We start from the raw sequence: 72089 nt of genomic DNA on the forward strand, positions 1-72089 counted from the left end.
GAAATGTTTAGATTATTAACTCAACTGTTGTTGACATTTATACATTAATGAGTATTTGCATATGCTTTTATACATGACAATATTGTATGCATGAACATTCTTGGAAATGGAATACGTGTTAACTGATGCATATTTATAACTAACGTTGCTGATGGGATTAAGTAGTGATAGCTTAATGGCAACAAGAAAACTCATCACATAAATTGCTGCAATGTGAAATGCAATTATAAATGAGAAAGAATGATGTTATATGATATGCATGAATTATGTTATTTGGAAAATTTGCATGCGTACAACGTGTATGAGGAATATGTTTCCCATCAATCTTGATGTTGTGGACCCATGATGAGGGATAAGTGTAAATGCATGGTGTACATGCATGTTTATTTTGTAATGATAATGATTATATGGTTCATTGTGTAATTACTTTGAGAAAGAGTAATAAAAGAGAAATTTAACATGCCAGACAGTTGCAGATAGTTGGGTTGATGGAAATTACCTGCCCGGAGGGGTTGATGGTACTTGTCTACCCGGATATGCCTTGGGTTGATGACAGTTACCTGCCCGGAGGGGTTGATGGTACTTGTCTGCCCGGATTTCCTCTCCCTAGAGATCAATGATCTCAGTAAGGGAAAAGAGTTTGCCAAGACCGTGAAGAGGGGTAAAAAGCCTGAGGCAGCTCTGTTGATTTGGAGCCTATTGGAGGAGGCCCAAAATTCCTCATAGACGGGACGCTGTCAGAGGAATAGGCAGGACGCTGCCAAGAGGAATCCTATATTGGACCCTATGAGGTCATTGGAATTCTTGAGCTGGTTGGCCAGTGGAATTCCATGTTAGACCTGGTAAGGTCTCTATCAAAGAAACTGTCTGGATGTGAAAATGACTCGGTTTGGTTGTGGAAACCAGTTCCCATGGGTTGGGAATTCTTTAGTCCATTGTGGTCTCATGGCTAAAGGAATTAACTAATCAGCTATATGTTATGTTAAAATGAATTTTACATATAGTTGTGTAAAATATGTTATGCACATTTAACAAGAAATGAGCTTAGTGCTCAAGAAGGAGTAATTGGAAATTTTAATTCCTTTATTGTATTATTAATTTTGTGAACATCTTAGTGAGAGCTAAGACGGTGTTTGCTTGATGCAGTGATTGACTGTTTTGATGATTAGAGAGCTAGGTGCTCTTTTGGTACTTTCAGAAGTACTTTGCTGATGTCTTTTAGTAAGAATTCTTTCAGTGTGCACGTGAGCAGTGATTTATCATTTGTTGATTAGTGCTAATGCTCTTTAAGTACTTGTAAAAATACTGTGATTTAGAAATCATTTAGCATTGCACAATTGATTGATTGTCAAACATATTTCATTTGACTCAAAATATAGTGACTAATGTGATTGAAATTGTTAGTCATATACTACAGGAATTACTTACCGTGGAGGAATGAAGAGTTTTCCAACCACTATTAAAATGTTTACATGAAGGTATTCATGATTTTAAGAATAGATGGTAAGTAATGGTAAGTTGACACAGAGAATTGTTTATTATGAATGAATAAGGGCCAAGTGGTGGCGATTAGAAGTTGCATATTTTTGCAAATACGAATGCTTATGTTTATTGATGCTTATAACTAATGATATTTCTTATGACTATATCATTACTATTTTGTTTGTTGTCATTTCCTGGAATGACAACTTTGATTTTAAAGAGGAAGGATCACGTTTTGTGTGGTTTGTATGGCATACAATGAGTAAAATCTCAAGTTCTCAATGAAAGGTAAACACCGAGGACGGTGTTCCTGTTAAGGGGGGGAGTATGTAACATCCCTAACGTAATAACAATTTACGGGTTGGTTGTAAACCGAAAGTCGTGGTAACTCAGCGTAAATAACAGTTATGAATAAGTTACTAGTTAGTTTCGGAACTAATTATTGATAACTGATTTGGGATCAAGCAGAGCATTTAACGGCCCAATACCGAACTTGCTGGAAAAACGGACCTAAGAGGAGGACTGCAACTTAAATGTAAGGGGAGTACAATCATTAGGGGGGCGGAACTATTGAACGGTCTCCTTTAAGTTTAAAGCTGTTACAAACGCTGTCGAGATATGTGACGGTTCTCGTGGCCGACAATAATGTCAATTACTTCATAAGGCAGAAGGATTTTGAAAAGAATTTTCTGTAGGCTGCACATCGTTCTTTCTGCTCGATACAGTTTTCCTGGTCGGTGAGTTCAGTCAGAGGTTCCAGCCATGGGGACTTTACGACTTCTTTCTGTATGGTGGACAGCCATAACATTGTAGCCGACACCATCTTGGCTCTTCGGCGTTCTGCGGCCGTGGATGTGGCTGACATACAGATGCTGAGGTGGGCGATTCGGGACGGATGGGCAAGTGTTGTAAGTTTCTTACTGTCTCTACACTTATATACCTGCTTCAGATTAAAGCTTCGGGTTTCCTAGGTGGGGTTTCATTTGGCGTTGACAGTATATGCAAGTTTATTTTACATCTAGTGCCTCCATGCGTGGGGTTTTGTATACTTTTTGTAGCTGCGTTGAGACCATTCACCGGAAATTTTACTTTGATTATGCGCCTAGACCACAAGGCTTCCCATGCCGGCTCTGCCCATAGGGCATCGGATGCAGCTCTGGCTTTTGGGATGCCTGCCCCTTTTTCTTTTTATAAGGGAAATTTATTTGCGTCCCTTCCCGGGCTCATTAGAACTTTTCCGGGTTTCTGATGGCATCGATTTGGTTGAATTAGAGCTACAGAGGGTAGGTGTTTACGGCCTTGGTAGATTAAAGAGTCTCAACCTATGGAACCGCGACTTTGCGAGAAAGAGCCTGTTGTAACTCAGACTTGTGCAGAGCCCAATATATTCCATATTTTCATAAAAAAACTTACGAGGAAAAAGAGCTCTGCTCTGGATTAATGCCTTAGATTATATTTACACTCTGAAAACCGAGTTTAAAGAGCAGGTGCAATATTCCGGTTATGCAGAGGTTTTACTAGAAGATGGATTGTTTATGTGTCTTCTGGGTAGAGCAAATATGATAATGCATGCGTTAAAGATTGGTTGTTTTATATGTGGTTCTTAGCTAAGAGAACGTGTTAATGGGTGAAGTTAAAGACTGAATTATTTTATGTGTTTTCTTGGTAAAGAAAACATGTTAGTTTATGCAGTTTTTCCTTCTACAAATTACATGGGAATTTGTGTTGAATGCTTTATGAATCTAGATAACTTTTGATGTTTTGAAAATGCATTACATGCTTGAGGGAGTTAGCTAACAAGGTGCTTGTGGGCACATAGTTATTTATTCTTGTAGCTTCTTTTGGTAAGAGAATACGTACTTCAAGTATGTGTTCTTTGTATGTTAGCAAGAGTATGATAAAATCTTGGAAAATAACTGTGGAAAGAAATGCATGTGCAAGGGCGCAAAGCAGTATTTATTACCTGGTATGTAAACATAACTAATGTGTTATATGTTTTAGAAGAAAACATGGACTTGTAACACTAATGGATAGATCTCTTAGAGAGAGATGTGTGTGAAAAGTAGAACAAGAATTTACCCGAATAGATGTACTAGTGGTAGTATGTGATGCTTGCTCATGCAGATGAGTAGATGGTAAAAGTTCATTTATAGAAATTGTCTAATGGATTATTGATATTGTAACTAATCTTGTTGCCAAGATTGTTGTCAACAGCATTGACAGGAAAAGATGGCGGTTAGTGCCAAAGGAAGTAATGTTTAACATTGGCAGGAAAAGGATTATTCGTCCATGCAGATGAGTTTAAGCTGCAGAACAATTATGCCACAAGGAATGTTGCATGTGGCGGTATGTAAATAAAAAAAGTACATGTAAATTGTATTAGCTTTAGCTAGTTATGTGACAGCTTAATGATAATTCATTGTAAAGATTTTAATACAATGGTTAAGGGATGGAATCCCTTATGAGCCATTGAGTGAGGGGTGAAAACCCTCACGAGCGTTTAATAATAAGATTAAACGTTTGCTGGTTTTCACCCTACGGGGTTTCTAGGGTATATCCGTGTTCTATGGTGTGATTGATGTGATTGCCTTATGTGTCTGTTGTTAATGATGGGTCCTTAATGATGATGGTTCTTTATTTGATGTAACCATAATGTCTTAGTACATGATTACTTAATATGGTTAAGGATATCAAGTAATGGATGCAGGGATTCATGAGACAATTTATGTCAGAACACTACCACATGATGGCTAATGGTTATGAAAATGGTTATGCAACTTATTGTCTTTCACTGCAATTTACTTGATGTATTAGTGAATGTTATATCTAATGGTTATCGATGAATTGAGGAGTTGAGTTTCAGATAATTACTTATGGGTTGTTTGTATAAAAAATTCTAACTCCCTACTTTTACTTGCGAGGTTACCGGGGTATGTGACAAGAACATTCATATAATATAATTTACTCACACTCATAAAGCTTCCATACATGAAGAAAAGGATTTTTTAGGCAAGAATATGACACCATGATTATTTGTGAAATTCACTGATGACATTGGTAATTGGCACTTGGAAATTTGCACATGGGTGGATTTACTTGGCACTTGGAAATTTGCACATGGGTGGATTTACTTTTCCAATTTGGTCTACCATAAAGAATTGGTGGTTGATTTAAAGGTTTCGTGCCCTTACTTTCCCAATTTGGTTGACCAGGATGATTTGTTCAAGGTTGGGTAATTTTTTGAATTTGTAGTGATTAAATGAAAAATTGTTTACATATTTGTGTGTCAAATATGTTAAACGATGTAGTCTAACTTATAGATGAAATATCATTTTTCACGAGAATTCACAATACAATTTCAAGATTTTTTGTTATTTAAAATACATTTTTGAATACATAAATGTATTCAACACCTTTGAAAACCCCTCGGCACTCAAATTATGTAGATTAAACAATTTAAACTCAAGTTTTTAAAAATCTATGTCATTAAAATTAACGACAAAAGTTGTCGTGAAAAAAGTCATTTCGTCTCAAGTTAGACTATGCCATTTTAAACAATATTTGAATCAGAAATAATGTATATTAATCCAAGTTTACAACAACTTCAAAAAATAATGTGGAGTGGATAAATTAATTACATAATCTTCTTGCCTATATATGAGCAAAGAATTTTATAAATTTCAGTCGGCAATAATTTTACTGCCACCTAAATTTATACAAAGAGTTGCTTGAATTATAATGGATAGTAACTTTGAATGTCCGAAATTACCTCGTTCTTCGGAATTGAATTTGAAACTTCACTTATATAGCTTATATAAGTTCATAGGCTTTAGCGGTCAAATAACTATCTTGAGATGGGTCCCTTGTTTTGTTTAATCGATAGTGATAAATTATGGTAACAATCTATTCCTAGAGTGAAATTTTCAAAAGGTTATGTACATACGTAAATTTTTTTTTCAAAGATAAACTCTTCGATTTTATCTACGAGGTGTGAGTGAAAAGATTTGTGAAATTAAGTTCTTGATTTTATCACACAATGGGTGAGTGGTAAGATTTGTGAAATTCATAAAAAGTATGAGAGACATTGGTTTATGTACTTACTTTTCCAATTTGGCCGTAGATTAGCATATTCGAGGCTTTATAAGTTGAGTAACTTCATGAATTTCACAAGAGGTTAATTAGCAATTGTACCAAATGTTGCAATGGAAATGCGGTAAGTCATAGCATATGAAAAACGAACATAGATGAAGAGTGAAGAGTGAATCCTCGTCATAGAAATAGATTCTTCGAACCAACACCCACTCTTTTAGAGTGAATGTTTATGGATCCTTCTAAGCATCAGCGTGTGAAAAAAGAGCATAGATGAAGAGTGAATCCTCGTCATAAGAATAGATTACCCACTCTCTTAGAGTGAATGTTTGTGTATCCTTCTGAAGCAACAATTGAGACTGGACATTCCCCATTGGTTCAGTGTCCAAAAACATATCATTTTAGTATTTGATTCACCAAAACAATGCATTGTCATCATCTGTAAAGGCACCATCAAAGACATAATCATTGACTATAGTAAATTATGATCTATCATAAACAACTTTAATTTAACATGGACAACAATGATCATCCATATTCAACCATTTCTTGACCATAATTCACCTTTCTAAATAATAATTTTACCATTTTTAACTATAGTAAACCAAAATCACCTATAGTCAATGTTCTACTAATCTTCTCCATGCTCATCTTCAACTAGAAAAATTACATCGTCTTTAAAGTACCAATCAACATTTTCCACATTATGAACACTATTAAATTTTAAAACTAAAAAATAACTTAATTATATTTTGAATTTTACTAGTATCGTATATCACTACCATCTTACATACCATTATATATTTGACCATTGTTATGTATTTCAATTAAGTTTCCCCTCTCAAGGAGGATTCTCACGAGTGACTAGACTAAAATTTTGACTCATCTATCTCATTAATTTCGGAAATACAAACCACAACAACTGACTTGTCCTACAAATTTAAATAAATAAAAAAGAGAAAGAAACACATAATACATCATCCCTACACGCTGCTCTTGCCAAAGAAAATCATCACGGTGCTAGTAAAGGTACTCAACGGGAGAAGGAAAAAAAAAATAAAAAAAAAAATACAACAACCTTACATGCTAGTCTGGCTAATGAAAATCATCAGGGTGTTAGTAAAGGTAATACAAAGTTTATAGGAGAAACATCTATTCATACCAATTGCAATTTAAAATTATTACAATGTCACAACCAATTTTTTAATACTTGTCTACTCATTTTCACTATGAAATAATTGTATGCTCTGTACCATTTTCACCATTTTTAAATTGTTTTATACAACTGTTAGTGATAAATCTAATACAATGGCCATGGAAAATAAATAGATCTAATAAGTACCCTGTCGAACATTTTCACAAGTTCCACGACAAATAATTTGCATCAAATGTATTAAATTTTTGTTACTCTAATAGAATCTTTACAAAAACCTAAAAAAATTAAGAAGTAAGGAGTCAAATAATTTCGTTGCTAAGTATTATGTGAAATAATTTCGTTGCTAAGTATTATGTCAAATAATTTGTATGTATATAAAAAATTGAAATTAGTTTAACACCCTAGTCTTACAAGAAGATTCAAATTTCTGTGTAACGGTACTCAACATTTTCAAAAGTCCAGAGTTATGTGCGACGATATTTACACAACTACAGTCTAATATAATCTATATGACTTCAAAGGATTTTCCCATCGGCAAAATGGAGATATGGAATTATTCAAATATACATGCGGAATAGTATTCAACATTCCGGAAAGTATCAGATATAAGCTTCACATATGAATCAAAAGGATTTTCCCATCGGTAGATTGCAAAGGTGCAACTTGTTGATTTATTTTAACACTGAATATCTTACCCATAATATAATCAGGCAATCAACCACATAGAGTTTGTTTTTTTTATAAGAGAAAAAACTGATAAACTTTCATTAAGAAAACAAAAGTTGTTACATTTTCAACAATATGATGATCCTTGTTTTTGAGTGAAACAATAGTCTGTAATAATCCACATAGAGTTATCATTTGATTTCATGTGTGGTTACATAGGCACGGGCTCATGGACAATTATCATGACCAAATTCTTCATTTCATTGCTGGCGACGATGTGCCTATCTCGATGGAGCTCGATGTCTCATTGACGCTGCCTTTGATGGATATATTATGGATTGGGGAAACATATTCTATGATAGTTTAGCCACTCAAATCATGAATTATAGGAGCAAACATATTTTTCACAGAACAAAATTCCCCCATTTTATATGAGTGCCTATATAATAGATGCCATCTGTTTCACCTCTGATTTTACTTCTATGGGATGCAAATGGACTATAGAAGATCCTACACATATCCATATTTATCATGACATACTCTGGGAATCAAAATTTCGCCTTCATTTCAATATAAATTGCTATGAAGTAATCCTGCCCATCCACCCAAGTTTCTTTGATAAGAAATCTCCTAGGGTTTCTCCTAAAGCCAACAATGATTTGCTAACAATTGGAAGATGGTTTAGAGAACAATCCTTCACTTATATCCGGATCTTCGACAACCTTGCAAAACCTCATGTGTTGCCCCTTTATTTTCCCAATAAACTCTTAGCCTGAGAGATAGCGTACCAAACTATAGGGAATGACCTTTCAAAGATTTTGAAATATGCTAAAAGACAATGTGACCTATCTTTCATATTCAATGTGGTGTCTATGCTCTTGACAATTTCAGGTATGCTAGTCTTGCACCGAAGAAATTCAATGTTTAAATTTTCCAACTATTCCCAATAGACAATATGATTCTAATGATACTGCTAAGAATGTAACTTAGGCAATTCACGAATGAGCCATACAAGTTTGATGGTTTATTTGAATCAACTTCTATCTATGCAAAGGTTGAGAAACAAACAACAACACAGTTAAGTCCCAAGGAATTGATTTAGTTTAATCAATACAGGAATAAAAGGATAGCTCACTTGCCTATGGATTTATTGAAGCTCCATAAAAAAATACAAAACATGATAAAGTCTTGGCTAGTACAACACAGGTCCCTAATGTATCTCAGATAAAAGAGACATGTATTTCCTCTTCTTCTCAGGTAGAAGAAACTCTAACAGACAAAAATCTGGATGCAATATGGGAGTAGTTCACAAAAGAAACAGATCCTAAAAGTCTGAAGACTCCATTGCAAATGAAGATTACATAGACCCCAGAAGTTACAGGGAAGACCTCGCTTACTATTGGGGCTTCCAATAAATATTTGGACACTGATGATTTAGAAGTCATCTTGGTATTCCTGACCTTTGAGGTTGTTTTGAAAATTGAAGAAATTCCTCCTCTTGATGTGTTTTATAGTCCAAAACATAGAGTCATGGTTAGCAGACAAAGAAAAAGAAGGAAAATTGAACAAACCCAAACCTTAGTCCCTGGTAATGCTTATTTTGAGGTAATTTGGAAATATGCTCAAGCTACTCGTGCTGAGGATCTCAAGAGGCTCTCGCAATTTGCAGGAGCATATGCCAGTGTTACTATTGATAAAGCCTTTGAAGTACAACAACTCATAAGGGAGAAAGATGAAAGGATCATGCAGCTACAGATAATGACAAACAAATAATCGCTCAACAATGGCAAACACAATTTACAGATCTTCAAAAGAATTTTAATGACTTAAATATTCAACATGAATATGATTTGAAAAGACGAGATAATCAAATCTGGGAACTTCAACAAAATATTGAGTAGTTAAAAGTGAATCCCGGGATAGCTGAGTTTAAGAAGGAAGTAGAAAAACTAAATACTCTCCTTTCTCAACAACAAGTTATTTTCTATTAGAAATTGGCCACTATCCATGAATTATGTCAATCAAGTGATTCATTAGTGAATTAGTGGTATGATATGAGGACATAATATAAGGAGATTGAGGAGAAAATTTCAGATTATATAGAATGACAAGATAGTACTGAAGGGAGATTAGCTGATCTCCCTAAAATTGAAGAATCACAAAAAGAGATTGTCTTCCAAGAGTGGGAAATAAAACTCAAGCATGCAGAAATGGAAATTTTCAGTGCTAGGGATATTTCAAACAATCTCACTGAATCTGTCAGTGACTGTATATTGCTGGCCAACATGATTCCAGACTGTCTCGAGGAAACTTTTCCCAATATTAAATTGATAGCTAAAATATGGAGGGAGTTATCAAAGAAGAAGGCTGAGATCATAAAGAATCTTTCAAAGGTTGACTTAGAATGCCATTGGAATTTCTTAGTAAAACCTCATAATAAGTGGCTAATGCTGAGGTTTCTCTCCAACAAGACCACTCATCTGCTTCCAACACTTAACGATGTGATATTCACTGCATGGATGTGCATACAACCTCATTATCCACCCATTTTTAGCCAATGTCAGATATGTGTGAACTTCAACTGCATATGGGAGAGAAACCTTCATCTCAGTCGTAGTCAAGTTGTTACAACTGGAATCTATTATTGTTTTTTTACTTTATTTTAAGTGTGGTTTGTTAAAACTACTCCGGTCTTGTATGGTACTTTACTATATTTGTATTTTCACTAAAAAATATAAATCCCCTTCATTGATATGAAGAAGAGGTTCTGAATTTTGCAAGAAATTTTTTGGTTTTCATTATTGTAACTTGAAGTGATCTTAATAGAAAGCTAAACCATTACTGTTTCGCTCATGGGTAGAGTCAAGATATATCGGGTACTACTATCTGTGTGTTATTACTATGCTTAAGAGTTGAATGGGTATTCATCAACTAATTTAATTAACTATTTAATTAAAGTAGTTATTTTTATTTGTTTTAACCCCAGAAATGATTTCATGATCTATATTGTAATGTTAAATGTGAGATCTTTCTAAAGTCACATATATAGAGAAAGTTTTCCTGGGATAGATATTTTAAGTCTATTTATTCTTTATTTATTATTTTTATTTACATCATTATCCTCACACTTATATATCTCATCCATGTGTATAACTTTTATTAAGGGAATCTGGTCCCATAATCCCAGTCGGGGCCACCATTCCAAATGAAAAAGGAGTTGCCTTGAGTTCCCGACTGGGTGGTTTTCCCCTATGTTGAGTTTGATAATTTCGAGCCTACAAAAATATCTTATCATATGATGGTGGGATGATGAAGAAGGGGATGAAGGATGAGTACATGCAAAAGACATTCTTGTAGCTAAGCATGCAAGTTGATCTATAGAGGCAAAGCAAAGGGACACCAACTCGCAACCACAACTCAAGACTTGAGATCATTGAGGACTCCTATCACCAAGCCATGAGGAGGTGAAAAAAAAAGAGAATTAGAAAGTAGAGGTCACTCATAGCAGCAATAGTGGCTCAACATTTCCACATCGTTCAAGAAATTCATATCAACAGTGCCATGTCATGTCTTGTCATGAGTTTTCATATGCCACATCATCATTGTGGACCATGCATACTGTATTCATTGTAAAATGGAAGTCTAAATGACACATATGTAATATGGAGAGTCATGTAAGCTTAAAAGTCATAGGAAGTCAAACAATCATGAGGGTAGTCAAAGAGTCACAAGGAGGGGAAGCATCACCCCTTGGTTATATATACTCCCTCATTGTATGAGCAAAGGAATTTTCACCTTGGTTGCTCCCCACAAGGCATTAGAGAGATCAACTAGTTCTTTGGGGAGCAAGGAGTGGCTCTAATGTCCCATTATTATAGCTAGTGATGTACATTGTAAACATGTGTCTTGGAAATTTTACTTAATAACAGACGCCTTCAAGGCCACCACATTCTTTATGCATGGGCTATGAATGTTTGTAAGACTATTATGCAAATGTTTGTATTTCATGTTTGCTTTCACATGTGTTAAGATAGTTGAACTATTTCGGTTATTTTAGTGCTTATCTTATTGAGAATGTGTTGTAATGGTTGTTATTGTTGTCCCATCCTTGTGGACTACTCTTCAGGATATTAGACAAATATTTCTTCATTTGTTGGTTGTAATGACCATCACATCCTCTGTTAGGCCCCTATACTACTAGTGTAACCCCTTATTGTTATTAGTATAACCCACTTATTATATTGATGTACCCAAGTAGTGCCCATATTGTTACTATTATGCCACATAGAAGCCCACCATTGTTACTGTTGTGCCCTACAATATTATTGTTATGTAGGCTTTGATTGTATTGGGACCACTTAGACTCCTATATATAGAAAGGAGGTATTTTCATTTGTATCATCCAAGAATTGTTCATTTATGTAATGTAAAGGAGGTTGCCCCCTCGAAGAGGCTGAATTCTAAGGCGTGGATTTATCTTTTCTATCTTTTCTTGAGCTGGTTTCATAACATTTGGTATCAGAGCTTTGGATTCTAGGGTTTCGCTACTCCAAACAGGTCATCGTGGAATTTTCGCTATAACTTTTTTTCTGTGACGTTTCAGAAGTTGCAAAAAAAACCCATTTGAGAAGAATGGGCGCTGAACCTTGGGTCCGAATTTCCGATCTTTTCGCGCGATATTTTCGGAGATATGATCTGCGGAAGTTGGTCTTTTTGCAGACTCCTGAATTACACTCAAAACAGGTAACCTGGGGAAAATCGTCATAACTTTCTTTCTGAGCATCGGATTGAAATTTCGTAAGAAGGTACAGAAAGAGGACGGACTGTAGTTTCTGTGTATATATTTTTCAGAGTCAAAGGTTGAAACAGTGACACGTGACACTTCATACAAGTTCGCTCTACTGAACTAGTCTATAATCAGGTCACTGCGGGAGATTGTGCATAACTGTTTCTTGGAGAATCCAATTTGGATCAGACTTGTGGCATTGGAAAGAGGACACAGAGGGCTACTAAAGGTCACAAGTTCAGAACTTAAAGATCCGAAAGTACAGAGTTACAGTCGTTTCAAGGTAGAGCACCTAAAATCAAGAAAAAGCAAGATGAGGAAGTTTGATGGCAAGGATCCGGTAAATTGGATACTTCAGATGGAGCAATATTTTGATATACATGGTGTACAACTGTTACAAAAGGTATGTATTGCATCTTCATATTTAGAACCAGATCAATTTTTATGGTACAAAGGGCTTTGTTCTCGTAAAAAACTTGTTACGTGGTCAATTTTCACGGAGGAAATGATAGCACATTATGAGGATATACAGAGCAACACCTTCTTTAGAGCAACACCACAACAATTGGAAAGAGTAAAAGGGCTTTGTGACATAATGGAAAGCAAAATTATGGAAACCAGGAAGCATACCCCTCACAACTATAAAGATGGAATTGTTGTTTCTCCCAGCCTTCCACAACCTACAAGGGTTACACCACAACAATTGGAAGAAAAAAGAGAAAAAGGGCTTTGTTACAATTGTGATAGCAAATGCACTAAAGGTCATAGGTGTGCTGATAAGAAATTATTTTACATAGAATATGAAGAGGAGGAAGAAAAGGATCAAGAAACATCAAAAGAAGAGGATATACGTCAGGACACCACCCCAGAGAAAGAAGAAATGAATCAGACCATATCTTGTAAAGCATTGGCAAGAATTACCACTCCTCAAACTCTCAAGATAGAAGGACATATCAAGAAGAAAAAGGTGCAAGAAGTGAAAGATCACATCGAGAAAGAAGAAATGAATCCAACCATATCTTGTAATTCAATGGATGAAATTACCACTCCTCAAACTATCAAGATAGAAGGACACATCAAGAAGAAAAATGTTCAAGAAGTGAAAGATCACACCGAGCATCAAGAAATGAATCCGACCATATCTTGTAAAGGACTGGAAGAAATTACCACTCCTCAAAAGATAGAAGGACATATCAAGAAGAAAAAGGTTCAAGTAGAGAAAGATCATATCGAGCATCAACAACAAGTTCTCCAACTTTTAAAGGATAACGCCACTTCGGTGCAAAATCAAATGAAACAACAGGTAGATCAACATCATAGTGAAAAATGTTTTGATGTGAGTGATTTGGTATTTTTACTGCTACATCTCAAGCAAGCTATTTATGAGAAGGAAATGTTGGCAATACTACATGCACTTAAAAAATGGCGACCTTACCGAATGGGAAGACGCTTCAAGGATGAGGATGTGGAAGCATTGTTTTGTGCTATTTATATTATCCAACCAAATTGGATAAACGAAGCAACGGATGAATGGAAGAAGAACGAAGAAGTATGGCCACTTATTCAAAAGTTGCAAAAGATCCCAATTCAAGCAATATTGCCAGAAATTGAAGAGGAAGGAAAAATCATATTGGAACCTGGAGCAGTCACAGAAACAAGAACCCGACAGCTACGAAATCGATCAATTTCAGAGTATCTCATCAAGTGGAAGAACTTACCCGCTGAATATTCCACATGGGAGGACAAGAATTTTATATAGAAGCATCAAGAACTACTCAAGCGTTGAGGACAACGCTTTTTGAAGGAGAGGGGCATGTTAGGCCCCTATACTACTAGTGTAACCCCTTATTGTTATTAGTATAACCCACTTATTATATTGATGTACCCATGTAGTGCCCATATTGTTACTATTATGCCACATAGAAGCCCACCATTGTTACTGTTGTGCCCTACAATATTATTGTTATGTAGGCTTTGATTGTATTGGGACCACTTAGACTCCTATATATAGAAAGGAGGTATTTTCATTTGTATCATCCAAGAATTGTTCATTTATGTAAAGTAAAGGAGGTTGCCCCCTCGAAGAGGCTGAATTCTAAGGCGTGGATTTATCTTTTCTATCTTTTCTTGAGCTGGTTTCATAACATCCTCTATGGAATATTCCACTGGATGTTAGACAGATCCTTCTGGTTCATGTGTGTCTCTTCTTGGGTGGTACTACTACCTCTCACTTAGGGGCTTACTTTTTCTCCCCTTTCCACAATAGAATAACCTTGACACATTTACAACTGAACACTCACCAGACACACTTTTTCACTTTTTGAAGACACCATTGCTTCCCTCTCTCGTGTTCACAGTTAAAGCCAAGGCATCTATTTGAGATATATGGCAACCGAGCCGATATTATGGACGGGGATCCTACACCAATCAATGTGAGGTCTAATTAGGACTTCACATCAAAGAGATCACTTGGTTGATGGATTTCCAACACCGTCAACTACCTGTCATCCTGCTACCATGCCTATAAGATCTGATCCTATAGATCTATCCCATAAGAACTCATAGTTGCTATGTGATTCACCTGCACTCTTCTACTAAGAGAATATGCAACCCTGTTTCCTTTCCCTTAATGTACCTGATCTTGAAATCAAACTCATTGATTCATATTCGATTAGTAAAACAAGTATCTCAATCCACTGTGATCACTCATCAGTACAAACCTCTTGCCAAGAAGATAGTGCCTCCACATCTTCAAAACATGGAATATCGGTGCCAACTCAAGATCATGTGTAACATAATTCTGCTCATGCTCATTCAATTTTATTGATTCATAACATACCACCTATTCCTCCTGCATCAGGACTCCACCAAGTCCTCCCTTGCAGACATCTATACACACCACGGACTCTTTATCTGGATCTGCAATTTTAAGAACTAGACCATTTTTCAACAACTGTTTCAACCGATCAAAACTAGATACACATTCCTCTGTCCATTCAAATTTCTTACCTTTCCTTTGCAATGACGTGATGGGATAAGAAATCCGTGAGAAGTTCATGATGAGCCTCCTGTAGTAACCTGCTAACCCCATGAATGACCTTACCTAATCCAAATTCCTAGGAGCTGCCCACTCCATGATAACCTTTATCTTTTGTAGATCCACTGCTATGCCTTCCTTGGAGACATCATGCCCTAAGCAATGTACCTCTGTATGAAATAAACTGCATTTTCTAAGCTTTACATACAACTGATGCTCTCTTAGGAACCTCATTACTGTTGCTAAATGTTTGGCATGCTCTTCCTTATTCTTAGAATATATCAATATATCATATTATAAAAAACTTGTCCAGATAAGGACATAACATACTATTCATCAAGAACATAAGTTGGAGCATTGGTCAAACAAAATGGAACTGCAACAAACTCATAATGCCCATACTTGGTCCGGAAAGCAATCTTGTATATATCCTCTTCTTAAATGCGTACATGATGGTATTCTGATCTCAAATCAATCTTTGAGAACATTTTTTCTCCCTTCAACTAATCAAACAAGTCGTCAATCCTCAACAACAAATACCTGTTATTAATGGTTACCTTATTCAACTGCTTGTAATCAATGCATAGCCTGAGAGTACCATCCTTCTTTTTCACAAATAATATTGGTGCACCCCAAGGTGATGCACTTGGCCTAATGTATCCCTTGTCAAGTATTTCCTTCAACTGCAGCTTCAACTATACTAACTTTGGTGTGCTCATCCTATATGGTGCCTTTGATGCTGGTGTTGCCCATGGCACCAACTCAATAGAAAAGTTCACTTTTCTATGAGGTGATAACTCTTAAATATCTGAGGGAAATACATCCTGAAGATGTTGTAAAACTAGTTACCTTCTCAATAAGTCTGCATCCTCAACATCCTTACCTTTATCACTAGAAATATGCACTGCAAATAACACACACCCTTTTCTGCGACTACGCTTTGCCTGCATAGCCATAACCATTATGAATAATGTTTCCTTCTTCTTACTGTGCAAGACCCTATGTTCTTCATTGTCATCCAAGCACTTAATAGCCTTGTCATAAAAAGCCACCTTGGTCCCATGAATATACAAACAGGTCATACCCAAAAAATATTATGCGATACCAACAGAAGCACATTCAAATGCGTTGATGTAGGCATACCATTCAACTCAAATGCACAAGATTCTGTCCAATGATGAACTCTTTTCTTCGTACCTATAGCCAACTACACTAATCAAGATTCTGCATGCACTTCTTTATTCAAACCACACTTATCTACTAGGTAAAAATTAACATAACTATAATTAGATCCAAGGTCAATCTAAATAGAAACAACTTGATCACAAACCTTACGTCCATCTCGATAATATATTCCTGGTGATCCGCTTGCCTGTTATCCAATGCTGCATAGACATGAGGGATGCTCTGCTCAACATCCCCAACAATTTGCGCTTCCTGTGAACTGTAAATAAGAGGTCTACCACCTTGATTCTGTAGACAATCTCTTTTAAGGTGCTCTTTACCACATGTCCAACACTACAACTGTCTCCTACCATCACCTCTATTCCATTGTTCTCCAGGATGAGGTCCATTGAAATTCTTGTAAGGCACAACATTCTCTTTCTCACTTGCATCCTAGAGTCTTGTCCTTTTCGGTCGCCATTTACATTTAGTCTTGTCTTTCCCTTTTGAACCTTGTGAGACTTTGTCTTGTGCTCTGATTGCTCATAACAGTGCTTCGAGTTACTAATGACTTCTTCAAGTGACCAAGGCTCATCATACTCAATCCGATCTCTAAATGCTAATCCACTGAAAAATCTCTGATCTTTGGCCTTCTCATCCTGAAGATACGGTTCATACCTCAACAACTCCAAGGACTTGGTCATACACTCCTCATCTTTCATTGATCCCATCTTTAACTCATAGAACTCCTTGGCCTTACTGTCGTAGTACTTCTCTGATAAATATTTCTTCCTAAAAAGTCTCTTGAATTCATGCCAACTCAACTCTTTTGTCTCGATGTCTCTAACCTGCTTCACATCTTCCCACTAGATGTATGCTTTCCCAGTTGAAGATAGATATTTTGACCTTCATTTTCTCTGTGTAATCATGCAACTCAAAGAAATTCTTCATCCCGAGTAACCCTGCCTCTGTATATTCTGACTTCTTCAAATCCCCATTAAAGGTAGGTGGCTTTTCTTTCTTGACCCATCTAGCAAATATCCCCTGTTGTTCCTCCTATAAGGATGATAACAATGATGACCATGGTACCTATTGGAACCAGAACTAGAATGGAACTTGTATCCATCACCTCTTCTATTTGGTGTGTCCAAGAACCTACCATCCCTAATTGTTTCATCCCTATCTAACTTGTGCCCACCATGAGATCTACTGCCATATGACCCATTATTCCTATCCTCCTACCCATGATTGATCCTAAGCGGCCCCTGCCTCTGCAACTCTGACAAAATTTGAAGGATAACTACATTAACCTATACTTGTTTCTCCTGTTCCTGAATGTTTCTGTCATTATCTGCTTTGGAACTTCTTATTTTTCCATCAAACTTCTCAATGTGTCTGTTATGTCAGGAGAATTCCCATCACCATGCTGCTCATATGATCCATAGGGAGAATCTCAGGAACTATAGTCTGCCATCTTGCTAGTCATCATTGATCTTATTCCTGCAAGTATACTATGTCTGCTAAACCAAAATATAAACATAGCCAACATACCTCAGTATAGTTCAGGGGAGGATATCTTGTCTACAAGGTCAACCAGATTAGCGCAATACATGTATAAACATAATCATAGCAGTATATAGACATTATATCAATATCATCCAGTTACCATGCATGACCATGCCAACTACATACCATGACCTAATGCACGAAAACTATAACCATGACAATGTATGCATACATTCACATAGACAACAAACATACATAAGGAATTCATATTCAACTAATCATGCATTCACGACAACACATCCCAATAGCTACACCTTCAACTTCTACATGACAACACAACTGTAACAATGAATATCACAATGTATACATAAAAAACAACTATACCACAAAAATAATGAATGCATATGCAATCTACATGTACGCACGACAAACACATTCTGCCCATCCAGTCCAAGGGTTGAACCATGCTATGATACCACTTTGTAACACCCTCTTCCTACATTTACCCAAGTTAACTTGTCCACTGGGGTAAACATGTGACAAAGAGTTACTAACATGTGATTCAACTCCCCATGTATAGTTAAGGAAGTGGAATCAACAAACCAAAATCAAACTGACCTTCCTCATGAGCTACAGGAACCCCAGACGCTAACCAACCACTCCAGGTGCCTAACCCCTGAGTTAAATTACATTTTGATTGAAATGGACCCCAAATCACTCCCATGAGAATCCCTACATGTGTCTGATACCCTCCAGTCACTCCAATAACAAGGAATCCATGCGAATGTGGCCTTTTTTAGGCTATTCTGTGCCAACAATCCCGAATTTTGGCTACTTTTTCGGGGCTAGGACTCAAGCCTTTTCCAAGAACTTCATGAATATTTCAGAATTGATAAATATAAATGATATGAGACTACTAATGCAAGCACTTGAAAACGGACTTGACTTGACCCCTACCAACCAGGACAAGCATTATGTCAAACACATCTTGAACATGTGATCTATAGGTCATAACAACATATATGAACATAGGGACTTCATACTTATCTGAGATTCATCAAGAATTTTGGGTGTGCGTTATATTATTTCTACGACTAGCCCTTATGTTTAAGCTGGGGGGGGGGGCCTAGATGCCCCTTCATTGCACTGGGCGTAGCGCCTCGGGGAATTTGTATTTGGACCCGATATTATGTGGGCGGACCTACCTATGGTTTTCTGCATGGTTTTCGCACATGGTTTTGGGCATGATGGTTTTCTGCCCATGGTATTTTGTAGATCCAATCAAGGGAATTGTGATTATGTTCTAATCCAGGGTTAATGGATTGGGGTTTATAGATGCTTCGAAATGTATATATATGTATTGTAACGTTGAAAGGAATATAATGAAAAATCAATCTAGTAGTCTCGGTTTTGGGATCTAGGGGAAAATCTTTGTGTATATATATTTTATGTTTTATGCTCTCACCATTGTTTATTTTCTATTTTTAGAATTTGTATGTAGGTAATTTTTGTATGGGGTTAAAACCTACATTTGGTGTAAGAGCTATTTTGGCTTCAAGGGGACACCTTTGCTGCGAGGGGTTTTACTTGACCCTGTGGTAGACCTTGTTTAGTGGGAGATCTGCATGATCGATTCTTGTGGTGAAGCTACTAGTGGATAAAGATCAGTGGATCGCGGTAGATGTGTGTACTAAACCAACGGAAGTGCCAGCTTAAGACTGGGCGAATTTGGGTCGGAGGGAAAAGAGCACAATACAATTGTGTATCTCAGATTCAATATTGTTGAATGTATTAGGGGAAGCTTCGACGAAGGCTTTGTGGGACAAGTAGAGAATTTGTACCAATCTAAGTCTCTGGTGAATAAACTGTTCCTACGGAAAAAGCTGTATAACCTGAGGATGAAGGATGGAGAATCAGTGACAGAGTATATAAACACCTTTAATACTGTGGTAAGCGAGTTTTTATATGTTGATATAAAAACTATAGATGAATATAATTCTATCAGTTTTTTGTGTTCTCTACCAAATTCATGGGATAGTCTGGTTGTTGCAATAGGTAACAATACCACTGCCTTGCAGTTTGATGAAATAGTCTCATCCTTGCTTTCAGAGGAGATGAGATGGAAAAATATAGAGAGCTAGAATGGTGATGCCTTGTCTATACGAGGATAGTCCCAGAACAGAAACAAAAATAAATCCTCGAGTGGGAGATCTCAATCTAGAGGGAGATCTATATCTACAAGAAAACCTGTAAAGGTGTGCTAGAAATGCAGAAAGTAAGGGCACTTAAAAAAGGACTGTAGATCTAAAGCTCTTGAGAAAGGAAAGAGATCTGATGATGCTCCTCCTGCAGAGGCAAAAACCATGTTAGATGAAGGTGGGGATGTGTACATGGCTTCTTCTTCAAGTACACATGTAGATCATGAGGCATGGTTGACTGACTGACGTGCACCCTTTCACTTCACTCCCCATAGGGAGTGGTTCTGCGAGTATGATAAATATGATGGTGGTGATGTCTTCTTAGGGGTTGACAGTAAGCCTATAATCACCAGTCACGGAAAATTCAGGTTGAAGTTGTAAGGATTATAACACTTCTGGGTGTTCTGCATATTCTTGCATTGGAAATAAATCTGATTTTTGTAAGCAAGCTGGATGGTGCAGGTGTAAAAATAGTGTTCGAGAAAGATACTTGCAAGATGGTTCAGGGAGCACTGGTATTGATGCGGGGAGTTCGGATTGGAAATCTGTACTAGCTCCAGGGTAGCATTGTTATTGATGGGTGCAACAGTTCTATGGTTCCTGAAAGTGGAGTAGAAAATCTAGTGGTCTCTGGAGAAAATACCATGGTATGGCATCAAAGGCTTGGACATATTGGAGAGAAGGGCCTTCGAATACTTTAAGGTAATGGTATGGTAGAAGGTATGTCTAATGTCTCTCTAGATTTTGATTTCTGTGAAAATTGTGTATATGGGAACCAAAATCGGGTGAGTTTCCCCTCTAACGCTAAGAGGGCGAAACGAATATTAGAGCTTGTGCACAATGATGTGTTTGGATCTGTGTTGGTTCCATCACTGGGTAAGTCTGTGTACAATATATCATTTATAGACGATTTCTCAAGGAATACATGGATATATTCCAAATTCCAAATTCTTTCAATGTAAATTTTTCTTTATCTATTACTGATGATGATCCCAGAACTGTTAGAGAAGCAGTAGATTCAGAGGATGGAAAACTATGGAAAGAGGCCATCGTTGAGGAAATGTCATCTTTTGCACAAAAATGAGGCTTGGGATCTGGTGGATTTGACGGTTGGAAGGAAACCCATTGGAAGAAAATGGGTGTTTAAGAATAAGATGAATGCAGAAGGCAAGGTGGAGAAATACAAGGCTCGATAGGTAGCAAAAGGTTATTCCTAGGTGCCATGAATTGATTTTGGTGGTATTTTTTCTCCTGTTACCAAGGTAGCTTCTATTAGATTATTTTTATTTCTTGTTGTTTCTTTTGATTTTGAGATAGAACATATGGATGTGAAGAAAAAATTTCTTCATGGGGATCTGGAAGAAGAGATCTACATGAAACAACCTGAAGGATTTGTGGTGAAGGGTAAGAAAGAACTGGTATGTAGGTTAAAAAAGTCTTTGTATGGGTTAAAACAATTACCAAGGATGTGGTATCAGAAATTTGATACATATATACGAGGACTTGGCTTCACCAGAAGCAAAGCAAATCATTGTGTGTATTTTAAATTAATTGGTGACCATTTTATTTGTTTGGTGTTGTATGTGGATGATATGTTGCTGATTGGAAATAACAAAGAAATTATCTAGGAATTGAAGACCCAATTGTCCTTCAAATTCAACATGAAATATCTTGGTGCTGCAAACTATATTGTTGGCCTGGAAATTAAACGAGATCGGGCAAAGAGGAAGCTCTGGTTAAACCAGAGGAAGTATGTCGAGACAATACTACAGATATTTAATATGCATGATAGTAAACAGTGAAGGTTCCTATTCCTGTAGGTGTAAATTTATCTGCTAAACAATGTCCCAAGACACAAGAAGAGGAAGAGGACATGTCCCATTTCCATATGCAAGTGAATTCGATAACCTGATGTATAAAATGGTCTATACTAGAACATATATTACACATGAATTTGGAGGTTTTAACCCCATACATAAATTATTTGCATACGAATTCTAAAAACAAAAATTAAACAATGGCAAGACCATAAAACATAAAACAAATATACACAAATATTTTCCTTTGGATCCCAAAACCGGGACTACTAGATTTATTTTTCATTATCTTCCTTTCAATGTTACAATAAATATATATACATGCCAAAGCATCCATAAACCCCAATCCATTAACCCTGGATTAGAACATAATCGTAGTTCCCTTGACCAGATCTACAAAAAATACCATGGACAGAAAACCATCATGCCCAAAACCATGTGCGAAAACCATCCAGAAAACCATAGGTTGGTTTTTAGGGTCCAAACAAAATTTCCCTAGGGCGCTGCCCTGGACCCCATAGAGCAGGGCTACTTCCCCCCTTAAACCCCTTGACAGGGGGGTTATCGCCCCCTTGTGAACTCCCTGTTGTGCTCGACACAACAAACAAGGGGTCTTGTGGACCCCCCTGCGACCCACCCACGCGTTGGCTAGTCGTGGAAAGAATATAACACACACTGAACATTCTCCCACTTGTTGTTTTATTTCCACAGGGGGCTAAAGGATAGCTTAGTCATTGGTCCAACCCTATAATGTCCTTTGTTTCTCTACACCAAGAGAACTTTTGAGTGTTCACAATTTCTGTCAATGAATCTGCAGTATTCTTCAAAGTGTCCACCTTTTCCAACAACACCTTTTTGTCCTCAACCATATCCCTTACAAAGTGATACTGAACACCAATGTGCTTTGTCTTTGAATGATAAGCATGGTTATTTTCCAAGAAAATTGCACTTTGGATGTCACAGTCTATCCTTACAACTCGTTGTATTAATCCCATGCTTGAACACAATCTCTGCAACCAAAATGCTTCCTTGCTTGCATGAGCGGTTGCCATGTATTCTGCCTCTATAGTTGAAAGTGACACTATAGATTGTATCTCGCTCATCCAACTTACTGCACCTCCAAATAGGTTAAACGCATACCCAATTGTAGATTTTCTCTGATCTAGATCTCCAACCAAGTCTTCATCAACAAAGCCACTAATGTCCAAAACTCTGTCAAATCGTAGTATTCCTTGGTAACACAGACCATAATCACTAGTGCTACGCAAATACCTGAAAACCCGCTTCACTGCTATCCAATGCTCCTTCCTTGGTTTTGACATAAACCTGCTCAATACTCCCACTGCATGTGCAATGTCTGGTCTAGTATAAACCATTGCATACATCAGGCTACCGATTGCACTTGCGTATGGAACACGGGACATGTCCTCTTCCTCTTCTTATGTCTTGGGACACTGTTCAACAAATAACTTTACACCGACGGGAATAAGAACCTTCATTGGTTTACTATCTTGCATATTAAACCTCTACAATATTGTCTCAACATACCTCCTCTGGTTTAACCATAGCTTCCTTTTTGCCCGATCTCATTTAATTTCGATGCCCAAAATATAGTTTGCAGCACCAAGATCTTTCATGTTGAACTTGGAGGACAATTGGGTCTTCAATTCCTGGATAATTTATTTTTTATTTCCAATCACCAACATATAATCCACATATAAGACCAAAGAAATAGCATGGCCACCAATTAATTTAAAATCCACACAATGTGTTATGAAACCAACTCACAAAAAGATAGAAGATATAGATCGATGACTTCAAAATTAGCCTCTTCGAAGGGGAAACTCCTTTACATTACACAAATGAACAATTCTTGGATGATACAAATGACAAGACCTCCTTTCTATATATAGGAGTCTAAGGGGTCATAATATAATCAGAGTTGACATAACAATAATAATGTAAGGGCACAACAATAACAATAGTGGGCTTCTATGGGGCACAATAATAACAATATGGGGACTAAATGGGCACAAAAATATAATAAGGGGGTTGTACTAATAACAATAAGGGGTTACACTAGTAGTATAGGGACCTAACATGCCCCTCTCCTTCAAAAAGTGTTGTCCTCAACGCTTGAGTAGTTCTAGATGCTTCTGTATAAAATTCGCGTCCTCCCATGTGGAATCTTCAGCAGGTAAGTTCTTCCACTTGATGAGATACTTGGAAATTGATCGATTTCGTAGCTGTCGGGTTCTTGTTTCCGTGATTGCTTTAGGTTCCGATATGATTTTTCCTTCCTCATTAAGTTTTGAAAATATTGTTTGAACTTGGAGCTTGTCACCTATAACCTTCTTTAAGCATGAAACATGGAAAACTGGGGGCACTCGGGAAGATGCAGGAAGCTCCAATTTGTATGCCATAGTACCAATGTTTTGCAGCACCTTGTAAGGACCATAGCACTTTGGTGATAATTTATTATCCTTCTTATCTTACGTGAGGGACATTTGTTTGTATGGTTGTATTCGTAAGAATACCCAATCGCCAATATCAAAACTTCTTTCACTACGATGTTGATCTATCTATTGTTTCATTCGATTCTGCACCAAAGTGGGGTTATCCTTTAAAAGTTGGAGAACTTGTTGTTGATGCTTGATGTGATATTTCACTTCTTGAACCTTTTTCTTCTTGATATGTCCCTCTATCTTGAGAGTTTGAGGAGTGGTAATTCTTTCCAATGCATTACAAGATATGATCGGATTTATTTCTTGATGGTCGATGTAATCTTTCACTTCTTGAACCTTTTTGTTCTTCATATGTCCTTCTATCTTGAGAGTTTGAGGAGTGGTAATTCTTGCCAATGCTTTACAAGATATGGTCGGATTCATTTCTTCTTTCTCTAGGGTTGGTTCCTGGTGTATATCCTCTTCTTTTGACGTTTCTTGATCTTTTTCTTCCTCCTCTTCACAATCTATGTAAAATAATTTCTTCTCAGCACACTTATGACCTTTAGTGTATTTGCTACACAATTGTAACAAAGCCCTTTTGCTATTTTTCTTCCAATTGTTGTGGTGTCAACCTTGTAGGTTGTGGAAGGCTAGGAGAAACAATACTTCCATCTTTATAGTTGTGAGTGGTAGACTTCCTTGTTGCCATAATTTTGATTTCCACTTTTATTGCCAAATTGCATGCCTTTTCCAATGAATCAAGTTCCCGAAGGCGAACCTCATGTTGGATATTATATTTTAAAGTCCCTGTTAGCCTTGTTGGCAAATGACCCAAAAATGGATCCAAATATGCTCTTTAAAGTCTCCATAAGCTAGCAAAATCATGCCAATGGACCCAAATATGCTCTTGAAGTCTTCAAAATTTGCTTAAGATCATCCAAAGATCGAAACAAGCGCAAGAGGAGAGCCCTTAAAAGGGAGGAAAAACACTATCGGGAGGCTAAAACACTGAAAAAGAGTGACAAAACCACATATTGGAGGCTTAAACTGAGAAATGCACAGCAGCCGTTAGATCTGGCCGATCAATGGCCCAGATCTAAGAGGCAAATCGAAATTGGCCAACATAGAGGAAATAAGTATTGGTGGAAGACACCCCCGATCAGCGAGCTCCGACAATCGGATCGGCGGGTCATAATCGGCGGAGGAAATCAGCGAGTATCGACGCAGACCAGGTGAAACTTGCGATAGCGATCGACGATTAAACGTGGACCATCGATCAAGTGTGTAGATCGATAGCCCATGTTACATTGGGGTTTCGCTATCAGGGAAGCATTAAGGAGCACTAACCATGGGCCCTGTGCGACCCAATGAACCGGACCCGACGACAATATATATGATATTTCATAAATTTTGAAGTCCACAGAAAGGTCGTTTTTAGTGTATTTTGTGTATTTTCGTTATATAACGAAATACAAAGGGAACCAAGGAGCGATGCCGATGCGATAAGGCCTGGACTCAAAAGGGTTCGGGAATGAAATATATAGAATTTCAGGTCCGCCAAAGCCATTTTTCATATATTTTCAGTGTATTTACGTATTCCGGAATACAAAGAAAATACACAGGGCTAGGCTGTCTGTGACATGCGATAGCGACCCTAAAGGCAGACCCGATAGATAAATAGGTCATATCTAAGGACTTTTGAAGTCTGGAAGAACAGAGATGGGCAAGATTTGCATAGTTGCAACGTTTTTCTGTGTTTAACAGAAAAACAATCATTGTAAACATTTAAAGGGAAAACAAAGGCCCGATGACCCATTCTATCACATAACAGAGGCCAGGAAATAACCGTCGACAGACAATGCAACTCATCCAAACCAACAAACGATCATGGAGCAGACAATGCAGCTCATCCAGAATAACATAAGTGATTGTGGGGCATCTCTGGCACGAGAGAGCTCCCAGACAGCGCAACAAACTAACAGAATGCAGTTACTCTGCTGTCAGAAGAAGAATCCTCCTAGCCCACGCTTGCCTAGTCAGGGCATCAAACAGTTAAAGGGACAAAGAGGATAGATTAAGACTTCGAGCCTTTGAGAGCTTAGGAGCATTGTAAAGATCTATAAAAGGTTGAAAACTAAATGTATGAAGGGTTCAACTTCTTGAGACTATTGAGACTTTGCTACTCAAGCTTCTCATCTTCATTCTAGCAAATACAAGCTTCTTTTGCTGTTATATGTTCAATGTTAATTTCCTCTTCTGTTCTAAGCTTGCACTTGAACAGGTTGTTCATGTTTTCTTTTGTATCTAATGCCAGATAACTATCATCTTATCTCTGCATTGATAAATTAGATTTGCAAGCTTCTTTTACTGCCTGTAGCTAGCTATTCATATGTGTTTATATATGCATCTGCCAGTACAGTCAATATTCTTCATTTGCTGCCTGTAGCTAGCCATTCATGCGTGTTTATATATATGCATCTGTCGGTACAGTTAGTATTCTCCATCTATACATTGAATCTACAAACTATTGAACATTATTGGTTTAAAGCCTTAGAAAACTGAGGGTGTTCATGCATGTCTTGAGTAAAAACAGAGTTGAAATGGTTATCTGGCTTGATACAAACCATCATTCATTCCAATAGTTTAGAGAATAATATTGAAGATTATATATTACCCGGCATCTCTGAGCTGCAACCTAGGAGAGTCTCCTGGAGTCATAACATAATTGGTGCCGTTGCCGGGGAGAGGAAACTGAAGCTCAGCTTCCCTAGGAGACGACACAGATCCAGCTTTGATGATAGACAAAGTCTGGGCACTTTTTTGGTTGTAATCATCTATTTGGCGACTCTACTGAAGGACGAACCTTTTGGCGACTCCACTTCATAGTTCTGGCTTAGTTTGTGAGTCATACTCAGAGAAATCCTCAGAAGCCACAATCTGACCTGGTATCTGATCCTGAAAAAATCATCAAAGAAAGAAAAGTATTGCAAAAAGAAGCATCAGGTTCAAGTAAATCTAAACAATATTTTATATCTCTTCAAGAAAGGTCTGTTATAGAACAAATACATGTTAAGAGTATAGCTTCTAATACTAGTAGTGAATAAAAACTCTTAGAGATTTATAAAGCTCCTTATTCTTTAGGTTTTCCTTTTGTTGTAAGCCCAAAGGAAACCTCACCTCCTATCCATCATACCCCTTTAGTTTTGTCAGTCACTCCTCAGCCCTTTATCATTCAGACTGCCAGTACCCTTATAGCCACCACAACTATGGCAGGACTACAAGCACCTACCAAAATGGAAAGAATCATAGCTGCTAGGTATGGACCTCTAGTATTGCCCACTCCTTTGAATGCCATGCCTACTGGAGAAAATCAGAAGTATATGCCTAATTTCATTGGGACTGAAGGTGTTACAGCTGAAGAACATATTGAATCATCCTATAGCTATGCTGATAACCTGGACATTAGTGAAGATTATGTTTGGATGAGAGTCTTTGTCCAAAGCCTAGATGGAGAGGCTAGAAAATGGTTTAGAGAACTGACCCCAAGATCTATAGCAGACATTGAGGCTTTAGATGATGCATTCCTAAAGCATTGGGGGAATAAGAAGGATCTCCTCTATTACTACACTGAGTTTGGGAACTTAAAGAGGGAAAATGGTGAGTTCCTGACTGATTTTAATAAGAGGATTAATCGTATGTACAACAAGATACCAGCTGAAGTAAAACCCACTACTACCTCTGCTAAACTCACCTATGCCAGTGCTTTTGATTCTGAATTCTGCCTACTGTTGAGGGAGGGGCGATGTGCTACTTTGAATGACATGCAGGATGCAACCTTGGAAGTATATTCAAACATCATGGCTGCAGAGAAACTCAAGGGAAATATTGATAGAAGAAGACAGAGGGGTGAGTCTTCATCATCTTCAGATCCCAAGATAGATAAAATGACCAAAATGATTGAGTCATTAGCCTCTGAAATCGCCAAATTAAAAGTTGAGCAGCACTCTAGGAAAGGAAGAGTTGCTAACACCTTTGCTCCTCCAAATCCAAATCCATATAGAAGAGCAAATGAGCAGTTGCAGATTTTGCAAAGAAGCAAAGATGCCAATGAAGAACAAAGGGTGAAGACACCTTTCTAGAATGTAGTCATGGAAGAAGAGCAGTTTGATGAAGATGATGAGATCCATTGCATGGAAGAAAAAGGTAGTGCCCCTTTTTTGACCTTAGATACCTATGAAAATTCAATGACCAGATCAGCCAAGAGTGGGACGATGAAGCTGTTCTACAAAATAAAGATCAGCACAAATATAATCTGAGGTCAAAGATGAATAATGCCAAGGAAACTCCTATTCAAAGAATTTCTATCCCTGTAGAACAACAAGCTAATAAGCAGAAGCAACCAACAATTGATCCTATAATCCTCAAAGCTCTAGTTCTTGAGGTAAGATTCCTTGACAAGTCTCCTTCTCCTTCCAGTTTTCAATCAGAAATTCAGAAGCTAAGAATACCTATACCTCTAATTTAGCTAGTGAAGAATGAGTCCTTCAAGAAATCTATCCTTGAGGCCCTTGCGCCTAAAGCCATCCAAGCCTCCACTGATTATGTAAATCTGCAAGATGACCAACCAACGGTTATTCTCAGCCCAATAATTGAAAATTGTGAAGACAACTCCCCATCATTCTATGTCTCTCTGACTATTCATGATAAAATCCTTCACAATTGCCTTCTGGACACTGGATCCAACCATAATCTAATGCCCAAGGCTACCATGGATAAATTGGGTCTTGACATTGCCAAGCCTTATCATGACCTGTTTTCTTTTGACTCTAGAAAAGTGAAATGCCTGGGATTAATCAAGGACCTAGCCATCACTTTGCCTCAACTGCCCATGAAGAGCATGATGATGGATATTGTGGTAGCAGATGTACCCCCTAAGTTTGGCATGTTTCTTTCCAGAGGCTGGATCAAGAGATTAGGTGGAACATTGCAAAATGATCTGTCCTATGCTACTGTCCCAGTTTTTGGAGGTGAAAATAGGAGATTGTATAGAGAGGCTCAGTTGGCTTATATTATCAACGATGAAAGGAATCCCACTAATCATCCCATCTATGCTATAGACACTGATTTGGAGCTTGTTTTCTTCAGATTGAAGAATCTCAGTTGGCCTCCACGTAGCTTAAAGAACCAGTTGGTCAGATCACAGAGGAAGCAGGCCCACAAGTTTGGGACATGTTCTTTGATGGAGCTTGCTCTAAAGAAGCTGCAGGGGCAGGTGTAGTCCTTGTGTCCCCCACAAAGGAACGCATTCATTCATCTTTCATATTAACCTTTTAGGTCAACAAAAATTTTCAAGCAAAGCATTCAAGGCTGAAAGCATACAGAGATGAGGTGAAATATAGACCATCTCTGCCTGACAAAGTCAAATTCTCCAAAGTTTTTGAAGAGGATGATCAAATTAATAGACTTTTACAAGTCTTTGATGGCTCAATCAATGGGCGGTTTTCGAAACTTTATTTCATTTAAGGCTTTAAAGCCTTGGTATTGTAAATATGTTTTTTCCAGATTTTATTTCATGCTAAATAGACTCCATGCCCAATGGAACACTAGGAGGAAGATTTGATTTTGGTTTTACAGGAAAGGCATTGTTCTGTAGTTCTTGAAACCTCACAGGGAGGCTTTCATCCCTAGAAGGAGCCAGTGTTAGCCTTGTTGGCAAATGGCCCAAAAATGGATCCAAATATGATCTTTAAAGTCTCCATAAGCCAGCAAAATCTTGCCAATGGACCCAAATATGCTCTTGAAGTCTTCAAAATTTTCTTAAGATCATCCAAATATAGAAACAAGCGCAGGAAGAGAGCCTTTAAAAGGGAGGAAAAACATTATCGGGATGCTAAAACACTGAAAAAATAGTGAAAAAACCACATATCGGAGGCTTAAACTGAGAAATGCACAGCAGTCGTTAGATCTGGCCAATCAACGACCCAGATCTAAATGGAATATCGCAATCAGGCAACACATAGGACTTAAGTATCGGTGGAAGACACCCCCGATTAGCGATCTCCGACGATCGGATCGACGGGTCGCAATCGGCGAAGGAAACCAGCGGGTATCGACGCAGACTAGGCAGAACTTGCGATAGCGATCGACGATTAAATGTGGATCATCGATCAAGTGCGCAGATCGATGGCCCACATTACATCGGGGTTTCGCTATCGGGGAAAGATTAAGGAGCACTAACCATGGGCCCTGTGTGACCCGATAAATCGGACCTGACAACAGTATATATGATATTTAATAAATTTTGAAGTCCACAGAAAGGCCATTTTTAGTGTATTTTATGTATTTTCGTTATATAACGAAATACAAAGGGAACCAAGGAGCGATCCCGATACGATAAGGCCTGCACCCGAAAGGGTTCGGGAATGAAATATATAGAATTTCAGGTCCGCCAAAGCCATTTTTCATATATTTTCAATGTTTTTACGTATTCCGGAATACAAAGAAAATACACCAGGCCAGGCTATCTGCGACATGCGATAGTGACCCTAAGGGTAGAACCGATAGATAAATAGGCCATATCTAAGGACTTTTGAAGTCTGGAAGAACAGAGATGGGCAGGATTTGCACAATTGCAACCTTTTTTCTGTGTTTAATAGAAAAACAATCATTCTAAACATTTAAAGGGAAAACAACGGCTCGAAGACCCATTCTATCACATAACAGAGGCCGGGAAATAATTGTCGGCAGACAGCACAACTCATCCAAACCAACAAACGATCATGGAGCAGATAGCGTAGCTCATCCAGAATAACAGAAGTGATTGTGGGGCATCTCTGGCACGAGAGAGCTCCCAGAAAATGCAACAAACTAACAGAATGCAGTTACTCTTCTGTCAGAAGAAGAATCCTCCTAGCCCATTCTTTCCTAGTCAGGGCATCAAATAGTTAAAGGGACAGAGAGGATAGATTAAGACTTCGAGCCTTTGAGAGCTCAAGAGCATTGTAAAGAGCTATAAAAGCTGAAAACTAAATGTATGAAGGGTTCAACTTGTTATCACAAAATCAGGTACTGAAGGCTGCCAATCAGCAAGACTCTGTGTAACTGTTTCAAACCAGGCTTTAGACTAAGGCTTAGCCTCCTTAGTCAGAGAGGGCTCTCTCACAGACTATGAATATTGACTAATGACAAGGAAAGATGGCTAACTCTTATAAGACACATGAAGAAAATATGCTGGCTGGACAAATATCAAATTAATTCCCATTGGGTTTATGGAGTCTCACACATCTCAGCAAACAAAAACACCATCTTTTCATAGAAATCAGGGCTCTTTACATCTAATGTTCAAACACAACTTACATAAAACACAGTTTGCCAAAACATACAGGAAGTCAGAGCATGATACATGAGTTCTGAGTGATTATGCAATGACAAGACTGTAAAAGAACACTAAGAGAATAAACCACCATACATTTGAACAATAAGATCTATTGAGAATCCTGAGAAAAAAAACAACAGTCATTTGCATTACTGAAATCTGCTTTACATAAACCAAAATAGACTTGTTCTCTATCAAAACATCCAACCCCAATTACATCCAAGTCTGATCCATATATAGGAATACATGCTTAACCACCTTGAGCTTCCTCCTCCAGCATGAGGGGAGCATCGAAGGCTGCTATTAACTATCCCTATCTACTGTGTAACTAATTCATTAATTACATAATTGCTGAACTGTAACTACAAAGGGTCCTAATTTATTCAAAACTCAAAATCTGTCCTCCTCGTATCATGCTTCCTTCCTGACTCTTGACACATGTCTTCTTTCTGTTTTGGTCGAGATATCTTGGAGGAGAATACACTGAACAAGCTGGCTTTGGATACTGGCTGCGTAGATGGCTCATTAATCAATCAAGATAAGTGCCCTGTTTTCACGGTCCTTGTCTCCCATCATTCTTCACTACTTAAAGAACATGTTCCCCTCTCTTTAATTCTTCAAAAACAACGCATATCACCATACTCCCCAATGAGCTGGAAGCCTTGTGGACTGAACAGGTGTACAAACCAAAATCTCCGGTAACCTTAACCAGAACCCTAACAATTCGGTCATAAAGTACCTTTAACGAAGCTTTAGCAAAAAAACAAAATATTTCACCTTTTCCAAAATGCACACCTGTCATTCTCTAAATAGCTAAGAGAGTCTTTTATGGTCTCCCTTATGTTCTCGAGGCATTTCCCTCAAAAATTTGCTGACCTCATCATTAAACTCTTTGTTTTTCTTATAAAACAGCACCTACAGCAGTTTCGTAGCGCGCTACGAAACTGCTGTTTTTGCTAAAACAGAGTACATTTGCACTAAAGCGTCTTTTGTTTGAAATTATGACTCTTCAAACTTCTTCTACAGGTGTCAAAGACTTATGTGACCTCAAAATAGTGAAACTAAGACAAAATTTAACAAAACTTAGAACAACAACTTTCAGTGAACAACAACATCAATTAGCAGCTATTTGACTTAGCTGTATCTTTAAGCTTTCAATTTGTTTCTTCTTGCTTCTAATCCCAGCTCTCAGTTGCCTGTTAACCATTCTGATGTATCTCACCTTCTTTTTCTTGCATTGCTGATATAATGGTAAGTGAAGATGACATGAAATATAAGCTTCTGTTCTGGCTGAAAAATAGGTCTTGGGACAGAGCTTATAACTTCTCGCAGAAAACGTATTTGGAAAAACTGAAGGAGGCTTTTGTGAAACAATCCATGCTGAACAAAAACCTCCTTTGGGTTTTTGAAAAACTACTCCAGCTGCCCAGAATCAATCCTTGAAAAAGATGTGTAAAACAGGAAATTAAAAACTGCACCTACAACAGTTTCGTAGCGCAACTTTGGTCATTAATTTCTCTAAGCTCGTAACGGATTTGAGGAAACTGAAGGAGGTTTTTCTATTTCAGTCTGTTAGGAATAAAAACCTCTTTCCATTTCCCAAAATAGGCTTTTAGTTGCTTTAGAGACCTCCTAGAAGTTGACTAGTAAACACAGAAAGCAAAGTTTTTAATGCTGAAACAGGCTGCTACAGGGGTTTCGCAGCGCGCTGCGAAACTGTTCTATCATCTTTATGAAGCTGTGATGATGTTTCCTTATCCCTAGGGCTAAATTCCTTGCTTAATTTAGGAGTTGCCTCGCTTGAACTTGATGAAGATTTTTGATCTCTTACTTTTTTTCATTGAGAATTTTGTCAGTGAGTCAACTATGACATGCCTTCATATGCAAAGACATACGTTCATCACACCTTCCACATCCATCCCACGGGTCATTGCATCAGAAGCAACTAGCACTTCAACATCTCCTACTCTAAATGCATCCAACGCTTTACTTCGTGAATATTGATGTTGTAGGCTTGAATACTCAATTATCCTTAAGACCAGCCCTTCGAAATAGTTCAATAAGGTACATAACCTATGGGTAGAAACAACAGAAGGTGTGAAAACAATGGTCTGCTCCCCTTTCAAAAGCTGCAACAGTGTCACTAAATATAGTGGCTTCAAGTTTGACTCACAAATCAATGTGTAAATTTTCAGTTGCTCAGGTGCTCTTTATTTGCAAATAGTTTCACTGTCTTTGGACTTCCTCGGTAAGACCTTTAATTACCAAAGAATGTAATTTGATAACTTGAGTAAATGGTATATAGATCAGTAGCTGCTCATCTGCATTTCTAGAGGGAAGCAGAACTCTGTTCAATAGGCATGCTAGGATTTTGACCTCCACTGAAAACTCAAACAAATCCCCAATTTCGTAGCACGCTACGAAACCACCTAAACAGGTAGCGCTGCGAAACTGCTAAAAAGGCTTTATGCGCATCAAACTAATGTGAGCGGTTTTGAAATTTTGGCATTGGAATTTTCAGTGATAACACAACTTCTGGAGACTATTGAGACTTTGCTACTCAAGCTTCTCGTCTTCATTCTAGCAAATACAAGCTTCTTTTGCTGTTATATGTTCAATGTTCATTTCCTCTTTTGTTCTAATCTTGCACTTGAATATGTTGTTCATGTTTTCTTTTGTATCTAATGCCAGATAATTGTCATCTTATCTCTGCGTTGATAAATTAGATTTTGAAGCTTCTTTTACTGCCTGTAGCTAGCCATTCATATGTGTTTATATATGCATCTTCCGGTACAGCCAGTATTCTTCATTTGTTGCCTGTAGCTAGCCATTCATATGTGTTTATATATATGCATATGCCGGTACAATCAATATTCTCCATATATCCATTGAATCTACAAAGTATTAAACATTAGTGGTCTAAAGCCTTAGAAAGCTGAGGGTGTTGATGCATGTATTGAGTAAAAACAGAGTTGAAATGGTTATCTGGCTTGATCCAAACCATCATTCATTCCAATAGTTCAGAGAACAATATTGAATATTATATGTTACAGGGAATCTCCAAGTTGCAACTTAGGAGAGTTTACTGGATTGATAATAGTCCCTATGAAGAAATCAATCCTCTACTTCTCTGGAATATCATTTACCCTTATATTCAATTTTTGGAATTCCTCTATGTGCTATGCCGTTGAACCCTTTTGTTTGAGATTTATCAATTGGCTAAAGAATGTGTTGCTCTTTGTCTCCTCATAATGTGTTATCATTTCCTCCGTGAAAATTGACCAAGAGACAAGTTATTTACGAGAACAAAGTCCTCTATACCATACAAACTGATTTGGTTCTAAATATAAAGATGCAATTCATACCTTTTGTAGCAGTTTCACATCATGTAGATCAAAATATTTATCCATCTGTAGTATCCATGTTACCGGATCCTTGCCATCAAACTTCCTCATATCTCATTTTCTTTCTTTTAGGATCTTGATCTTGAAATGAATGTAACTCTGTAGTTTCAAATCTCCAAATTTGGAAATTGTGACTTGGTAGCCCTCTGTGTCCTCTTTCCAATGCCACCAGTCTGATCAAAATTGGATTCTCCAGGAAAGAGTTATGCCCAATCTCCCAAGATGACCTGATTATATACTTTTTAGTATAACGAACCTCTACGAAGCACCACAAGTCACTGTTTTGACCTTAGGACCTGAAATCGATACACAAACAACTGCAATCCGTCCTATTTCTGTAAATACTTATGAAATTTGAATCGGATGCTTAGAGAGAAAGTTATGATGATTTTCCCAAGGTCACCTATTTGGGATGTAATTCGGGAGCCTGCAAAAACCCTAAATGTCTTGGACCGTATCTCCGAAAATATAGCGAAACAAGATCTGAAATTCGAGCTCGAGCTTCACCGCGATTTGGGCTCAAAATGGTTTTAATTTCAGAGTCTTAACCTTCATAGAAACAAAATTATAGCAAAAATTCCACGATATGGAATTTTGGAGCTTGCAAAAACCCTAACTTCCTTAGATCATATCTATGAAAATATAGTGAGACAAGATCTGAAATTTAGACCCGAGGTTTAGCGAGATTTCAGCTCAAATGGGTTTTTTTAACTTCTGAAATGATGCATAAAATTTTTTATAGCGAAAATGCCACGATGACATATTTGGAGTAGCGAAACCCTAGAATCCAAAGCTCTGATACCAAATGTTATGAAACCAACTCACAAAAAGATAGAAAAGATAGATCAACGACTTCAAAATCAGCCTCTTCGAGAGGGAAAAATCCTTTCCATTACAAAAATGAACAACTCTTGGATGATACAAATGACAAGACCTCCTTTCTATATATAGGAGTCTAAGGGGTCATAATATAATCAGAGCCAACATAACAATAATAATGTAAGGGCACAATAATAACAATAGTGGGCTTCTATGTGGCACAATAATAACAATATGGGGACTACATGGGCACAACAATATAATAAGGGGGTTGCCTAATAACAATAAGGGGTTACACTAGTAGTATAGGGACCTATTACAATGATATACTTTTCTTCTGGTGAAGCCAAGTCCTCGTATATATGTATCAAATTTCTGATACCAGATCCTTGGTGACTATTTTAACTCATACAAAGACTTTTTTAACCTACATACCAATTCTTTCTTACCCTTCACCACAAAGCCTTCAGGTTGCTTCATATAGGTCTCTTCTTCCAGATCCCCGTGAAGAAATGTTGTCTTCACATCGATCTATTCTAACTCAAAATCAAAAGCAACAACAACATATAAAAGTATCACCAAAATATCACCAAAATCAATTCTCGGCACCTAGGAATAACCTTTTTCTACCAACTGAGCTTTGTATTTCTCCACCTTACCTTTTACATTCATCTTCTTCTTAAACACCCATTTACTACTAATGGGTTTCCTTCCAAGTGGCAACTCCACCAGATCCCAAGCCTCACTTTTGTGCAAAGATGCCATTTCATCAACCATGACCTATTTCCATAGTTTTCCATCCTCTAAATCTAATGCTTCCTTGACAGTTTTGGAATCATCATCAGTAATAAATAAAGCAAAATTTGAATAGAAAGCAATTGGACTATACATTTCTGGTTGCCTTCTTTCTTGAATTGATATTCTCACAGTTGGAATTTGTGGCTCTTCATCTTCTGATTCCTCTTCTGTTGTAGAGTCTGATTCCTCCTCCTTTAGCTCAAACTCTATCTTCTTAGGTTCCTTTAGTAGGAATTCATGTTTAATAACATCTTTCACCTCTCTAAACACCACATCACGACTATACACAACCTTCCTTGTTTCTGGGTTCCAAAGCTTATAATCTTTTAAACCATCCTTATACCCAATAAAGATGCACCTTTTAGATTTACTATCCAATTTGGTTCTTTTCTTCTTTGGAACATGTATATATGCATCACATCCAAATATGCTCAGATGTGAAAGAGAGAGTTTCTTACCAGTCCATACCTCTTGTGGAGTCTTATCCTCCAACACTAATGAAGGTGATCTGTTGACCAGGTAACATGCAGTCTCCACCGTCTTTGCCCAGAATTCCTGTCCTAACCCGACACCACTGAGCATGCTTCTTGCCTTTTCCATCAATGTCCTATTCATTCTTTCTGCAACTCTATTTTTCTGAGGTGTGTATGGAGTAGTATTCTGTCATGCTATACCACTCTTCTTACAAAACTCTTCAAATTCCTTCTTGAAAAACTCTCCGCTGTTATCTGTCCTTAACACCTTTATCTTCTTATTTGTCTGGTTTTCCACCAAAGTCTTAAATTATTTAAACCTGTCAAAGACTTCAGGTTTCTTCTTGAGGAAACATATCTGCGTATTCCTTGAGAATTCATCTATAAATGATATATGGGACATAGAATTACCCATTGATGGAACCGACACATGTCCAAACAAATCATTGTGCACAAGCTCTAATATTCATTTCACCCTCTTAGCACCAGAGGGGAAAATCACCCGATTCTGCTTCCCATATACACAATTTTCACAAAAATCAAAATCCAGAGAGCAATTAGACATAGCTTCTACCATGCCATTACCATGAAGTATTTGAAATCCCTTCTCTCCAATATGTCTAAGCCTTTGATGCCATAACATGATCTTTTCTCCAGAGACCACTAGATTTTCTACTCCACTTTCAGGAACCACAGAACTATTGCACCCATTAATAATAGTGCTACCCTGAAGCTTGTACAATGTTCCAATCCGAACTCCTCGCATCAATACCAGTGCTCACCAAACCATCTTTCAGGTATTTTTCTCGAACACTATTTTTACACCTGCATCATCAAACTTGCTTACATAAATACAATTTCTGGCCAATGCAGGAATGTGCAGAACACCAGGAAGTTTTCTAATCCTTCCACCTTGCAACTTAAACTTGACTTTTTCGTGACTGACGATTCTATCCTTCCGGTCATCCCCTAAGAAGACATCACCACCATCATATTTATCATACTCGCAGAACCACTCCTTATGGGGAGTGAAGTAAAAGGATGAACCTACGTCAATCAACCATGCCTCATGATCTACATGTGTACTTGAAGAAAAAGCCAAGTACACATCCCCACCTTCATCTGAGGTGGTTTTTTCCTCTACAGAAGTTGCATCATCAGATCCCTTTCCTTTCTCAGGAGCTTTAGATCTACAGTCCTCTTTGAAGTGCCCTTCCTTTCCACATTTTGAGGACACTTTTAGAGGTTTTCCTGGAGATTTAGATCTCTTTCTAGATTTAGATTTTCCACTCGAGGATTTATTTATTTATTTTTATTCTGACACTGTCCTCATACAGACAAGGAATCACCATTCTGGCCCTCTGTATTTTTCCATCTCATCTCCTCTGATAGCAAGGATGAGACTATTTCATCAAATTGTAAGGCAATCATATTGCTACCTATTGCAACAACCAGACTATCCCACGAATCTGGTAGAGAACACAACAAACTGATGCATTTATCTTCATTTGAAATTTGTATATCAATAGATAACAACTGGCTTGCCATAGTATTAAAGGCGTTCAGATGCTATGTCAACGAGTCTCCATCCTTCATGCTCAGGTTATACAACTTTTTATGTAGGAACAATTTATTCACTAGAGACTTAGATTGGTACAAGGTACCTAACTTGTCCCACAAAGCCTTCACCGAAGCTTCCCCTGATACATTCAACAATACCAAATCTGAGATACACAACCATATTGTGCTCTTTGCCTTCCGATCTAACTTCTTCCAGTCTTCATCGGACATTGCCATTGGTTTAGTACCTAGATCTAGTGCGATCCGCTAATCTTTATCCACCAGCAGATCCTCCATCTTGAGTTTCCACAACTCAAAACTATGACCATTAAATTTCTCGATCTCTATCTTTCCACTACTCGCCATCTTCTTTCACCACAAGAATTGATCTCGTAGATCTCCCACTGAATAGGGTCTACCACAGGCCCAAGAAAAACCCCTCAGCAACAAAGGCGTCCCCTTGAAGCCAAAACAACTCTGATACAAAATGTTGGTTTTAACTCCATATAGAAATTACCTGCATATGAATTCTAAAAACAAAAAAAATAAAAAATGGCGAGAGCATAAAACATAAAATAGAAATACACAGAGATTTTCCCTTAGATCCAAAAATCAGGACTACCAGATTGATTTTTCATTATATTCCTTTCAATGTTACAATACATATATATACATGCTGAAGCATCCAGGATTAGGAGCTCAAAATTTGCCAAAATATTAAAAGTTTCAGAATCTTGATAGGCTTAGCTTTAAATCGAAGAGCTCGTCATTCTAAATCCAATAGTGTGAATGAAACTCAAATACTAGCTCGTATGCAGAAGTTAGAGCAAGTCAAAGTTCAGGGTTGATTTGATGACATGGAAAAGCGCTTCAGCGGATGAGGAGGCACCAAGTGGTAGGCCGCCATTGGGCCCCGAATATCGCATATCAGAGCAAAAGATAGGTTGACATTAAATAATCGGCCCCTATCGTAGAGCAGGTTGCGATGCAGTGCGATCACAATCACATATTGCATATCACATAATGTTAAGAATCGACCCTCGACATAGTCATGGTTGCAATACGATATATCACAATCGCATATCGCACCCTGTACCCGCCGATAATGCCGATTGCAATTTGTGATGGGGAAAATGTCAGATCCGATATTGTTATACGCTTATTTTATAACCCCGGTGGGTCCACTGCTATAGCAGTATATGGAATTTGATATCCACCAAGGGAAAGTGCTGATTACGATAGGCCTTCCAGATGCGATGTTTTATGCATTGAGATTTATAACCATGGGGGGCCCGTTTTATCACAAAACGTAAGTTGGGTTGATACGATGAAGGTTTAAGTGTCGATTGCGATTGCGATGGGGTTCCCAGATGTGATATGTTATATGCTGTATTTAATAATTCCAACGGGTCCGTCGAGCACCTGATGTAAGGGTTTGTACGTCGATGGACTTTGCTGATCGCGATATCCGATAGGGTTGCGGAATCATAGCCTTAACCACTGGACCACCACTCTGCATGTGACCACTCGGCCCTTAACCACAAGATAGGTGGGAATGATGGCGAAACCGTTGATTTTAGTGGAACTGCTAGTTTTAACTGTGAATATTGAATTTAACTGGCAGTAAGCGAGTTTATGGAGGAGAAAATTGTGGAGAGACTTGGCAGAAGTCAGAACTAAGGCAATTTTTGACCAAATGGGTTGCAAAAAGAGGCTAGATTGTCATTTTTGGGCATTCTGAACTCATTGGAACAGGTTTCAAGAGCAAAGGAGCACTTATGGATAGGTTTTTTTCAAAGTGAAGCCTATGGGTGCTCTGGTCAACCAGAGCGTTGATTCAATTTATGGAGGAGTATGAAGGTGGAGATGACCTTGCAGGGGTCTTCCAGCCTCCATGTGCTTTTTTCGGCAACCATTACAACAATGTTGTAGCTTTATTCTTCTTTTCTTTATATGTGTATGGAGAAAGAGAATTTTTAAGTACTTCAAGTGGATTTTAGTATTGTTTATGTTCTTGGAAGTTGGAGTATGGGGTCTTAGTGTAAGATGCATGTGTTTGTTGAAGCTTTACATGTTTAACTGTAGGTTAACGTGTGTATGAGTGAGAACTTTTATAGTAAGTTATTTCTTTGAAGGAGAAACTAGCCATTCCATTTCAGCAGCTTATGTACTCTTCTTTTCTTAATATTGAGCATAATGAGAAGGGATCATGCCTTTAGAGATGATCTAAGGATATGTAGCCCAGGAGGTGTGAAATTCTTTATTAATGGCTGGTGTATTATTGTTTGATACATGCTTCCATTCAGTGTTTTGGTTTCATGTTTTAAGTTTTCTTCATGAAACTAACTTAAGTAAAAACACATAAAATTCATGCTTCTACTTGATATTTTGGAGTACAAACCTCAAGCACATTTTTATATTCTGATGAGGGGAATTAGCAAAACATTACTAATCTGCCCCAATTTAGATCAATCCATAAACCCAAATCCATTAACCCTAGATTAGAACATAGTAGTAGTTCCCTTTGACTGAATCTATAAAAAATACCATGGACAAAAAATCATCATGCCCAAAATCATGTGCGAAAACCATGCACAAAACCATAGGTATGTTCGCCCACCTAATATAGGGTTTAAAAAAAATTTCCCTGGGGTGATGCCCCGGTGATCTGAAATTCACTCGTGAGTGAACTCAGTTAAATAATTAATGAATGAAGGTATTACAGACTCATGTGCTAGTGTGTGTCTATGTTATCTTAGGCAACGGATTGATCAGATTGGAAAATACACAGACACTAGAAAATAGAAAACAATAAGAGAAACACAGTAAGCATATACAAGAACACAACAGATTAATAAGGAGTTCACCCTATTCTTTAGGGCTACGTATCCATTCCAGATTTTAGTGGTGGCCTTCTTTTATTGTGTCTTTACAACAAAGATTTACAATGAGGAGCTCAACTTGAGTCTCCTGAAACAGAGGATGCTTGGTAGGGTGGTTCTTGGATTCCCCAAGCCACTAGAGTGCATAGAATCTTTCCTTACCAAGTCTCGACCTCTCTGATCTTCAATGGGATGAGTCCAATGGTGCTCAATTCCCGATAGATATCCTCACAGGGATGGCTTGAACCTCTTAAGCCTTCTGTCTGCTCGATGCTAGCTCGGCTCTTTGTTCTTCTCCTTCTTGCTTCACTGTCTCTTTCTCGCTTGTCTCTGTTCTCCTCCTTCTCTCCTCTGTTCTGTTCTCTGTCTGTTCATGGCTTAAAGAAAATCTGTCCTCGAATGTTCGTTTCCTCTTCCGTCCCTTCGGTTTGCCTGCTGCTGTTCACTTGGAGTTCCCTGCCTCTGCGTCATCACCAATGTCTCACAGGGAGGTGGCCACTTGTCCTCTCATGAACTGCGCCAACTATTCCTTGACGGTTTGGTATTTTAGTTACACTATGGAATGATTCATCCGCCAACTCAACAGTTAGATCGGACTTCAGACTTTTATATGCCTTGACTTAATTCCCCTGTTAAATCTGGTTCCTCCATCGGGCGCAATCTCTGTCGTTAGATATGGAGCCCCCCAGATCCTACTATGTTCGCTCATTTCGCGCAATTGACTTGCTTGACCGTTAGCGCACGATGACAGACGGTCTTCTCTCTCATCCGCCGGACACACGTCATGTAATGTATGGAATCGCTCATTTTCTACCAAATTCGCTTACCACCCAAAGTGCCTCCGATATACCACCGGTTTTGGAGCGCGGGACCCACCTTTCGCGTTAACACTTTCCCTACGGTTTCCCGGCTTCCCATGCGATCGAGTGCTCGAGGCTTCTCCTACTCGAGGGGTTTTTCCCAACAAGCGCTAATCGCACATCAGAAATGGCCTCTGTTTCCTGATCCAGGCTTCCTAACTGCCAGTTTTGCGTCCTGTGCGGTCTCCATGGGCCTCGGTCAGTGTGCTTTGACCGAGGTCCTCGTCGTTCCTTGCTGGCTGCAAACTGCCACTGTCCAGAGGTCTTCCTGATAGCTCTTCGTCCATAAATTCGAAGTCTGTCTTGATTTGAGACAGTCATGGCACTATGAAAATTTTTATGGATCCAATTCGGATCACGGCCTTCCCACTGAAAAAAAGGCTTTTGGACCACCAAAAGTTGGTTTTCAATTATCAACTAAGAGAGGGTACAATTGTCTCACTTGTCCAATATCTATCCACTTTGCACTGCTCAGCTTTGAACCCTTGAGCCCAACTCTGAGGTACTCAACATCTCCTCTGCGTGTCGTCCTCACCTTCCTGTCCAGAACTATGTCTTCCTACAATTCATTAAGGTATTCAGGTAGCAGGTCATTAATCGAAGGCAATTGACTCTGCTCTTCAGGATCTTCAATTAGTGAAGGTTCAAACAATCTCAGGGAATCTGCATTTACGACTGAATAGATGTGCATGTAAGCTGTTAGATCAAGGCGAAAAGCATTCTCACCTATCTTCTCAAGTATCTTGAAGGGTACATACCTGATAGGCTTTAGCTTTTTACCTTCACCTTGCATCTTGTCCTTGTTGATATATAGCCAGACTTGGTCATCAACTTGGAAACTATGCTCCATTTGATGCTTGTCATGCCTTGCCTTCTATTTGGCTTGGTTCCTTTCTAGCTGTTCCTGTACTTCCTGGTGGATTTCTTGGATTTGTTCAATGAAGCTAGTTGCCCTGTCCACATCACTGTGTCCCCCAATTGTGGTGTCTTTACCAAAGACAAAATCCAAAGGAGACCTTGGTGTGAAACCAAAACAGGTCTCAAAAGGAGATCTTTGTGTAGAAGAATGTTTTGCTTTGTTGTAAGCATGTTGCACATAACATAAATGTTCATCCCAAACAATGTAAACTTTGAAACGGGAACTGATACTGTTACCTGTTTCGTAGAGATAGCAAAAAAGTGACCTGATTTTGAAAAGGGGTGATGCAAAACGAACATGTTTTTTTTAGATCATAGTTTTTGGCACTTTAATTTTTTTATGTACATTACGTTTTAGAATCGTTTTAAAATGGTAGTGATTTTCATGCTGATTTAAAAAGATGAGTATTCTGCATCACCCCCTTTTTTTAAAAGACCTGTTTTTTGGCTTTAAATTTTCTAATGTATAAAATGTAAATAATTATTTTGTAAATTTGATCATTTTTGAAGTGGTTGTTTTCTTCACATTTTCTTGTTTTTTATTTTAATTTTAAAGGTCGATATTTAGAATTTTCGATATTCTACATATTTATACATCCTTAATTAATTTTTCAATCCACATGAAATAATTGTTTCTAAAAAACAATATTTTTTAACAATGGACATAAAAATAACCATTTTTAACATAAATATAACTAAAAAACTACATGTTTTGATAATTTTTTGCTAGAATTGACATGTCAAAATAACAATTTTTATATGATAATTTTAACTAAAAATGGTTAAATAATACCTTTTTTTATGAATTTCATGTCAAAAAATAAAATAATAATAATCACTTTTTTTTTCAAAAAATAATGATTAACTTAAAAATCAATGCGAAAATCACATATTACAGATATTGAACGTATAACAACCCTAATTGAGTGTTTATTCTTCTCATAAAATGTCAAAGTCAAAACATTGCAAAGATTGATTTACAAGCATAACTTAAATTTAATCAACAATGTCACGTAATCCAAACTCTTCGTCCTCTAGAGTTTCATCATTGTCTTTTCCACAATATTTTCTGTTTCCTTTTGCTCATTTTCCTCTTTTAATGGGTCTTTGATGTCTGCGAATCTCGCACACAAACCCCCACGCCCCAACCCTCTCAACCCCCCCCTCCCCCGGCCCGGGCACCCTCACCCGCCCCCCCAACCGACCCCCCACCTGGCCCCAACGCCCTCACCCGCCCCCCGGCCCGGGCGCCCTCACCCATCCTCACCCGCCCCCCACCCCAGCCCGGGCGCCCTGCCAACCCCCCCGGCCAGGAGCCCACACAACCCCCCACGCCCCAACCCTCTCAACCCCCTCGGCTCGGGCGCCCTCACCCACCTTCACCCGCCCCCCACCTCGGCCCGGGCGCCCTCACCCACCCTCACCCGCTCCCCCACCCGGCTCGGGTGCCCTCACCGCCCCCCCGCCCGGCGCCTTCACCTGCCCGCCCGCCCGGCGCCTTCACCTGCCCACCTGCCCGGCCTGGGCGCCCTCACCCGCCCCCCTGCCCGGCGCCCTCACCCACCCCCCTGCCCAGCGCCCTCACCCATCCCCCGCGCCCGGGCGCCCTCACCCAGCCCCCTGCCGGGCGCCCTCACCCACCCCCCCCGCCCGACACCCTCATCTGGCTGCTCGCATGGCGCCCTCACCTGCCCCCACCACCCGCCCGCCAGGTCCGGGCGCCCTCACCCGTCCGCCCGCCAGGCGCCCTCACTCGCCCAGCGCCCTCACCCGCCTCACACGCCCGGCGCCCTCGCCCGCCCGCCCGCCTAGTGCCCTCACCTGCCGGACACCCTCACCCGACTCACCCTGTAAGGTCCTCGAGTTTAGCCGGGCACGGTTGGGCGAGCGGGCGCGGTTGGGCGCGGGCGAGCAGGACCGCACGACGGGTGAGAGGGCAGGCGGGCGGGCGCACAAGCGGGTGGGCGCGCGGGTTGGAGTAAACGCGGACGGGCGCACAGGCGTGGGCACGGTGAATGGGAGGGCGCGCGGTGCACGACCCGGGCGAGCGCACACGAGCGAGTTGCGATGTGTGACGGAGGCGACAACGTTGCGACGAAGTGTGACGATAATAAAAACGACTAAGGCATAGTGCGATGGACTTATACCCACACGAGAGTGCGTTTGCGATGGGAGTTGGCCAACTTGCGACAAGCGGGTGAGGCTGACTTAAGGAGTGCTGAACGGGTGTGTGTGTGGAGTGTGGGCGGTCCGCTGGGCAGCCCACCCACGCACGAAGATGCATATATATGTGTATTGCGATGGAGTTCAAACTCATCAATGAATCATTCAACGTTTGATCTTCGCTCTTGGAGAGATAAGAAGTGCGCAGTTTTAGAAGGGAGATGAGCGCATAGCTCATGCACACTCCTTGGTGATACGCACTTGTTGGAATCGCTCATGGTGAGAGGTGAAGGTGTTGGGCAAGACGTGCCCGGGTTGGATGTGCGGTTGTGATATTGTGCCGGGACTTGGCGAGGGTGTCTTGGTGGCTCGGGTGAGGACCTGCCCATCGTGCAAGGTGTGCACGGAAGTTGTATTGATGTAAATTTGGCTAAGTATGAGACTTGGTCTTTCCAAGACATACTTGTGTATTGTAAACTGATATTCTTAATATATTATAGGGTAGACTCATTGTTCAGGGAGTTGCCCCTCCCTTTATACTGTGCAATTGATGTTGTCTTTTATAATTGCTGATGATAATGAATGAGTATGGGTGTTCATTAGTATAAAGGATAAACATAATATTGCTTGGTTGCGAAACACAAACTACGGAAAAGTGAATTAGGTGTAGTCCATGAACATTAGTATTGGTAAAAAGAAAGTGTTCGGTGGTGTGCACCTCGCTATAAATGGTTGAAAGACTACCGCAGGTATGGGGGCGTGATAGGAGGTATCAGAGCTAGTTTGAAGACTTGGAGGAGTCTTGCAGGAAGCTGGGTGAAGCAAGTGTGCATACACTTGGAAGTTGATGACAGGTACTTGGAGGTGAAGGAAGTTGTTTCACATACAAGTGAAATAAGAGTTGGTTCATGGTTGCAGGGACTTGGTGAACATGGAGAAGGCTGAAAAAATAGAGATGGTAGATGAACCTACAATAGGTGAATCTAGCCATAGTGTAGTTGAAACCTTCCAGTACAAAGTGTTGGAACAGATGAGTCGATGGAGTTCTGACTGGGTTTTGATGAAGGCTGAGAACATGAAGATTCGAGAGAGCTGCTCAGAACTAAGAAGGGAACTTGAAGAACTCAGAAGCCAATGCGAAAGTATGACAGATGTTGAACTCAAGGAAATTGATAAGGAGATCCAGCAGAGTGGTCTTGATCTTCAAGAGCTCTTTGATGAAAGAGCCCGGTTAAGGAAGGAAAGTGCCAGGTGGAAGCCGAAATCAAGCAAGTTGAGGAAGAAATAAAGAAGAAGCTTCTTGGTAAGAAGGTTGTTGTGATTGAGTAGGAAGAGCTCGACTACATTGACAGGTTGGGAACTCACTACCGAGAGAATCCAGAGGACATTCAGAAGTTTAGTTCCATGAACTTGGTCAGTGGACACTTGGTTGGTGCACTTGAGCAGAATGCAATGGAGGACAAGCTTGAAGGAAGTCAAGATGGACCAGGATCGGGTTGCCTAGGAGAGCCAAGCAAGGAAGTGAAGTACCTTAGAAGGAAAGTCAAGGTGGAGCATGAGCCAATTGACACTTCTGAGGTCGAATTCTTGAAAAAGGTCGCTGATGTAAGGCACAAGACAAAGCCAACAGAGGGAGGTGATTCCTTGAAGCTAAGTTTTGTGCAAGTAACCGTGAAGGGCAAGAGATTTGCAGCTTTGGTGGATACAGGGGCTACTCATAGCTTCTTAAGTAGGAAGGCAGCAAAGTCTTTTGGGAAGAAAGCAAAGATGGAGAGGGAATGGAATGCTTTCAAAGTAGTCAACTCTACCATAAGATTTGTTGATGGTGTGTTGAAGGACACTCAGGTGAAAGTAGGATCGTAGTTTGGAAAGTTGGACTTGAGGGTTGTGGACATGGATGATCATTCTATGGTGTTGGGGCTAGACTTTATGGAGCTTGCACAAGCCATACCAATGATGGACCGAGACATTCTCTTGATCACAGCTAAAGGAAAAACCATGATGGTACCGATGAATAGAAGAAGTTGCTTGGGGTATAGGCCAAGGATGACTTCTATGGTTTTGTATCCCTAACATCCGAATGTGAAGCATGAGGATGTGGAGCAAAGAGGACTTGGGAGTGTGACTCAAACAACGAAGGAAAAGAAGCTGGTTGACTTCATTGCAAGAGATGGAAAGAAGGATGAAGGAAGTGGGAAGACAACCTCACGAACATGGAGACACTTGATGGGAGCATCTTCTACTAATAATCTTCACAATGGAGTTGCAAATGAAGGGAGTCCAATTACTACTTCAGAGGCAGTGGTTGATGAGGATTATGGAGGTAGAGATTCTGCTGAGATAGTGGACTTTTGTAGGTATGCTATGGGCATATATGACTTTCAGTTGACAAAGTACAAGCTAGGTGAGCTTGGATGTACGTGTGAAGAGATTGAGGCAGTGCATAGATACTTGAGGACACAACATCAATCTGACACATGGGTGGATGAGAGTCAGGGAGGAAACTTCCTGGCCCTCCTTTCTCTATAGACAACCTTGGAGATGGGTTGGTGTGGAGGCCTTGATAGGGAGGAACCACACCAACTTTGCAAGGGGCCTTGGGAGGAGGCTTTTTTATGACAGATTGCAGACTTGGGTGCAGATGGCCAGAGGTTGGGATGGAGTCTACATGGGTTGGACACCATGGACAACTAGAGTCATGGACATCAGGTTGATGATATGGAGCATGACAGTTATGCAGGGACATGAAGCAAGTACATGTGTAGAGGTGTCATTCATGGACATTCTATGGGGAGTGCTGAAGCAAAGGATGTTGTGCAGATGCTGTTATGACATGGGGATGTATGAGCTAGTGGAGAGGTTGTACACTCTTGTGCAACAAGACCATGGCTTGGACATATTGCAGATGAGATGGGGTTTCCATGGACTTGAGCATGGATTTATAGATTCTTCATGAGTCCGAGATGTAGCAGAAGTCAGGGAAAGACTTGTGGTGGCATAAGGATGTGCATTCTTGTGATTTGGGCGTATGGTTGGACTGATCACCCGACTAGTTCAAGTCATGAGGGGTACCAATGTGTAGAGATATGTTGGCATTAGTCGAGATGAGTCAACACATGGCAGAGAGATGTTGCTGCTGGGTCGACATGTTGGCACACATGTGCTAGCATCTGATGAGAAACTACATGGAGGGATGACACATGATGAGGTCGACACAGGATGTTGCAGTGGAGGTTGTGGCAGAAGGGTCGATGATCATGGATCGAGATGATATCTGATATATGACATACTGATGAGGTGTATACCTTGGTATGGTTATCTTGGTAATAGTTGGTTGCTGAGATGGAGACGTGATGAAGATGGAGTTCTACATATGTTGCAGGGATGTTTGCCTTATGTGGAGGAGTTGACATCGTGGATATTGATGATCTTGGTAGATGGCTACCGAGATGGTATGTTGTCGAGGACGACAACGATTTCAGGTGGAGGAGGATGTAAGGTCCTCGAGTTTAGCCGGGCGCGGTTGGGCGAGCGGGTGCGGTTGGGCGCGGCGAGCTGGGCCGCACGATGGGCGAGAGCGCGGGCACGCGGGCGCACAAGCGGGCGGGCGCGCGGGTTGGAGTAAACGCGGACGGCGCACGGGTGTGGGCGCGGTGAACGGGCGGGCGCGCGGTGCACGACCCGGGCGAGCGCACACAGGCGAGTTGCGATGTGTGATGGAGGCGACAACATTACGACGATAATAAAAACGACTAAGGCATAGTGCAATAGACTTATACCCACACGAGAGTGCATTTGCGATGGGAGTTGGCCGACTTGCGACAAGCGGGTGAGGCTGACTTAAAGAGCGCTGAACAGGTGTGTGTGTGTGGAGTGTGGGCAGTCGGCTGGGCAGCCCACCCATGCATGAAGATGCATATATATGTGTATTGCGATGGAGTTCAAACTCATCAAAAAATCATTCAACATTCGATCTTCGCTCTTGGAGAGATAAGAAGTGCGCAGTTTTAGAAGGGAGATGAGCGCATAACTCATGCGCACTCCTTGGTGATATGCACTTGTTGGAATCGCTCACGGTGAGAGATGAAGGTGTTGGGCAAGACGTGCCCAGGTTGGATGTGCGGTTGTGATATTGTGCCGGGACTTGGCGAGGGTGTCTTGGTGGCTCGGGTGAGCACCCGCCCATCGTGCAAGGTGTGCACGGAAGTTGTATTGATGTAAATTTGGCTAAGTATGAGACTTGGTCTTGCTAAGACATACTTGTGTATTGTAAACTGATATTCTTAATATATTATAGGGCAGACTCATTGTTCAGGGAGTTGCCCCTCCCTTTATACTATGCAATTGATGTTCTCTTTTATAATTGCTGATGATAATGAATAAGTATGGGTGTTCATTAGTATAAAGGATAAACATATTATTGCTTGGTTGCGAAACACAAACTAAGTAAGGAAAAGTAAATTAGGCGTAGTCCATGAACATTAGTATTGGTAAAAAGAAAGTGTTCAGTGGTGTCACACCTCGCTATAAGCGGTTGAAAGACTACCGCAGGTGTAGGGGCGTGACACACCCGCCCGGGCGCCCTCACCCGCCCTCGCGCTCGGCACCCTCGCTTGCCCGGCACCCTCACCCGCCCGGGCGCCCTCGCCCACCCGCCCGCCCGGCGCCCTTGCCCGCGCAGCGCCCTCACCCGCCTCACTCACCGGGGCCCCCTCGCCTGCCCGCCCGCCCGACGCCCTCGCCCGCCCGCCCGACGCCCTCACCCGCCTCACTCGCCCGGGCGCCCTCGCTCGCCTGCCCGGGCGCCCTCACCCGCCCGCCCGCCCAGCGCCCTCGCTCGCCCGCCCGCCCGCCCGACGCCCTCACCCGCCCGGCGCCCTCACCCGCCCCACCGGCCCGGGCGCCCTCACCCGCCCGCCCGACGCCTTCACCCACCCAGGTGCCCTCGCCCGCCCGCCACGACGCCCTCGCCCGCCCCCGCTCGCCCGCCCGCCCCGCGCCCTCACCCGCCTCACTCGCCCCGGGCGCCCTCGCCCGCTCGCCCCGGCGCCCTCACCCGCTTGGCGCCATCACCCGCCTACCTGCTCAGCGTCCTGACCCGCCTGTTATAGACATTTTTGGGCCCTACAACCCCAAGCATGAAATGTCCATAAACCAAGGGCTCCTAAGTCCCTAAAAGTGTTGTTCTAACACCTAAAGGAACAAGGTCAACAGATTACAGCTTCTCCCAGAAGTTCTCCATGAAAAACTGCTCAGAATTGGTCAAAACAGGATCATTTCTGCTGCTCCACTGGCTAAGTGCGTTGCATCTCACCTAAATACACTGTGTGGGTGCGTTGCATTTCAAAAATCCCTTCTGTGGGGTGCGATGGGCGAGAAATGACAAATGGCAGTGTCATTCCGCGAGGTGGAGAGGCAATGGAAGCTTCCAGAATCTTCTCCTGTGACACTTGCTTCACTGAATTCGACCAAGGATGAGTAAGAGACCATCAATCTCCAAGTGGAAGCAAGAACTATTAGAGGGAAGACACTAATCAAATCTTGAGTTGACTCATCTCCATTACAAACATCTATATATGGATCCCTCATCCCAGAGATCCAGAGGCTGGAATTTTTCATATTGTAAGGAATTGCTGTTGGTTTCTTGAGACAAACATCAGATTGTTGGGTGATCTAAGCTTTGTTTGAGGTGAAGAGGGGCTTCTTTGCTGGGAGGTTGATGCTGGGTCAGAACAACTGGTTGTAACTCCTCTTGGCTCTTTTATTGTTTATCAATAAAAGCTATTCAAGTTTTCCTCCATGCTTTTGTGTCATTGATGCTTGCTACATTTGTATGGTCAATTTACATCTAATCCTAGATTGTTTATGATTATAGATCCATGTCTTTGTATAGTGCTATGCTTCTGTGATCTTACAGGTACTTTGTGAAGCTGGGCGTGCAAGGGAGCAGGTAGCTGAAGACTATCAAAGAAGAGAGGGATCAAATCAGGAGATTAGCGCAAGACAGAGGTTGGTCTTTCTATTTCTCTCTATCTATAATTCATAAAGGAAAATCGAAAGTAGATTTTCTCTGTTTGTTTCTAAGGCAGTTGTCACACCTTAGTGGGATAGAGCATTTCTATATAGACACTTTTCCCTGTAACAAAATGGTGACTCCGCTGGGGAGCTAATTAGTTTGTTTGTTTATCATTCTTTGTTGTCTGTTTCATAAACTTACAAGTAGCATTCGAATTGCATTTGCCATAACAAATGCAAAGTAGATAACTACTACTTCAATCCATCTACTGGATCTGTTTATGATTTAAACAACTGATTCACAAACTATCTGATTGCCCTTGTGATAGCTCTTAGATCCTCCTCAGATCTACCCCTGATTGTTGCATTACTAATTACTTTTTGCTCTGCCAAAGGCCAAGAACTGAACTGCAAACTGTGACCCGGAACCCGAACAAAGTCTCATTTCTGGCCCAGCGCAGGTACTGTTCAGAGATTCTAAACTTCAGCGCACTTCCCGAGTGGACAAGCTGCGCTGCATTTCAACTTCTCTGTGTTACAGGTGCGCTGATCAGACTAGCTCTGTGCAGTTGTGGCTTCTGTGGTTCATTCTTTCCAGTTCTATTCCTGAATTTTGCTGCGTGTGATCAGTATATGTCTATTTGGAACCCTTTTTCCTTGTTGTTATTCCGCCTCCTTTGTACAAAAGAATTGCAGATGTTTTTGTGTGTTTATTGAGTCATTTACAGTTCTCCTTTGCAAAAGTAGAATAATCGTACTGTCGTCCTTTGATTTGAAACTGTCGCAAGTGTCGATTTCAATAGTAAGAAAGAGTTTGATTGCTGTTGATGTTCGATTATCTTGTTACTATTGCTTTTGGTCTAAATTTGTAATTTTCTAGTGTGATGCAGGAGCATCAAGACCTTTTTCTCCATTTGTAAATATGGGGTGTGATAATATTAATTTGTAAATATGGGGTGTGATGATTTTTAATATTTTATTAATTAATTTGAATTAGATAGGATAAGGTGAGGATTTATGTAAATATCTTTTTATTAATAAAAAGATATGAGGGAATTTAATTAGCTGAAGGATTTTAGGGATAAAAACCTATCCTTTAGGGATGTTGAGAGATTTAGGGGTTTGTTGAGGAATTGAAGGGATTGAGCATTTAATTTAATGATTTTTTAAATGGTATAAATAGGAGGGCTTTTTGAGAGAAAAGGACATGGAGATTGTGAGAGAAGTGTGAGATTGAGAGTAGGCTTGAGCAGCAAGGCTGTAAGCCTTCAGCAATTGTAAGGGCCACGGCATTGAACATCTGGCCAGCAAAAAAAAGTTGTAAGTCATTGTTTGTTTCAGTTTATACACATTGGGTGATTGGGAAATTGTATATTTGTTTCTTGAAGTTCATAGCATTGTTAAATTAATGATCAATGGGGTTGAAATCACATTTATTTGTGTGAAATTACCATGCAAATCACTAAGGGTAAAGGGCATTAAAATCTCTGTTTGCAAAGAGCGCCACTCTAAGGAAAGATTTCTGTTGGAATTCCATTGAAATTGATATGTTAACATAGTTTGAACAGTACAGCAAATGTGTGACTCCGGCATTTGAGTTTGGAAAAGTCGATTTCACTGTTTGTACAGCACATTGGTAGGTTATATATATATGAATATTTGCAGCATTGAATAGATGTATATTGGGAAGCGCTTCAGAAAACGATATGGCATCGATTTGAATAGTCGATATTGTGCAATCGATACACAACTTGCAGACGGTGGAGACAAGTTTCAATTGGTTCGATTCCTATATGCAATTGTACAAAGGTTAATGTTGTTAGTTAATGCAGTGAATTAATTTCAATAAGAAAACAATTCCAAAATCTGGACGCAGAAAAATGGGTGCAGAGTTATGTTGCTAGAAATTGAGTATGTTGAATGCAGTTAAAATCATTGCTGTGAAAGATCTATGTATCTCAAGATCGATTAAGGGTTTGTCGTAGTGTTAATTGGTGCTTGCTGTAATGATTATTCCAAATTGGATTCATGAGTTTGTATTTACTGAACGCTGTCATTAAATTTGGAATGAATGCATTTGTTGAATTGTTAAATTGAACATAGTTTTAAAAATCGATCTGCTGGGGTATGGAACCAGAAAGTTAATGCGTTTGCCAGAGTTGAACGCTGTTTATGTTAATTGATCGAATGGCATAACCCTGAGCTGATCTTGTCACTGGAAAGACGCAGTTTACCGGAGTATATGTAAAGGTAAGCAATACCTGTGGGTGATGTTATTTAATAAATTGATGTGGAAATTGTGAGTGAATTGCAGTAGCACAGTCATAATTGTCGACGGATTCTCTAAGGAGGTAAGCCGCGTTTTTATTACCAAATAAGTATTAAGCCGTGGCTGTATCTATTAACATATTGACTGGAATAGATAAATTGCAAAGGAAAAATGTTGAGATGTTGAGCGATGATTCAATGGTAGAGCTGTATAAGAAGGGTTTTCTGCGAAATCATGAACTGGAGCAGAATCATCACTGAGAGCTTTCACACAATCTCGTGAGAACAATGGAAGTGCAGAAGTTGAAAGGTTCGTGTGAGTTGAAGAGCACCTCGCCTTGATCGACTTACAGGTGGAACAAAATGATGAATAGAGAAAATGGTGGATCAGGTATAGGTTTCAAATTATATGATTATGGTTTAAAATCACACTTTATAAAATGGTGTGAAATCATATGTTTGATGAATTTAATTATGAATTTTTGAAGTGGCATTGGATTGAAGTTTGGGATTGTGTGAATTAGCAAATTGATTGAAGTATGGTTTCTATAAACCAGATAAAGTTGTGAATACATGTTATAAGCTTCTGCAAGTGATAGTTTTGAATTTGCCAATTATTGAGGTTCTGACTTGGGTATATAATGATGATACATTTGGATAAGAACGGTGATGAAGTTCCTGGGTATTGCAAGCTTTAGGCTTGCGTCAATTTTGGTATCAGAGCCCGGCTCTGTATGAAAGTTTCTTTCGAACTATTGAAAACTGAATTTGAATTTATATTAAATCCTGTATGGGGAAATAAATCTCAGTTATGCATTCGAAAAGAATAGAATTATGTAACATTCGATATGGGTTGTATGAGTGATTGAAAAATTGCAGGCGATAAGTGTAGAGATAAATTATGACAGCAGATGTGGGTGCAGACAGGGGATATCAGATTTTAATCTGACAGTCAAGCAAATTAGAGCACCGCTGGGAGAATGGAGAATCGTGCAGGTATTGTGTTTGTGTAAATTTTGAATTGGGTTTTACTGACAAGAAATGGAATGAGGATTGATGGTTGCAGCAATGAAGAAACTCAGCAAAGAAGGAATTATTGCTCACAGCTGAAGTTTTCCGGATAAAGCCAGAAGATTGGAAGAGAGGATCTGATTTTAAAATCTGATTGACAGTGAAATTTCGCAGAGGAAGCATAAATATTTGTTGGAACAGATTTGCAGGAGTGATGAGATTCTGAAGGTAAATGAAGTGCAAGTGAATGGAAGGACAAGATCAGCCGAGATCTTGAAGGTAAGAAAATATGTTTTTGAAGAATAGAATATTGTAGTCTTTGCATTGAAATATTATTGCAACTCCCAAAAGGTAATTGCTAACAGATAAAGGAAGCTGGTGAAAGTTTCTAAGTGAAAAACATAGAGGTGGTAGAACCTTGAGGAAATCCAATAGAGATTGGATAAGGAAGACAGTAGTGAACAGGGAGATGAGTTGAAGCCAGGAAGAGCAAAGAGAAGTGCTCAAAGGAGGTTCCGGAGATTGAGAACCAATTGCTTGCCAAAAGACTGAGTGAGGAGAGCTTGGTGAGGTAAGTGGCGGCAGGACAGGACTTGCTGCTGAAGAGGCTTAGTGCAACTCATAGTAAAGTGAGTAGGGACTCATAGAAATGGAAAGTGACAGTTATAACAGAGGTTTTGAAATAAACCACAGTAGAGGACAAAAGGAGAAGGGTGCCAAGGCAGTTGGCATACAGAGACAGTTAAGCAAAGAGGAATATGAAAAGGAGAAGGCTAAGATAGCAGTTCAGCTTGACATGTTAATGGAGATGTTACAAAGAAATGAGAAAAACCAGAAGCATGGTTATGTCATGAGAAAGAAGCTGAGGTGGCAGAGACTACAAGAGAAGTGGAATCATCACGTGAATATACAGTTGATAAAGGAACTAAGGGAACTTGAACAGGTTATTGATGCCAGACAGAGGATAGAGAAGCTCGAAACAGTTGAGCTACAACAAAAGGAAGATGTTAAAGTTTCGATATGTTACCCAGAGAGTGGACCATTACTTTTTGAAAGCGATGAAGAGCTAGAGGAGTTGAATCATATGAATGATTCAAAGCAGCCCGAAGATTTGATGACTGAAGCATCAAACAAGACCGTAAGGTATTGTGATTTTAAAACTAATGATTTGTGTGTGATTGCAGGTTTGGAAGAAGTTGCAGGTGATGAGCAAAGGAATGTTCCAGAGGGAAAGGAAGATTGGGAGGCCGCAACATTCATATTGACAGCTAGAGCAACATGTGAGGCGACATTTATAGTAGCAGCAGCAGGAAAGGTGATCAAAACAAGTGAAGAGCAAGCAAGAATGAGAGCTCAGCAATCAAGGGATGGAAACAATCAGCAGACAGAGGACATACTGGACAGAGAAATTGAATTGATAAGGAGGTTAATGGTAAAAACATCCCAGAGAAAGACAGCCGAAAGAAAGAAAAGGAGCGACAACAAGAGAATGACAATGAAAGATTGCAAGAGCAGAGCAAGTGGAGCACTACAGCACAAAATATGGAAACCTGGAAGACAACAGCAGATGACAACAGCAGTGAAGCAATCGACAAGCACGGAAGGATTACAAAATAAAATTTGGGATCCAGGAGGAGATATCCAGACTTATGACCAGGTGGTCATGAATTTTCTTACATGGGGAGTCTGATGCAGGAGCATCAAGACCTTTTTCTCCATTTGTAAATATGGGGTGTGATAATATTAATTTGTAAATATGGGGTGTGATGATTTTTAATATTTTATTAATTAATTTGAATTAGATAGGAGAAGGTGAGGATTTATGTAAATATCTTTTTATTAATAAAAGGATATGAGGGAATTTAATTAGCTGAAGGATTTTAGGGATAAAAACCTATCCTTTAGGCATGTTGAGAGATTTAGGGGTTTGTTGAGGAATTGAAGGGATTAAGCATTTAATTTAATGATTTTTTAAATGGTATAAATAGGAGGGCTTTTTGAGAGAAAAGGACATAGAGATTGTGAGAGAAGTGTGAGATTGAGAGTAGGCTTGAGCAGCAAGGCTGTAAGCCTTCAACAATTGTAAGGGCCACGGCATTGAACATCTGGCTAGCAAAAAAAAAAAGTTGTAAGTCATTGTTTGTTTCAGTTTATACACATTGGGTGATTGGGAAATTGTATATTTGTTTCTTGAAGTTCATAGCATTGTTAAATTAATGATCAATGGGGTTGAAATCACATTTATTTGTGTGAAATTACCATGCAAATCACTAAGGGTAAAGGGCATTAAAATCTATGTTTGCAAAGAGCACCACTCTAAGGAAAGATTTCTGTTGGAATTCCATTGAAATTGATATGTAACATAGTTTGAACAGTACAACAAATGTGTGACTCCGGCATTTGAGTTTGGAAAAGTCGATTTCACTGTTTGTACATCACATTGGCAGGTTATATATATGAATATTTGCAGCATTGAATAGATGTATATTGGGAAGCGCTTCAGAAAACGATATGGCATCGATTTGAATAGTCGATATTGTGCAATCGATACACAACTTGCAGACGGTGGAGACAAGTTTCAATTGGTTCGATTCCTATATGCAATTATACAAAGGTTAATGTTGTTAGTTAATGCAGTGAATTAATTTCAATAAGAAAACAATTCCAAAATCTGGACGCAGAAAAATGGGTGCAGAGTTATGTTGCTAGAAATTGAGTACGTTGAATGCAGTTAAAATCATTGTTGTGAAAGATCGATGTATCTCAAGATCGATTAAGGGTTTGCCGTAGTGTTAATTGGTGCTTGCTGTAATGATTATTCCAAATTGGATTCATGAGTTTGTATTTACTGAACGCTGTCATTAAATTTGGAATGAATTCATTTGTTAAATTGTTAAATTGTTAAATTGAACACAGTTTTAAAAATCGATTTGCTGGGGTATGGAACCAGAAAGTTAATGCGTTTGCCAGAGTTGAACGCTGTTTATGTTAATTGATCGAATGGCATAACCCTGAGCTGATCTTGTCACTAGAAAGACGCAGTTTACCGGAGTATATGTAAAGGTAAGCAATACCTGTGGGTGATGTTATTTAATAAATTGATGTGGAAATTGTGAGTGAATTGCAGTAGCACAGTCATAATTGTCGACGGATTCTCTAAGGAGGTAAGCCGCGTTTTTATTACCAAATAAGTATTAAGCCATGGCTGTATCTATTAACATATTGACTGGAATAGATAAATTGCAAAGGAAAAATGCTGAGATGTTGAGAGATGATTCAATGGTAGAGCTGTATAAGAAGGGTTTTCTGCGAAATCATGAACTGGAGCAGAATCATCACTGAGAGCTTTCACACAATCTCGTGAGAACAATGGAAGTGCAGAAGTTGAAAGGTTCGTGTGAGTTGAAGAGCGCCTCGCCTTGATCGACTTACAGGTGGAACAAAATGATGAATAGAGAAAATGGTGGATCAGGTATAGGTTTCAAATTATATGATTATGGTTTAAAATCACACTTTATAAAATGGTGTGAAATCATATGTTTGATGAATTTAATTATGAATTTTTGAAGTGGCATTGGATTGAAGTTTGGGATTGTGTGAATTAGCAAATTGATTGGAAGTATGGTTTCTATAAACCAGATAAAGTTGTGAATACATGTTATAAGCTTCTGCAAGTGATAGTTTTGAATTTGCCAATTATTGAGGTTCTGACTTGGGTATATAATGATGATACATTTGGATAAGAACTGTGATGAAGTTCCTGGGTATTGCAAGCTTTAGGCTTGCGTCATAGTGTCGAGAACAAGTATTCAGTTCAAAATCGTAAAGTGTTGTGATCGTCTCCATTTTTTGATTTCGAAAAGAAACTTGTTGATATTTGTCGCTTGAAAAGAAATTCAGATTTGTGCATCAAATTTTTTTTTAGCATTCATATACTAAGAAAGTCGAAAACAAATACATGCATGCGCATTTGCATATAGACAGTCTGATTGGCTTGATTTAGGAAAGTGCATTTAGAGTGTGCTCTTTGCTCTTTGTGAAAAGATTATGTCTTTCTTTCCCTTAGTAGCTAGGATTTTCATTGCACAAAGAAGATAAAAAGTTTGTTTATCATCTTAGATTGCATTTTAGGAATTACATCTACATCTCGTGGTGAACCTGAAAGGAAAACTTCATAAACAAGATCAACTTAAAATAAATTCAATGAATCTAACAACGCTTTGGAACTTAACGCACAACATTTAGAAGTCTAGGCTAGAGACATATTCCAGCGTCGTAAAGCCTGGTAACTGTTGTTCTCACTGATGGTTGGGTGATTCCTCCACTTTGAGACGATAACTGCCAGTACGGACTTGTGCTCCCACATACCGTCGAGTATACTTTGGGAGACCCCAATAGGCTTAATCCTTTATCCATAGGAAGCCATGTCTGCTGCCCTATCGATCGCAATGCACTGAACACAACATTCGGGAAGATTGACTGCCGTACCGTAAAAAGTATTCTGCAGTTTTGAGATTGGTTTGGTAATCCCTCTACCTAGATTTCTAGAGCAGTCCCTTTCGTTCCTTTTCAGACTCCTTAACAGAAAAGGTCCATCTGAGCACTTGTCACTTCAGGCTCATTAAAAATCGAAGGAGACTAGAGTCATCTTTTGTTTTTTCTCGACTCTTAAAAATTGAAAAAACAAGTTGTGTCAAAGCGTCTAAAATTTATTTTAAACGGAATATTCATTACCCCTTTCCTACGTTGATCTTGGGTTGAGAAAATGGAATACACCAACCAAGGAATTCCCCTTGGAGGAAATCCTAGTCCCTTCTCCTCTTGGGGAGATGTTGGTGCACCCCATATGGCCACATTGTCGCTTCCAGGACTGACAATTGGTTTGCCTGTATGGCTCTTCTCAACCTCTGTCGTTCATAACACCGCAATTCCTGAACAATCGAATCAGCGACTAGACGAGTCCACAGTTACCCACCAACCTTCTACTTCCTCTAATTCTTCCTCTCCTCCTTCCTCTTCGCTTGATGGGGCTGGTAAAGCCAAAAGTCAAGTACCTAAGGAGAAGAAGGAAAAGAAGAAGAAAGAGAAGAAGAAGAAGGAGCCAAAAGCGAATGGGGGCAAATGAGTGTCGTCTAGCGAAAATCCACACACTGCACCGACCAAGCCTAAATCACCATGTGTCATTTGCAAAGGAGACCACTATCACAGAGATTGTCCTTGCATCCCTCAGATCTTAAGGGACTGGTCTCCTCGTTTGCATAAACCTGGTGTCGTCAACCTCTGATGGTCATGTTGAAAACACATCGTCAACTAGTGAAAGTGAAGCCCCAGGACAAAAAGGAAAATATAGATTTCCTTGTAAACTGTGCGAAGGCGATCATGTTGTCCACCGTTGTCCCTTCTTAGATGAAGCTAAAAGAGTTTTGGACGATCGTCTGGTTTCACCGTTACGACTTCCTCTTGGATATAAAAAACTCTTGCCGAGTCCGTCACTAGTTGAAAATCTGGCTGGCCCACTCAGGTGGTCGGCCGAAGCATCTATCATTGAAGATAAACCATCTGAACCCATACCAGACGAAAGTCAAAAGGTCGAGGCGGCAGTTGACCCGATCTTGCCTTCGGAGGTTCCATCTTCAGATGATACAGTCACTGAAGAGAACAAGGATGAAACCGTCCAAATTCTTTTCATAAGCACAGACTCCAACGAACATGGGGGAAATTTACCCGTTCCTTTACCGCAGGAAGGAAGTTCGTCAGAGTCGTACCCGGACGTCTATTCGGTCCCACCTCCAAGCAACCTAGTTGTCTCCTTCGACTGGAATCAACTAGGCAGACCCCGTTTACCAGCTAGTGTACCATTCTGAATCATTGTTCAAATATATATGGCTAGTACCATCATAGATGAGGGGGCTTCTGTGAGTATCCTTTCCTCAACTGCTTGGAAAGTGCTTGGTTCGCCATCGCTTTTGCCTGAGATGAGAAATCTAACAGGTTTTGATAAAGGAACCAGTCAACCGTTAGGGATCCTTCCCAATGTGCCCATAACATTGAGAGGGAAAACTGTTCACATGAACGTAATGGTAGTTCAAGGACCCCTGGATTACAATCTACTCCTTGGACGAGACTATATTTATTGCATGAGAGCCATTGTCTCATCACTCTTTAGAGTGATGTGTTTTCCGCACGAAGGAAGAGTGGTCAAGCTCGTAGACCAGCTTTCATTTCCCGGATCACGCATAGCAAATAGTCATATACCATCCCTAAATGGTATTTTCACGCAAGAAATGTCTCAATCTCCAGTCCATCCACCCAAAGAGCGTGAGTGATTCGGGGGGACATGACTGAAACCCAGGGGGCATGCACCCTGGTCTGCTTCGGCAGGAAAACTTTGGGTATAGGGTAGGTTTCCGCGAGAGAATATGACTAGTCTGTACCCCCATCTGTGATTGGAAGAGGGGGTTATTCTAGAACAAGATTCTCTTGTCAAAGTTATGTGAGTGGAGTAGCCTCCTTCACTCACCTTTGTCTATTTCGGTAGACATCGCCGAAGAAGTGTTTTGTTTGCGCTGTGAACAGAACGATCTTTGGGCAACCTGTAAGAGGTAGGCCTCTCTCGGTAAAACAAATGTTTTAACGGACTAAAGAAGGGGTAACCTTGAAACTCTGTTTTATACCTGGGGGCATGCAAACCTTTTGGAGTGCAAGCAAAGAGCGACTATTTATTTTTTTAAATTTGTAGGTCCTCTAACCCTTTAAACTCGTAGGATTGGTCGTTTCCTAACTTGCATAAAGAAAGGATGTGGGGCAAAACTCTAAAAGTTGCCGTTTTATATCATGCATTCTTATCACACGACTAGATTAATCGAGCAGTGTTACCGCAAGGTTCAAGCTCGTTAAAAAATAAACCCGCATCGAGCAGTTTTAGCACATAGTTCAAGCTCGTTAAAAAATAAACATAAGCCATGAGCAAATGTTTCCTCCCGCGTTTAAGCTCGTTAAAAAATGAACTATTCCCTCGGTAAATAACCATCGTGAATGTAGTATTTCAGCCATTAAAGCCTTGGTCGTGTTTGCACCGTCACCTCCACTTTTTCATTGGCCGATCATTCACCCCCATTTGATTGTTTACCCATTTTGAGGAACAGCTGCGAAGAGTGATCTCAGTAGCCATCCTTGTGACACTGCCGTGATTGGAAAATTCCAAACCTTACCTGGAATCAGCTGCTACCCATTTTATCACTCGTTCTCAAAAGACGAGTCTCCTTTAAGCTCTTTTCAACTGACTCGTAAAATATGAAAAGATTGCCAAGCCATTGGCCTCTCCAGCTCGTTAAAGGGACAAGAAGTGCTATCCCTCCTCTAGATTTTAATCTTTTTGGACCTGAGGAATTATTACACAAAAAGATCGAGCGCTTGTTTTGTTCGGCTCGTTAAAAGTATCGAAAATTCATCCCTTCTGTATTGTTTTATACCTTTTTCGGACTTAAGGGATTAGATGACGAAAAAGGAATTTTGGAGTTACCTTTACGTTCCTTTTCAGACTCTCTAAAATTGAAAAGGACCGAGTTATCTTTGTTGTTAAACTCGTTAAAAGTGTAATAGCAACAAACTTGTCTATAGACGAGAACGAGTTTCACTATCGATAGGCTCGTTAAAACATAGCGATGGGTTTTCCCGAAGGGAAAATTATAGAACAAGCATATGTTATCCTCCTCAAGCTTGACAAAAATAAAGAGGTACTGGTCAACAATGACTGGGGAAAATTGGGAAGAAAACTTGAAGAAACTTTGTTGGTAGCAAGTCGCTCTTGAACATGACACTTCCACTCCGTGTCCGAGTCGGGTTGGGTTGTTTCATTCACCGGTCACATCACCATGGTCCCATCACACCATCCACATTTGGGGTTAATGCTACCAATCCATCACAACAGTGTCGCCGATATGTTCAAGAGAAGTCATTCAGAGAATTCACCTATGTCTCACCCACTACCATACATTATACTCCATTCTTTCATGACCGCCACCCTGAACCTTATATCACCAGATCGTTTTCACCTCCATTAAAATCATTTGCTCCGTTCTGTGTCATTGATGTGGGATTCATTAAGGCCCTCCTGTGACGGATGACTTCTTGTCGACATCAGCTCATTATCCAAGATGTTGATCTAGGAACACCCCATTCAGTACTTTGAAGCTTTCATGCCTCAATGGCAAGTTTCTCACTTTCGGCGACAGGTTTACATCAATGGCCTTCGACTGAAAGATTTTGCGTGGTGTTCGACGCCAAGTCCTTTATTCAGACCACGTAAATTGTACTGTAGTACCTTGAGGGTCATTATCATTATCGGTGATTCCTCTCGCACTTGTTAATAGTATACATCATTGGCTGGTAATCAAGCGATGTCTTTCCATGTTCGACTTCAGAACATTTCTCACATGGATCGACTTGTACTCCGAGTGAAGATCGAACGAGATTGAAGACCCCGGATCTAGTTTCATCCATCCGGGTTGCGATATATATTCAGGGAAAATAAAGACATCAAATGTACATCATTGCTGCACAGATAATCATCCAATCAAAAGGATGATGGCTCTATCAGAATCATCAGTCTACACTCAGACGATTGTCTGTCCTATGTACATGAAAATGAATTGATAAAGTTGAGAATGGGAATGCCCGCCTCAGCTAGATCATGAAAATATTATGAAGATAATGTATTGTATTGTATCTTATTACATGTTTCCTCCCAGCATTGAAAGAACTTCGGATCCTCATAATAAAGCATTTCACCCGACATCAAAAGATTAACGACCTCATGCTTTAGGGGGCAACTGTTATAGACATTTTTGGGCCCTACAATCCCAAGCATGAAATGTCCATAAACCAAGGGCTCCTAAGTCCCTAAAAGTGTTGTTCTAACCCCTAAAGGAACAAGGTCAATAGATTACAGCTTCTCCCAGAAGTTCTCCATGAAAAACTGCTCAGAATTGGTCAAAACAGGATCATTTCAGCTGCTCCACTGGCTAAGTGCGTTGCATCTCACCTAAATACACTGTGTGGGTGTGTTGCATTTCAAAAATCCCTTCTATGGGGTGCGATGGGCGAGAAATGACAAATTGCAGTGTTATTCCGCGAGGTGGAGAGGCAATGGAAGCTTCCAGAATCTTCTCTTGTGACACTTGCCTCACTGAATTCGACCAAGGATGAGTAAGAGACCATCAATCTCCAAGTGAAAGCAAGAACTATTAGAGGGAAGACACTAATCAAATCTTGAGCTGACTCATCTCCATTACAAACATCTATATATGGATCCCTCATCCTAGAGATCCAGAGGATGGAATTTTGCATATTGTAAGGAATTGTTGTTGGTTTCTTGAGACAAACATCAGATTGTTGGGTGATCTAAGCTTTGTTTGAGGTGAAGAGGGGCTTCTTTGCTGGGAGGTTGATGCTGGGTCAGAACAACTGGTTGTAACTCCTCTTGGCTCTTTTATTGTTTATCAATAAAAGCTATTCAAGTTTTCCTCCATGCTTTTGTGTCATTGATGCTTGCTACATTTGTATGGTCAATTTACATCTAATCCTAGATTGTTTATGATTATAGATCCATGTCTTTGTATAGTTCTATGCTTCTGTGATCTTACAGGTACTTTGTGAAGCTGGGTGTGCAAGGGAGCAGGTAGCTGAAGACTATCAAAGAAGAGAGGGATCAAATCAGGAGATTAGCGCAAGACAGAGGTTGGTCTTTCTGTTCCTCTCTATCTATAATTCATAAAGGAAAAACGAAAGTAGCTTTTCTCTGTTTGTTTCTAAGGCAACTGTCACACCTTAGTGGGATAGAGCAGTTCTATATAGACACTTTTCCCTGTAACCCCGCCCGGGCGCCCTCACCCACCTACCCTGTCACGCCTCTACACCTGCGGTAGTCTTTCAACCGCTTATAGCGAGGTGCGGCACCACCGAACACTTTCTTTTTACCAATACTAATGTTCATGGACTACGCCTAATTGACTTTTCCTTAGTTTGTGTTTCACAACCAAGTAATATTATGTTTAGCCTTTATACTAATGAACACCCATACTCATTCATTATCATCAGCAATTATAAAAGAGAACAACAATTGCACAGTATAAAGGGAGGGGCAACTCCCTGAACAATGAGTCTGGCCGATAATATATTAAGAATATCAGTTTACAATACACAAGTATGTCTTGGCAAAACCAAGTCTCATACTTAACCAATTTTACATCAATACAATTTCCGTGCACACTTTGCACGATGGGCGGGTGCTCACCCGAGCCACCAAGACACCCTCGCCAAGTCCCGGCATAATATCACAACCGCACATCCAACCCAGGCACATCTTGCCCAACACCTTCACCTCTCACCGTGAGCGATTCAAACAAGTGTGATCACCAAGGAGTACGCATGAGCTATGCGCTCATCTCCTTCTAAAACTGCGCACTTCTTATCACTCCAAGAGCGAAGATCGAATGTTGAATGATTCGTTGATGAGTTTGAACTCCATCGCAATACACATATATATGCATCTCCGTTCGTGGGTGGGCTGCCCAGCCGACCGCCCACACACCCCACACGCACACCCATTCAGCGCTCTTTAAGTCAGCCTCACTCGCCTGTCGCAAGTCGGCCAACTCCCATCGCAAACGCACTCTCGTGTGGGTATAAGTCCATCGCACTATGCCTTAGTCGTTTTTATTATCGTCGCAATGCTGTCGCCTCCATCGCACATTGCAACTCGCCCATCTGCGCTCGCCTAGGTCATGCACCGCGAGCCCGCCCGTTCACCGCGCCCGCACCCGTGCGCCCGTCTACGTTTACTCCAACCCGCGCGCCCGCTCGCTTGTGCGCTCGCGTGCCCACGCTCTCGCCCGTCGTGCAGTTCATCTCGCCCGCGCCCATCCGCGCCTGCTCGCCCAACCGCGCCTGGCTAAACTCGAGGACCTTACATCCTCCTCCACTTGAAATCGTTGTCGTCCTTGACAACATACCATCTCGCTAGCCATCTACCAAGATCATCAATATCCATGATGTCAACTCCTCCACATAAGGCAAACATCCCTGCAACATATGTAGAACTCCATCTCCATCACGTCTCCATCTCAGCAACCAATTGTTACCAAGATAACCATACCAAGGTATACACCTCATCAGTATGTCATATATCAGATATCATCTCGATCCATGATCATCGACCCTTCTGCCACAAGCTCCACTGCAACATCCTGTGTCGACCTCATCATGTGTCATCCCTCCATGTAGTTTCTCATCAGATGCTAGCACATGTGTGCCAACATGTCGACCCAACAGTAACATCTCTCTGCCATGTGTTGACTCATCTCGACTAATGCCAACATATCTCTGCACATTGGTACCCCTCAAGACTCGAACTAGTCGGGTGATCAGTCCAACCATACGCCCAAATCACAAGAATGCACATCCTTATGCCGCCACAAGTCTTTCCCTGACTTCTGCTACATCTCAGACTCATCAAGAATCTATCAATCCATGCTCAGGTCCATGGAAACCCCATCTCATCTGCAATATGTTCAAGCCATGGACTTGTTGCACAAGAGAGTACAACCTCTCCACTAGCTCATACATCCCCATGTCATAACAGCATCTGCACAACATCCTTTGCTTCGGCACTCCCTATAGAATGTCCATGAATGACACCTCTACACATGCACCTGCTTCATGTCCCTGCATAATTGTCGTGCTCCATATCTTCAACCTGATGTCCATGACTCTAGTTGTCCATGGTGTCCAACCCATGTAGACTCCATCCCAACCTCTGGCCATCTGCACCCAAGTCTGCAATCTGTCATAAAGAAGCCTCCTCCCAAGGCCCCTTGCAAAGTTGGTGTGGTTCCTCCCTATCAAGGCCTCCACACCAACCCATCTCCAAGGTTGTCTATAGAGAAAGGAGGGCCAGGAAGTTTCCTCCCTGACTCTCATCCACCCATGTGTCAGATTGATGTTGTGTCCTCAAGTATCTATGCACAGCCTCAATCTCTTCACATGTACATCCAAGCTCACCTAGCTTGTCCTTTGTCAACTGAAAGTCATATATGCCCATAGCATACCTACAAAAGTCCACTATCTCAGCAGGATCTCTACCTCCATAATCCTCATCAACCACTGCCTCTGAAGTAGTACCTGGACTCCCTTCATTTGCAACTCCATTGTGAAGATTATCAGTAGAAGATGCTCCCATCAAGTGTCTCCATGTTCGTGAGGTTGTCTTCCCACTTCCTTCATCCTTCTTTCCAGCTCTTGCAACGAAGTCAACCAGCTTCCTTTCCTTCGTTGTTTGAGTCACACTCCCAAGTCCTCTTTGCTCCACATCCTCATGCTTCACATTCGGATCTTTGGGATACAAAACCATAGAAGTCATCCTTGGCCTATACCCCAAGCAACTTCTTCTATTCATCGGTACCATCATGGTTTTTCCTTCAGCTGTGATCAAGAGAATGTCTCGGTCCACCATTGGTATGGCTTGTGCAAGCTCCATAAAGTCCAGCCCCAACACCATAGAATGATCATCCATGTCCACAACCCTCAAGTCCAACTTTCCAAACCACGATCCTACTTTCACCTGAGTGTCCTTCAACACACCATCAATAGCTCTTATGGTAGAGTTGACTGCTTTGAAAGCACTCCATTCCCTCTCCATCTTTTCTTTCTTCCCAAAAGACTTTGCTGCCTTCCTTCTTAAGAAGCTATGAGTAGCCCCTGTATCCACCAAAGCTGCAAATCTCTTGCCCTTCACGGTTACCTGCACAAAACTTAGCTTCAAGGAATCACCTCCCTCTGTTGGCTTTGTCTTGCGCCTTATATCAGCGACCTTTTTCAAGAATTCGGCCTCAGAAGTGTCAATTGGCTCATGCTCCACCTTGACTTTCCTTCTAAGGTACTTCACTTCCTTTCTTGGCTCTCCTAGGCAACCCGATCCTGGTCCAGCTTGACTTCCTTCAAGCTTGTCCTCCATCGCATTCTGCTCAAGTGCACCAACCAAGTGTCCATTGACCAAGTTCATGGAACTAAACTTCTGAATGTCCTCTGGATTCTCTCGGTAGTGAGTTCCCAACCTATCAATGTAGTTGAGCTGTTCCTGCTCAATCACAACAACCTTCTTACCAAGAAGCTTCTTCTTTATTTCTTCCTACTCTTGCTTGATTTCGGCTTCCACCCTGGCACTTTCCTTCCTTAACCGGGCTCTTTCATCAAAGAGCTCTTGAAGATCAAGACCACTCTGCTGGATCTCCTCATCAAGTTCCTTGAGTTCAACATCTGTCGTACTTTCACATTGGCTTCTAAGTTCTTCAAGTTCCCTTCTTAGTTCCGAGTAGCTCTCTCGAATCTTCATGTTCTCAGCCTTCATCGAAACCAAGTCAGAACTCCATCGAATCATCTGTTCCAACACTTTGTACCGGAAGGTTTCAACTGCACTATGGCTAGACTCACCTATCGTAGGTTCATCTACCATCTTTGCTTTTTTAGCCTTCTCCATATTCACCAAGTACCCTGCAACCACGAACCAGCTCTTGTTTCACTTGTATGTGAAACAACTTCCTTTACCTGCAAGTACCTGTCATCAACTTCCAAGTGTATGCACACTTGCTTCACCCAGCTTCCTGCAAGACTCCTCCAAGTCTTCAGACTAGCTCTGATACCACCTGTCACGCCCCTACACCTGCGGTAGTCTTTAAACCGCTTATAGCGAGGTGTGGCACCACCGAACACTTTCTTTTTACCAGTACTAATGTTCATGGACTACGCCTAATTCACTTTTCCTTACTTAGTTTGTGTTTCGCAACCAAGTAATATCATGTTTAGCCTTTATACTAATGAACACCCATACTCATTCATTATCATTAGCAATTATAAAAGAGAACAACAATTGCACGGTATAAAGGGAGGGGAACTCCCTGAACAATGAGTCTGCCCGATAATATATTATGAATATCAGTTTATAATACACAAGTATGTCTTGGAAAAACCAAGTCTCATACTTAACCAATTTTACATCAATGCAATTTCCGTGCACACCTTGCACAATGGGCGGGTGCTCACCTGAGCCACCAAGACACCCTCGCCAAGTCCCGACACAATATCACAACTGTTGGAAATAATACTGAGAGGGGGGGTGAATCAGTATTATCAGATTAATCAAACTTTTTAAATGCTCAGAAACATATACGCTACTTCAGTTAAGTGAACCAGCGTGTACACGCTACTGTGACGAAGTAAAACAGCGTATAAGAAGAAAACTCACAATTTAGTTAGCTTATTCTTCAATTAAGTGCATCAGGACATTATTCACCACATTAACAGTAAACATGTGCAGTATAACAGAACAGATAAAAAGCCACACACATGAACACCAAGATATAAGGTGGAAACCCAATGTGGGTGAAAACCACCTGCTGCAAGTTGTCTCTATCTTTCTTTAATATGAAACTTCAGTTTACAATCTTTTGTACTGGTGCAGCCTTATACCAGTACGCAGGCTACAACCTGCAGAAGGCTACAACCTTCTCTCGTTCTCCAAACTTCCTTGGAAGGGAGCTCCAACCCCCTTTGCTCTTGTACTAGCCAAGATACTAGTACGTAGGTGCTGACCTACAATCTTCCTTCTTTCAGGTATCACTTTTCATACATTTTCAGACTTGGATATTCCTGAAGCACAACATTACAATCTGAAGACCACAATTCATTCAATTTCCACAACAGATCATTGAAGCATAAAACAACCAAACTTTGAATCACTGAACCACTGAACCCTGTCAATCACCAGTTACCAGAACACAGAGCAGACTACAGAACTCTGCAATAACAGTCAGACCCCACTGTAAACCCAAAATCAAGCTTCAAAAGATATACGCTACTTTAATGAGCAAAACCCGCGTATACACGCGCTTTTACCGAAGCCAACCTGCGTACAGATCTAAAAATAAACTTTCTCAATTTGCAGCTGTACCAGACATTAGTTAGACCCAGAACGTAACATTGCGACAATATGCAGATCTAGAAATACGCATAATCAACCATATCATGATAGTGCATTTCAAACCATTAGATCCCGATCTATCCTTAGATCTAGTCTTCCATCAACCGATGTGATCTCTCCTTGGCTTAGATCAAGCAACTCAGAACCTGCATATCAGATCTCTTTCTCTCTTAGATATTCAAGCCTTGTCGAAAGATGATTTTGCCTAATGATCTTCTTCTCCTTATATAGTCTTAGGCCTAGCTCAATACCAAGAGCCAAAACCATAGTAACACAATACCATCAACTTCAAAACTAGGGATCGACACGCCCGTCGAGACACAATGGTCCGAAATCATAGGCACAACTTCCAAGGACTAACCACCATGGACCAAAGATACTTTTCCACATACACGCGCTTTTTCTGAAACCAACTTGCGTGTACACGCGACTTGGGCTTAACGAACATGCGTATATGAACTTCCTTGGCATGCTGTACTAAGATCTGTCTTCTGATTAAGTTGCCATCACCTGTACCAACCTCTGAGCACCTGTACCATCCTCTGAGTGAGTTGCCATCAAGGACAACACTTGAATCATAATGCCAACAATCTCCCCCTTTGGACTGTACCAACCTCTGAGCACCTGTACCATCCTCTGAGTGAGTTGCCATCAAGGACAACACTTGAATCATAATGCCAACAATCTCCCCCTTTGGACTTGATGGCAACCACCACACCAAGTCACTCTCCCCCTTTGACATCAAGGGCAAAGGGCTGTGCTCCCCCTGAGGACATGCTGATACCTCTGCTTGGCTGTGCTGACTCGTGCTCCCCCTGACAGTAGGCCAGATCTGCAAAAGATGTTCTTCAACAAGAACCAAGACTTATACACCATAAGGGACCTTCCTATCACCAAAAGACTCAATACATCCATAACATATCAGAAACAACCAATTATATTACAGCATTCATCCCAGGCATAGTGGGGAAACCAACATAGGCCGTTACATGACCTTGACACCATAAAAGAGATATGACAAGAGAGATACATGACATAGAGACAACAGATCTAGACCAAGACTTAGGAAAGGCACCAGCAGCATCTGATAAACATCTTGTTAGATCAGCAACCAGAATTTCTTTCTGAGCTCCTTCTCCTGAAACCAAAACATCTGAATGCCAACAATGCTTTATGAGACTTTTAAGCTGCTCCCCCTGAACCTGTGCCTGTTGCACTCCCTGAAACTGTGCCTGAAGAATTCTGACATTCCCATTGCTGTTCAGAACTTCAGAGTTTTCCCTTGCTGTTCAGAACTTCATATACGCGATTTATCCTGTATAAAACAGCGTATGTACGCGGATATTCTTTCTGCAACAAGCGTCCAGTATACACGCGACTTACCCAGCATGAATCCGCGTGTATACGCGCATATCCCTTCCGTAACCTGCGTATACCAACTTTTTTGTAGAACAAACAAACTTCAACAACAGGATGAAGCATCAACTACTCCCAGCTTTTGTCTGAGATATTCAAAAGTTTCCCTGGGCAGTGGTTTTGTGAGAATATCAGCAACTTGCTCCTTAGAAGGAACATACTCCAACTTGACCTTCTGCTCAAGCACTTGTTCCCGAAGAAAATGGTACTTGATTGGTATGTGCTTGGTCTTTGAGTGCATGACTGGATTCTTTGAAATGCTGATTGCACTTGTATTATCACATAAGATAGAGACAGGTGGAGTGCAAGTGATTTGAAAGTCCTGCAAGGTCTGCATCATCCAAAGAAGTTGTGTGCAACAAGATGCTGCAGCCACATATTCTGCTTCAGCTGTAGATAAGGCAATCGAACTTTGTTTCTTGCTGAACCAAGATACTAATCTGGAACCCATGAAGAAAGCACCTCCACTTGTGCTTTTCCTATCATCCACACTTCCAGCCCAATCTGCATCTGTGTAAGCATGAAGAGTGAGATCTGTATTTCTAGGATACCATAAGCCATAGTTTTGGGTCCCTTGAAGATATTTGAAGATTCTTTTGACTGCCTGAAGATGAGTTTCCTTTGGGTTGGCTTGAAATCTTCCAACCATTCCTACTGCATGTGTAATATCTGGTCGAGTACCTGTCAAATAAAGCAAACTCCCAATCATGGATCTATAAGTGGGTTGGTGAACTGCTGCTGATTC

This window comes from Pinus tabuliformis, chromosome 6, assembly GCF_031772625.1.
Source record: "Pinus tabuliformis cultivar Carrire ecotype Pingquan chromosome 6, CPIR1, whole genome shotgun sequence".
Classification (NCBI taxonomy): domain Eukaryota; kingdom Viridiplantae; phylum Streptophyta; class Pinopsida; order Pinales; family Pinaceae; genus Pinus; species Pinus tabuliformis.